This window comes from Astyanax mexicanus, unplaced genomic scaffold (assembly GCF_023375975.1).
Source record: "Astyanax mexicanus isolate ESR-SI-001 unplaced genomic scaffold, AstMex3_surface scaffold_33, whole genome shotgun sequence".
Lineage (NCBI taxonomy): Eukaryota > Metazoa > Chordata > Actinopteri > Characiformes > Acestrorhamphidae > Astyanax > Astyanax mexicanus.
Genome location: NW_026040043.1, coordinates 1,703,273 through 1,758,311, shown reverse-complemented (window position 1 = coordinate 1,758,311; position 55,039 = coordinate 1,703,273). Strand labels below are relative to the sequence as shown.

Below are 55,039 nucleotides of genomic sequence, written 5' to 3'. Positions count from 1 at the left end.
GTCTGCAGGAGCTAAGCAAAGAAATCCCCCCTCCCCCCCTCCGAAAAACGGGTGAATTTTGAATTATCTTTCTGCCTACGTAGGCAGAAACTCACAGACCAGCCCACCTTGGCTCGAGAAACTCCCAGAGGCGGAGCTGAAGCGACGCAACATCACCGCTCATCAGTTAGGAGGTGGGAGGCAGTGAGCGGCAGAGCGGTGGAGGGGCGTCGCAGTGCTCCTAGCCAATCAGAGGAGAGATATTTGCATGCTGTTTGCATGTATGAATATTCATGAGCAAAGATGGAATCCGGTCATTTTGGACACACCCCTAAAACAGTCCATTAAAAAAGAGCTATACAGAGACACCTGAGCACTTTTTTTTTACAAAAACGGCTCACATGTCATTCATTCATACTAGAGACCACAACTAGACATTTTAAAATGAAAGAAAAAACGACGGAAGGTGAGCTTTAAGCTCTTTTTTAATGGACTGTTTTAGGGGTGTGTCCAAAATGACCGGATTCCAGCTTTGCTCATGAATATTCATACATGCAAACAGCATGCAAATATCTCTCTTTTTTTATCCATGCTAAATTGCAAAAATGAATGCACTGAAATTTCTGCAAACTTGCACTAGTTATAGCTAAGGACTGTTTCTCTAAAATGACTGTGGGCCTGTCGAGACATTATGTGGGACGTTTCTCTAATTTTGCTATTTATAGGTCATTTTTAAGTGGTTCCTGGTTCTGGAACCTACTCTTGTTGGTGGAAATGCGGTGAATAAATTAAAATTAGGTTTGCGAACCAGAATGGTGCTGGTTTCATGTCGGTGGAAAAGCACTAATAGTTATGCACAAAATAAATAAATAAAAAAGGACTAACACCTTTCATCTCTGAAAGGTAGCAACCCTGAGTACACACTTACTCAAAACCTTCTCTCCCACAGATCTCTAACGCCACAACAAAATATTGTTTGTTCACCAAGACCTTAAATTTAAATAAAGTGTAAATCAACCCAAAGTAGTCAATCCCAGAACCATTTTAAAACAAGAAATACCTATAGAAATCCTTTCTACAAACAGCAATTTTGTTATTTTTCTTTACTAACGTGTATCACTGTTCTTTGTGCATTTGTGATTCTTACAAGTCTTGCGATATGCAAAACTCTTCCCACAGTCTGAGCATTGATACGGTTTTTCTCCAGTGTGAACGCGCTGGTGTTGTTGGAGGGCATTTTGCTGAGTGAAACTTTTCCCACAGTCTGAACAGTGAAAAGGTTTTTCTCCAGTGTGAACGCGCTGGTGTTGTTGGAGAGAATTCTGCTGAGTAAAAGTCTTCCCACACTCTGAGCACTGATACGGTTTCTCTCCAGTGTGAACACGCTGGTGCACTAGGAGATTACTGTTACGAGGAAAACACTTGTGACACTCTGGGCAGTAGTAGGGTTTGAACTCAGTGTGAACGCGCTGGTGCATTCGAAGTTGGTCCTTTTGCTTAAAGCTCTTTCCACACTGTGAGCAGTGATATGGTTTCTCTGATGTATGAACACGCTGGTGTACTTTGAGGTAGCTTTTGTTGGTAAAACCCTTCCCACAGTCCGCACAGTGATGTGGTGTCGGTTTCATGTGACTGAGCCGGTGAACACGGAGAGAACTCGATTGACTAAAACTCAGGCCGCACTCTGAGCAGTGATGCGTTTTTTCTCCAGTGTGAATGACCCGGTGTTGATCGAGTGAATTCTGTCTGGTAAAACTCTTCCCACAGTCTGAACAGGTTAACAGTTTCTCTCCTGTGTGAGTGCGCAGATGTAGTCGGAGAGAATCTTTGCGATTAAAACTCTTCCCGCACTCTGAGCAGAGATATGGTTTCTCTCCAGCGTGAATGCGCTGGTGTACTTGTAAAAGAACGAGTTTCGAAAATGTGCTTCCACAATCTGAACAGTCATATGCCTTCTTTTTAGCGTGACTTAGCTGGTGTCGTTTGAGACTACAATTTCTCATAAAAGTCTTCCCACACTGCGAACAGGAAAACGATTTCTCTCCAGCAGAAGCGCGTTGGTTTTTATTTAAAATGCCTAGGTCTCCAGAACTCTGCCCATGCTCTGTGGTGGTGTGAGATGTCCTCTTGTCTGCAGATGATGACGTTGGTTGAGTACTGGAAATTCTTTCTGGTGTCATTTTCTTACTTTTAATCCTTTAGCAGCTTAAAACTCTCTGGAATATTCTGTATATGTGTTTTTTAAAGGGAAATTTGAGCCTGAAGACACTGTGGACATTACAAGCAGGAGGAGAGGCGCAACAGGACGTCCTTCATTTCTGGAAAAGAGGGGAAAAAAAAAAGAAAATATCAGGTATCACTCAAGCAAAAAGCTTTATATATACAATTGGTGATTTCTTCTAAGAGCTTAAGCTTACTGATCACGGGTTGGGTGGGTGGTAGGGGTGGGCGATATGGCTCTAAAATTATATCACGATATTTCATGGTATTTTTTTTTGTTTTGCTAAAAACATCAAAAAAGTAGTACCCTGATGTGATAATTAGGGGTGGATGATATGGCACCATATTTCAGGGTGTAGTATCGTTCACGATATTCAAATGTTTTGGCAATATTATCACATACTATACAATATGACACACCCCTACAGGTGGTTCAATATAGCGTGCAATATTCAATAAGCATGCATTTACAGTGAATCTTACAGTGAGTTCTGGAATATTCCCTGTCCTCCATATTTTACTCATTCTATATCTAGAACAGCTTCTTACACAAATGAGTCAAGTTGTTGGAAATTAACATACATGCGCAGATCATACAGATGTTACAGATGCCAAAAAATCTTCATTCTGAGCAAGACTGTAGATTCTTCTCAGCGAATGCTGTTTAATACTTTTTTTTTTTTAAGAAAATGGCACTTTCGTGACATTATGCCAATCACTGACTTACCTGGCTGCTCTCCAAAAACACGTTATCATGAGAATACACCAGAACTAAACACACACAAGAAGAACTAGCGACGCTAGTCCAAATCCCATCTATGCCTAAAAAAATACTTTTTTTTAAAATACACATTTTAGCTGTGTCTCTGGGTGATATAAGCTGGTTCTTCTGAAGATCTTTGGAAGAAAAAAATAAGTTCCTTAATCATTTTTTTTCTGTATATTTGATTTTTTGTGTTTATTATTATTTTTATATATTTTTTATTATTACATTTATATAAATTGTGTTTATTATTATGACTGGGGAGCTCAATCTCAACACTGTTACCTGCTACCTAAATTAATTCTTAGATCTAATTGGTTTATTTTTAAAATAAAATTTTGGTTAAATCAATAGTGTCTTCATGCTATTAGCATAGCCGCAGTTTAGCTATTTTTCATGTTTTTGCTAATTCTATTTTAAAAACTCAGTTCTGTTTTGTTTGGGGTTTTTTTGCCATAAAATATCAATTATTTGAACATGCAGGCGACCATTTCTTAAAATGGTAAAACCAAAGGAATTAGTGGACTTGCTTTTAAACATTTCCTGGTACAGTTTACAGTTAAAGAGTGGAGACAAGTGGGTAACAAAGGCTATTTTTCCAGTGTTCTTGAGTAGATTTTGCTAATGTTTTTAATGACACATATTAGTTTTGAAATTAGGTAAATGTACAAGACATTCATGCTTAATCAGACAATATACTTAATAATAAAATGTATTTAGTTATTTTGTGTGCGAAATATGCCTTATATTGCAGCACTGGTTCATCCACAGCCCTAATCAGGCATTTCCTCCACAGCCTGAAGCACAATAATCTGTTTACCAGAGGAGAAGAGCTGAGAATCTTCTGCTCTGGATCAGACTGTAAAAGATGAGAATCAGAGTAATAAATGAGATCGAGCTCCACCTTCAGCAGTTCAGCTCCTGTTAAAGTTCCTCCGCTTCTGAACTCGGAGATCTTCTGCATCTTCTCAAACCCAGACCCAGATCTTCTGCTGCTCCGCTTTTCTGCAGCAGATACAGCTACAGCGCCCCCACTGCTCTGGAGAGGAGTCACAAAGCACCACGTGATCACCAGAGCCGGTGGGTTTAAACCCCGCCCCCTCTGCAGTGATTGGCCAGTTGAGAAAATTTCACTTTCTTATTTTTCTAATACTCTAAGAAAATCAAATTATTACAAGAAATGCATTCAAATGGAGAAATTAAAATTACACCATTTTGTTTTATATTTTATATATGTATATATTGTTTGCCCACTCTCAGAAATAAATCAGTTATATATTTTTTCTGTATTTGGATACAGTTCCACTGAGTTGTTAGTTTCCTCTCAGCTTTAACCTTAACCGCAATAGATAACAACCATCTATTTACTCCCTTTAGACTAGATCACACATTTGGTTTTTGGAACAGACTGGGAATTACTATATTTAGGCTACGTTCACATTACCAGGCTTAAGTGACTCAAATCAGATTTTTTATGATTGTGTAAATGTAACAAATCAGTTTCTTTTTTTTCTAATCAGATTTGAGTCACTTTCATATATGGTCCTAAATCGGACACGTATCCGATCCATGTACATGCAGCATCAATGTGAACAGTCAAATGAGAATTCATGCGTCTTTTTGCCTTTGCGCATTAGCATTAGCGCTACATGCTTCTCTCTCGTACCCACACATATCTTGGTGCAGCTGTGCAGCCTTAGCTGTAAAAACAATGTGAACCGTCAAGATAACCAAATTGGATTTGAGCAACGTGCCTTGTAATGTGAACGTAGCCCTAGAGAACTATATGCTAATGACACCTTTCACAGATATTAAAGATTGTGTTCCAAATTCAACCTCTTGCGCACCAATATGTTTAAATACTTTCAAATCCGCCAATGTGCCCAAACACTCTTTTCCCCGTTTCCAAGACGACCTTGGGAACGCTTGTTACGATTTCTGTTCACTCAGAAGGTTGATATTACAGTTTTACAATATTCTTATGTCCTTTACTGACTTCACTTCATGCGATTGCGTCTTGCAATTAAGACTGAAGTGGATCTCTGGAGCGTAGTATTAAAAAAGACACATTTGTACATGTTCTCAACTGAATTTAATCCAGTTTAGAATGGTTCATAGGACATACTTATGTAAAGCCAGATTGGCAAGTAATTACCCTGAGGGTAAATCTCTAATGCCCTCGATGTGGTAAAGAGCCTGCGACCCTATTGCACATGTTTTGGACCTGCCTGATGCTTAAAAAAAATTGGAAAGCAGATTTTAGTTCTTAAAACAGAGCTTTTAGTAGCAATGTCAGCTTTATAAATGTCAGGTTACACTTGCAATCAGGGACGAGTCATTAAATAATGATCATTACACTAATTATAACAAGACTGACTTTTGAATTCATTAAAAGACACCATCTGTTAAACAACAAACACATTTTAATATCAGACAAAGGTAACCTAAATAAATATAAAAAGCAGATTTTAAATGATAATTCCATTTATTAACGGACAAAAAAAATCTATTCAAACCAACCACATGTTCGCTGTGTTCCTATATGGCTCGTAGCAAACTGATAACACTTCTTTCATGTCTTTCGTTCAACAATGGTGTTCTTCTTGCCACTCTTCCATAAAGGCCAGATTTGTGGAGCACACAACGTATAGTTGCCATGTGGACAGATTCTCCTGATCCACCTGAGCTGTGGATCTCTGCAGCTTCTCCACAGTGACCATGGGCCTCTTGGTTGCTTCTCTGATCAGTGTTCTCCTTGCTGGATCTTTCAGTTTGGTGGACCATGGCCATGTCTTGGTAGGTTTGCAGTTCCTAAATACTTTTTCCATGTTTGGATGATGGATTTTTAAATGCTGCTTAAGATGTTTAAAGCTTGGGATACATTTTTATAACCTAACCCTGCTTTAAACCTCTTCTTTACAACTTTATCTCTGAGCTGTCTGGTGAGTTCCTTGTTTTTTTGTTGCTGTTTGTTCACTAGTGTTCTCTAACAAACCACTGAAGCCTTTACACAAATTACACACAGCTGGCCCCCTAACTACTTTAGTGACTTCTGAAGGCAACTGACTGCACTGGATTTTTAAACCGTGTATCATTTATGTTCCACTTCACAATTATGCAATTTTTTGTATTGATCCATCACTTAAAATCTCTATAAAATACATTTAAATTTGTGGTTGTAAGGTGGCAAAAAGTTCAAGGTGTATGAAACCTTTTGCAAGACAATCTATTTGGAGATATCTCAGTTGGGTAAATCCCTTCCATCAGTCTGAGCAGTGATAGTTTTCTCATTTTTGTGAATGAGCTGGTGAACTTGGAGACCACTCTCTGTGGTAAAACTCTGCCCACAGTCTGAGCAGGGATGCTGCTCTTCCAATCCAGTGTGAACGCTCTGGTGATTTTGCAGAAGATGCATTTGAGCAAAGCTAATCCCACACTCCGAGCAGTGATATGGTTTTTCTCCAGTGTGAATGCGCTGGTGCTGTGTGAGACAATTACGTCTAGCAAAACTCTTCCCACAGTCGGAGCAGGAATAAGGTTTCTCTCCAGTGTGAATGTGCTGGTGAATTTGCAGAGAACGCATTTGAGCAAAGCTCTTCCCACATTCTAAGCACTGGTAAGGTTTCTCTCCAGTGTGAACGCTCTGGTGATTTTGCAGAGAACGCATTTGAGCAAAGCTCTTTCCACACTCTGAGCAGTGATACGGTTTCTCCCCAGTGTGGACACGCTGGTGCCGTCTGAGACAAATATGTATAGCAAAACTTTTCCCACAATCAGGGCAGGAATATGGTTTTTCTTCAGTGTGAATCCGCTGGTGCTGTGTAAGACAACTACGTGTAGCAAAACTCTTTCCACAGACTGAGCACTGATACGGTTTCTCTCCAGTGTGAACGCTCTGGTGATTTTGTAGAGAACGCAGTTGAGCAAAGCTCTTCTCACACTCCGAGCAGTGATACAGTTTCCCTCCAGTGTGAATGCGCTTGTGCCGGCTGAGACAATAAGGTGTAGCAAAACTCTTCCCACATTCTGAGCACTGGTAAGGTTTCTCTCCAGTGTGAATGCTCTGATGATTTTGCAAAGAACGCAGTTGAGCAAAGCTCTTCTCACACTTTGAGCAGTGGTACGGTTTCTCTCCAGTGTGAATGCGTTGGTGTGCTTGGAGATTACTCACTAGGGTAAAACTCTTCCCACAATATGAGCAGAGATGCGGTTTCAATCCTGTGTGAATGCTCTGGTGATGTTGCAAAGAATTCCGTTGAGCAAAGCTCTCTCCACAGTCTAGGCACTGATATGGTTTCTCTTCAGTGTGAATGCGATTGTGTATTTGGAGAGAACCCTTCTGTTTAAAACGCTTACCACATTCGGAGCAGGAATATGGTTTAATCCCAGTGTGAATGCGCTGGTGCAATTGGAGCGTGTTTCTATCTCTAAAACTCTTCCCACACTCTGAGCAGTGATACGGTCTCTCTCCAGTGTGAATGCGATTGTGTATTCTGAGAGAAACCTTATGAGTAAAACTCTTTCCACAGTCCAAGCAGGAATACGGTTTCTCTCCAGTGTGAATGCGATTGTGTATTCGGAGAGAAACTTTCTGAGTAAAACTCTTCCCACATTCTGGGCAGGAATACGGTTTCTCTCCAGTGTGAATGCGAATGTGTTTTTGCAGAGAACCCTTATGAGTAAAACTCTTCACACAGACTGGGCAGGTATACAGTTTCTCTTCTGTCGGAGAGTGCTGGTTCAGTTCGACAGTTTCTGAGTCTCCACAACACTTCCCAGACGCTAAAGTGTAAGGAGTTTTCTCCATGTTAGTATTTTTTGTTAGTTTGATGGCTTCATGCAGAAGGTACCAAAAGATGTTGTTGATTGAGTACTGGGGTTTTTTTGGATGCCATTTCCTGACTTTTAATACTTTTAGCAGCTTAAAATTCGCTGGATTCCCTCTGTGTGAATTTGATCTCAGGAAGTTTGAGGACACTATGAGCAGAAGGAATCTTGCAACATGACATTATTTATTTCTGGAAAAGAAAAACAAGAGAAGCAGTTCTTAAACATTTTAGAGCACGTACCATAAATGACCAAACTAAAACTTTCATCTATCACCTACACACCATTTCACAAGAACACATATAGAACACACACATGCTTATTTATACACAGAGTAAGCTAGACGTGTATTCCACACAAACATACAGTCATATCTTTAGCCAGTTTTTCTTCACAAGTTGCAGCACACAGGCTTTTACTCAAGGACCAATTTAACTAATATTAATTATTATAAAACTGTAGTAGATTACATACAGGTTCTAACGGGTAATGCACAAAACACTAACTAATGTAATGTTAGGAAAATTACTGTATAGTGTACCCCTTTGGTGTGCTTCTTGTACCACAAGTAGTTTGAGAACCATAATGCAACAAGATCATACAGTTGTTGAGAAATGTAACTTTAAAATGTAATTTTGTTACAGGGTAATTACTGGCTCAGTGTTAAGATCTCATGGACTAGTTGACTACCAAGTGAAGTAGTGGACTATTAAATGAAGTATTGGACTTGCGAGTGGATGATTGGAACAGTAGACTCCAGACTGAACCGGTGGACTAGCGAGTGGACTAGTGGACTACTGAGTGAAGTAGTGGACTACAGAGTGGACTTGTGGACTACTGAATAAAGTAGTGGACTACCGAGTGGAGTAGCGGACTAGTGGACCAGTGGACTACTGAGTGGACCAGTGGACTACCGAGTGGACTAGTGGACCAGTGGACTAGTGGAGTACCTAGTGGATCAGTGGATTACTATGTTGACTTGTGGCAAATGGACTAATGGACTACTGAGTGGACCAGTGTTCTAACGAATGGGCTACCAAGTGGGCGAGTGGACTACCGAGTGGACTAGTGGACTACCAGACCAGGGGACTATTGAGTGGACTACTGTGTGGACGAGTGGATTATTGGACTACTAAGTGGACTAGTCAACTACTGAATGGACTAGTGGCCTACCAAGTGGACTAATGGACCAGTGGATTACCATGTTGATCCGTGGCCAATGGACTTCCGAGTAGACTAATGGACTACTGAGTGGACCAGTGTTCTACCGAATGGGCTACCAAGTGGGCGAGTGGACCAGTGTACTACAGAGTTGGCGAGTGGATGAGTGGACTACCGGAACAGTGGACTATTGAGTGGACTACCGAGTGGATTATTGGACTACTGAATGGACGAGTGTTTGTGTCACAGACACAAAAGAAAATAATCATTAGAGGTATTTATAAAATAATAATAATTAACAAAAACTTGTATGCCAAATAATCTTTTGAATGTTCTGTATTGTGATTAATTATGTATATTCAAGACATTACACCAGCCCCAGTACATCTGTATTTAAATCAATGTTCCAACCCGTACATATTTTATAAAACCGTGCCTGATCTGCCCTGTGAAGCATAACATATAATATTTTGTACATAGTTTGCACAGAATTAAATTGTGTGGTAAAGATCACAGTTTACATTAAAACAGGGAGGTTGTTTTCTTTGTTCTGTTAAATATTTAAGTGTGAAATTACTCTTTGCTAATAGTGCAGCTTTACTCTCCAAACTGCGGCATTAAATACAGTAGTACTGTTACTGCTCTGGATTATAGCGTGTAAACAATGTAGAAGCAGTGTAATAAATGAATTAGAATTATTACCTTTAGCTCCTCTTAATGTTCCCTTAGCTTCTGAACACACTGCTGCTCTTCTTCTTTTACTGTGGTTACTGGTGTTTTTTTTTTGTTTTCTTTTTTGGCAGCTTGCATTCTTAGTGCATTATCACCATCTACTGGACTGAAGTGTGATCACACTGAGATATAAAAAAAATAAGTTTGTGTTTCTTTTATAAATTCTAACGCTTTGTTCACATTAAAGTGACTAAAATCTGATTTTTTTGCTAAGTGTGGCTCAGATCTGATTTTTTCATGGCAGAGTGAACGTGCCGAATTCAATGGCTGAAAAAAAGATGCAGAGCTTTCAGACCTCAAATAATGCAAAGAAAATAACAAGTTCATATTCATAAAGTGTTAAAAGTTCAGAAATCAATATTTGGTGGAATAACCCTGTTTTTTAAATCACAGTTTTTTTCATGCATCTTGGCATCATGTTCTCCTCCACCAGTCTTACACACTGATTTTGGATAACTTTATGCTGCTTCACTCCTGGTGCAAAAATTCAGGCAGTTCATTTTGGTTTGATGGCTTGTGATCATCCATCTTCCTCTTGATTTTATTCCAGAGATTTTCAATTTGGTAAAATCAAAGAAACTCATATTTTTTTAAGTTGTCTCTTATTGTTGATGTACAGACTCAAAACAGAATTTTAATTATATTTAGGGGGACTTTTATTTTGACAGAAAATGGTTTTGGACTCCAACACGCCTATTATTGGTTGGCGGGGCGAAATCACGCCCCCAGACTACAGTGTGAATCTCTGTGCTCGCCAGGTGTTGGCGCTAAACAGCACGTGCGTGTCTGTCTGTAAGGTAAGAGAAGAAGATGTGTGATGGAGAAATGTATCCAGTATGTATGGGAAAAAGATGTTTAGCAGGGGTCTGCTGGTAGGAGGAATGTATCCAGTGTGTATTTTTGTATCAACCCTTTTTAATTGAAACAGCCGGCTCTGCACCTGGGTTTGGTTTTGATTGGCTGCAGGATTGAACAGTATATTGAATTTCTGGGGTGAGTATGATCTTTTATAGTGGTTATTTACCTATTATGCATTTTTTCTTTACATAACACAACTTAGTTTAATGGACGAGTCATGTTGCACTCGTATAAGTGTCAATCCTGCAGAAGAAAATCTGAGGTGTTCTGTCAAACTGTGCTACCCTGTCCTGATAGCAAAGAACATTTAATTTTTGTTGCATTACATGTTTTAAAGTTTATTATAGCATATATTATATTATAGTATATTGTTATATAATAATATACCATAAAAAACATGGTGACGAATGAAAATCTGTTCTTTACTATATTTTATGAAGCATAACCATCTAACTTTATTTCAAAATGTAGAAGTGCTGGAGATAAAATCAGCTCTACAGGTTTAAAATGTGTATTTTTTGCTTCTACAGGTCTTTTTTTACCATTTAACAATGTACATGCTTTAATTATCTCTTTAAGTTAAATTGGTGACATCACAAAACATTGAATTAATACAATCATTTCAAGTATGCACTACTGCAACAAAATTAAAAATTAAATGTACTACATACAATTACTGCATACAATATGATATGGCACACCCTTAACTGAGATATTAAAAAAATACAAGAATTTTATCAGATTTGTAACAGAAGTCAATGATCCACAATGTCATGATACTAATAATAATGCATTTTAAATATCTCCATATGTCCAGGATTAAAGTAAAATAAATGATACTGGACAGATATAATCTGTCTCTAGTAGATATATACTATGCAATGAGAAGAGGGTGCATTTTTATTTTGCTAAAAACAGTTAAATGATTTATTCATCTGACCTTATTTACAGAATGTAGAAATGTTGGAGATAAAATCAAATTCTTTAAAAGGTGTATTTTTTGCTTCTACAGGTCTATTTCAACCATTTTAACAATGTAAATTCTTTAATTACGTATTTAGGTTAAATAGAACTAATTCTAACACAATTGATAGAACACAATTTATGTGTTATTAAGTCATGTTTTCTCTTTAATACAATAAAAAAAAACATGAATGAGCTGTATAATGTATTAAACAGATTTAATGTTAGATTTTTCTAACAGTATTCAGAACTGGGTCTAGGCTTTTATGGGTTAACACTGTCTAATTGCCATTAATCGTTAAATGCCGAATTCTGACTTTGAAAAAAATGTTCATTTAAAGGGTTTAATGGTCAGGGCTCAGAAGCTACACTTACAATCATTTTTAGGTGAAAGCTGCTCCAATCAACTTAGAAATAATAATATTAATACTAATAATTATACAAATAGAAAACACACAAGATATACATGTTTAATGTAGAGTTTAATACAAACCATACATATAAAAAACATAACGTTAAATCAGTGATGAATCAGTGTAAAGCTGATGTGCACAAAAAACATTGTTTGTTAGAGAATATAGTGCATTAGAGCTAAATCAATGTATTTTTGCTGTCTGTATAGCAGATTTACAAAATATTAGAACATGCAACATGAACAGGTTGTTGAAACTAAAACATGGGATGGATTTTTTTTTTACACATTTTTTTTTTAATTTCTGTTGCACCTTTGCACTCCCACATCCTCTTTTTTGTGTTGTTGTTGTTAAAAGGTTTGTTTTTTATTTATTTATTTATTTATTTATTTATCCAGATTTACCTGCAGAGACCAAATACTGGAAAATGGAGTCCAGAACGAGCTCAACTCCCCAACCAACATCCAGTCGTGCATCTCGCAGACATATGCAGGAAAACAGATGCCGGGAAGCTCATCTCTGCCCGGAGTGTGGGAGGAGCTTCAGTTACCAGAGTTACCTCCAGCGACACCAGCTCATCCACACTGGAGAGAAGCCCTACCAGTGCTCGGAGTGCGGGAAGAGCTTTAGAGATGGAGGTACCCTCAAAACGCACCAGCGCATTCACACAGGAGAGAAACCGTATCACTGCTCCGAGTGCGGGAAGAGCTTCAACCACCGCAGTAATCTGTATCTGCACCAGCGCATTCACACCGAGAAGAAGCTGTACGACTGCCCTGAGTGCGGCAAGAGCTTTAAACGCCAGAACACCCTCAGACGACACCAGCTCATCCACACCGGAGAGAAACCGTACAACTGCTCAGACTGTGGGAAGAGCTTTAACCAGCAGAGTACGCTCCAGCAACACCAGCGCATTCACACTGGAGAAAAACCCTATTTCTGCTCAGACTGTGGGAAGAGTTTTAGACACTACACTTCTCATCTCCAGCACCAGCGCATTCACACCGGAGAGAAACCGTTTTGCTGCTTAGAGTGTGGAAAGTGTTTTTACCAACAGAGCAACCTCCAGCAGCACCAGCGTGTTCACACTGGAGAGAAACCGTATCACTGCTCAGACTGTGGGAAGACTTTCAATCAACAAAGCACTCTCCGACAACACCAGGCCATTCACACTGGAGACACCTTAAATCCCTGTTCAGAATGTGGGTTGAGTTTTACTACAGAGGATCATCTTCAGGAGCATCAGTGCGTTCACAGAGATGATGAGCTGTAGTATTGCTGACCTGACTGTCAGCTGAGCTTTGGGCGAATGAATGTACTCTTTCAAGATGCTGTAAATTGGAGATGAAAACGGATGAGGTGAGTTCTTAGCTATTTTTAAAGTTAACATGAATGATGCAGACAGATTTTTTTTATAGACAGTGAGGAAAATAAGTATTTAAACATTGGACTTTGCAAATTCTCCCACTTAGAAATCATAGAGGGGTCTGAAAGTTTCATCTTAGGTGCACGTCCACTGTAAGAGACATAATCTAAAAAAAAAAAATATATATATATATATATATAATTTATTTATCAATGTTAATATTTGGTACAGTAGCCTTTGTTTGCAGTTACAGGTCAAAGGTATCCTGTAGTTTTTCATCAGGTTTGCACTGCACACTGCAGCAGGTATTTTGGCCCATTCCTCCACACAGATCCTCTTCATGTTTGAGCTCCGCCATATATTTTCTATAGGGTTTAGGTCTGGAGACTGGGCTAGGCTGCTCCAGAACCTTGATATGCTTCTTACAGAGCCAATCCTAGGTTATCCTGGCTGTGTGGTTTGGGTCATTGTCATGTTAGAAGACCCAGCCATGACCCATCTTCAATGCTATAACTAAAGGAAGGAGGTTGTTCCCCAAAATCTTTGCAATACATGATCCCGCTCATCCTCTCCTTAACACAGTGCAATCTTTCTGTCCAATGTGCAGAAAATCACCCCCAAAGCATGATGCTTCCACCCCCATGCTTTACAGTTGGGATGGTGTTTTTGGGACCATTCTTTGTCCTCCATGGCGAGAGGAATTAAGACCAAAAGTTCTATTTTGGTCTCATCTGGCCACAGATCTTTCTCCCAGGACTCCTCTGGATCATCTAAATGGTCATGATTTCTAAGTGGGAGAACTTGCAAAGTAGCAGGGTGTTCAAATACTTTTTTTCCTCACTGTAGGTCAAGTGGATTCAAAAGGGAACCTAGGATTTTTTTTTTTTAATAAGGAGCCAAGTATTTTTTCACCAGTCAGTCCACGTTCGAACACTTGAATGTATTATAAAATTGATTATTTATTTATAAATTACTAATACATACCTTTGTGCCCAGAATGTTGCACAGGCTACTCAAATAAAAGACAGAAGTGCATTTTAAGTATATTTTTAAAAGTATACTTAAAAAGGGAAAGTACATACTTTTAATATTAAAATTAATGCGTACCTAAATACATATTAAATGTACTATTTTGGAACAACTTATGGCAACTTAAGTACTTGTTAAGTTGTAATTAAGCTATATTTAAATACAACATTAAATCATTAGATTGTGCTTTTGAGTGTTTTTATTTTTCGTAAATCTTCTGCAAATGTAAGTAGATTTAAATATTTCTTGTTTAAACATAATTTTTAATACACTTGAAGTATTAAATTGTAAATGTACTACTTTACGTATTGATGCACATAATGCCAAGACATGGTGTTTATTATAGTAATGTTTTTTAATTATTAGATTTTAGAAGTTGGTGGATTTTTGTATCTGTGTTTAATTTGTTTTATTGAGCTTTCTTTGTCTCTATATTCATGAAAATTGCTTTTTCTTTATGAATTCCAGAGAAACTGCCTACTACATCTCCGCCTGCACTGGAGCGGTATGGGAGCATATAATAACATCCACCCACTACTGGATCTTGGAGAGCAAGTTATACAGCATGAATAAATGAACTTTAAAAAAGAACATCTTCAACTTTATAGTATATTTACTAGTATATTTAAATTATATGTATTCTTTTATTGCTAACCCAACTCTGTAAGGACTGCCACTAGACTCTGATCATGTGATCATTAAAAAATACATTTGCTGAAATCAGTATATGAGCTGTTTGTTGTTTTGTGGTAACATATTTATTGCAAACCTTGTTTAATTACAATATTCAATAAAATACACAACAATAAATTTGGTCATTGGTCTGTATATTGGTTCATGTAATGCTTGCAATTTAAGGCTGGCCAGAAATATAGCCGTACAAAGGCATAGGACATTTGCTATAATAAATCTAAGCCCATCCTGTAGTAACTTAGAACAACATTTGCAGAATTACAGTTTATCACAAAAAATATATTTTTTTTTCTGTACCTCTCTTTATTATTAGTTGAATCCAACCAAAGATGACTTTACAACCTAAACATATAACTCCACATTCTTCACTCTGCATGTCTGCATTTTTGAGAAGGAGGTATTTAACAACCTGTATAAAAAAGCAGCTGTGGCAAACCTAAGACTTTTCTGATTTTAGGATTCCCAATATTAATAGGGCAATGTATTATTATTCACCATTCACGCTTGAATGTAATTTATAAAAGCTTACACAGTAAAACATATGGAGTTCATTTTGCACCAAAAGTTTTACACAAAAAAAGAAAAATGCAATCAAAATGTATCGTTTAAAAAAAAATCCAGTTCTAGGCCAGTTGAACTTCCAGCCAAAACCTACAAGGTGCTGGTAGGTTATCTCATTAACTAGCTCTTTACTAGCAGGGTATGCTATATTTCTAAATGGCTAGCTAGTCTAGAGCTGGATTTTTAAAAAATTAATAGGAAAAATGTATGTTGCAAAAACAGAAAAATATCTAACAAATATAGATTTTTTTAAGATGCTAGGTTTCTTCATTATTCTTTGCAGTCCTTTGAAAACTATTTGTGTTTGGATGACTTTTTACTTTTCACAACAACTGTCAGTTCCAAAACATCAAAACATCTCTCGTATATATAAGCTTTAATCATGCTTAACATTACAATTTATGTGCATCAGTATGGGTAGAACAAATTATTCTGATGATTCCTCTATCTACTGTAACTGTAGGTTAAAGGAGAACTTTGGTGTAAAATTTAATTTTGTTGTAGTAAAACATGATAAAAAGTTCTTACCTTTGATGAATAGCACACCTCCATTCTCCAACAGCGTTCAGAGATCCAGAAATTTTAACAGTTTAGACTGGGTGATACGGGGCATAATTTACCCGGATAAATCACTTTTTACACCGTTATCTAGCTCAAAGTAGCTCCACACCCACCATATTTGTACTAATAATGTCATAGACACATATATACATAGACTCCGCATAGCCTACCTCCTGGCGCCGGCTGCTACACTATGTGGAGTCAATATAAATATAGATATTGTAAATGTAAATATAGATGTTATTATCAGTACAAATATGGCGGTGCTCGGAGCTGAAGCTGTAGTGTAGGATGTAAACAGTGTGTTTTAATAAGCTTCCTCTGCACTTTTAAAGTTATTAATGCCTCATTTTAAAAGGTCCGAGCTCTCCGGATTCTAGCAAGGAGGTGTGGAGCTACTTTGAGCTGAATAACGGTGTAAAAAGTGATTTATCAGGGTAAATTATGCCCTGTATCACCCAGTCTGAAGGGTGTTTGGACAAACTTAAAATTTCTGGATCTGTGAACGCTGTGGGAGAACGGAGTTGTGCTATTCATCAAAGATAAGAACTTTTCATGTTTTACTACAACAAAAGTCCATTTTACACCAGAGTTCTTCCTCCTTTAACCCTTACTTATAAAATCAACAGATCATCAGGATCAGGAGAACAAACTCTTGTGTTTCCTCCTCTGATGTTTGTTGAGTGAAGTTTTGTTTTTGAAGTATCTTCCACAGTGTGAACATTCATCGGGTTTCTCCTCATTGTGAATGAGCTGGTGTTCCTTGAAATGGGTCTGCCGTTTGAAAGTCTTCCCACAGTCTGAGCAGTGATGACCCACTTTCTTTTTGGTGTCTTGTTGGTGAGTGCGCTGGTGTCTGCGGAGATGATCCTGTTTGCCGAAACTCTTCCCACAGTCAAAGCAGTAATACGGCTTCTGTCCGGTGTGAGAGCGCTTGTGAAATTGTAAGTGATTCAACTGAGCGAAACCCTTCCCGCAGTCGGAGCATTCGTACGGCTTCTCTCCCGTGTGTTGGCGCTGGTGTATTTTAAAACTACTTCCATTTACAAAACTCTTCCCGCAGTCGGAGCAGTGAAAAGGTTTCTCTCCCGTGTGAACACGTTGATGCCGTTGGAGGGAACACAGTTGATTAAAGCTCTTCCCGCAGTCCGAGCACTTGTGCGGCATCTCTCCGGTGTGGATTAGCTCGTGTCGCTGGAGAGAAGTCTGTGCGGTAAACTCCTTCCCACACTCTGAACAAGCGAACCGATTCCCTCCGGTGTGGCTGAGCTGGTGTTTCTTGAGCGAACCCCGAGAAGCGAAGTCCTTCCCACAGTCTGAACAGTGATGCGGTTTCTCTCCAGTGTAAACGCGCCGGTGTTGCGTTTTACTTTGAGATGTGTCCGTCTGGTGCGCACCAGATGAGGTTTTCTCGGTATCTGAATTACTTCTGGAGGCCATGTTTATGGAGTTAATGTCTTACTCTACTCTCAGTAGCCTGAATTCACCTCTTCACTGAACACAACTCCAGCAACGTTGGTGAAGGAAGAGGATTTGGATCATTTGGAAAAGTAGACATATAGAGGAGCTGTAGAGGACTGGTAGCAAGGTGGTATGCAGTTCTGGAAGAGGAGGAGGAGAAAGAAAATAAGTTAAATAAGTTAAACATTTAAGCACACTTCAGTATACACTCCTGATGGCAAAGGACTAGTGCTGGGCGATTATGGCCTAAAAAAAACAATCACAAAATATCACAAAAATCTGATATTCGATTATAATCGATTTTCTTCCCCCTCTACTAAAAATCAAACTACAGCTGACAAAGAAAATGTTCAAAACTAGGTTTACTTGCAGAAAAAAAAGAGAGAAAATTAGGAAATAACACCCTAAACAAATCACAGAAGAAACTTTGAAGAAGAGATTATTACCGCAATTCGGATTATTTCGCAATTAATACCACACAGATCCTCATCTTAGAGAGATGATGCTGCAGTTTTTAGAAACAGTAGGATATATTTCTGGCTAAATATACAGTACAGGCCAAACGTTTGGACACACATTCTCATTCAATGCATTTTCTTTATTTTCATGACTATTTATACTGTAGATTCTCACTGAAGCATCAAAACTATGAATGAACACATGTGGAGTTTTATGTACTTAACAAAAAATGAGCTGAACCTCCACAGTCACCGGACCTGAACCCAATCCAGATGGTTTAGGGTGAGCTGGAGCACAGAGTGAAGAAGGCAAAGGAGCAACAAGTGCTAATAAAATTCAGGTGGCCACTTCTTGAAGCTCATTGAGAGAATGATGCCAAGAGTGTGCAAAGCAGTAATCAGGGCCAGCTTCAACCTATAAGCCCTGTGCAGAGTTTCCCTTTTTAATTGGTAGAAAAACATTTTGCAAGGACCACAACACATACATTTAGACAACTTATGCCTAACATACATTCAGGAATTAACCAGAAGCATGAATCATTACTTATATACTTAATCAGAGACGTTCCAGAGATTCAGCTTTCACTGTCCTGTAGTGCTTTTCTTTTTTTAAAAGTAATGCTGTCGGTCCACAATGAGAGCTTGATATCCTAAGGAATCGTAAAGTTCAAGAGTTTATGACTGTCTGTCTTGCTCCTGATAAGATTTGTGTTGGTCCAGAACGCAGTAGGAACCCTTGGGAGAGGCTGGAGGAATGTTAAAACAAATCTCAGAAGCCATTTTACAATTTATAGATGTTTACTTTCAAGGCTTTTAGGCTGATTCCAGAGCTTTTTAGTCACTGTGGGGGACGATCTGGTGTCAGATGGTGTGTGTGGGTGTGTGTGTGTGTGTATGTGGTTCTTCAATAAGCTTGATGAAACTTTAGCTCATCCACTACATTCCCCACGTACTCCTGCCTAATCTCTTATATCCTTCTGCCCCTACAGTGTTCAAAGCAGTTTCTAATGACCCACAATTTTTTTTATTATTTGTTGTGTTTTTTTTTTATAATAAATCTTTTTTGTGCATGAAACATACTGGACTCACGGACGGTCATTGCAGAAAAGTGTAAATGAAAATAATAGTATATACAATATTTATCATTTGAGAAAAAAAAAATAATAATAACTTTACCATGATACAGTGGTTTTTGCCATATAAATATACTAGCTACATCTACTGGGAACATGCTCTAATATGGTGCTTCTTTTGTATTTTTACAGTTAAATATACACTAGGGTAGCACAACTCGACAGAACACCGGCAAAAAAAGGTCTTAAGACCTATCCTATCTCATTGTTGATAGATTATTTATTGCAACGTTTGCAAATTGAAGACTAGAATTTCTATGGAAACATTAAGCCATTAAATAAAAAAGGTAAAACTATTTATTAAAAGCAAAAAAAAAACTATTAGTTAACTTTATACTCACATGGTCAGCTCTGAACTCATGGATCTGCTTCTCTGTTGCTCTAAAGATGATCAACTTTAAATCTCAGCATTTATATCTAAAATTATGTAAGCCCATTCCCGCCACCTAAAAAAAGTAAATAAAAAATTCAGCTCATTATTGTATTATTAAGTAAAGTGCTATCCCATTATTTTAAGATACAACGTCATAATTTAAAGATACTATCTTATTATTTTGTGATAGTAAGACATTATTTTGAAAGAAAAAACTTTTTTTATATTCCCAAACGCAAACACAGTTGCAAACTCATGACTAAGTACCTTAAAAAATGACTTGTTATCTTAAAATAATGACTTGCTCTCTTAAAACAATGACTTAGTATCTCAAAATAAGGACTTAGCATCTCAAAACAAGGGCTTGCTATCTCAAATTGCTGGGATTTTTGTTGTTAGTTTTAGATGGTGGGAATGGGCTTCCATAAAAACTTCTCCGCAGCTCTTAGAAATTCAGCAGAGATCATTATAAAGAAGCTAAACAGGACAGAACAGATTTTTATCATTACCTTTAAAACCTCCGCTCCTGCCCGGTTCCTCCTCGAGCTGTAGAACAGGCTGAAGGATCTGCTGCTGCAGCTTTAAAGCCTTTTTAATTTATAGCTTCGTTGTTTTCAACTGCAGACCCGCAGCCATGCCTGCTGGCCGGAAGCGTGCCGATCTTCAAAATAAAAGTCAAATGTATATACATAAAAAAAAGTTCTGTACCAGATTTTAAACTTTTTTTAATAATAAATATTGTGTTTATTATTATTGTTAATTTTTATTCACACTTTTGTGTAATAAACGCGAGTCCAGTGGTTGTTATATATAGTGGTTGGTATATATACATACATAGATGTGGTTAAAAAAATAAACTCAGCACAAATAGTTTTAAAAATAATGTAGGTCGGCGCATGCGCAGTGCCTTTAGGTAGCACGTATCGATGGGGTAGCAGAACTCGACAAAACACCTACTTTTTTGGGTAGATACTCAAAAAACTGCCATCTTATATATCTTTTATAAACTCTGATCTTAAAATATATTTGCAAACAATTAAGTAAATGGGCCCCTCATTGAATAAAAAAATTGGTAGATCCCTAAAAGTTTTAAAGCATTACAATATAATTTAAATAATACTAAACATAAAATAAATCAATAAATATAAAAGATAATTTGAGAAATTCTTGTGGCTGATCATTATTTTTTTTTTGGCAATTCCTCTGGCTATTTTTGTTGTTGTTTTTTCTTCTTTTCTTTATTTACATGTCCTTGACATTGTTTATTTTCTGCTGTCACTGCTTGTTTCCTGTTTCGATTTATCACTGTACCCATTTGTATAACTAATAAAAAAATGTAAAAACTCAACAAAACTTCGGCTCGCCCTAAAGGTCCTTACTCTAACTCTATCCATTAAGACATAGATCATTTTTCACCCCAAACCAAGTCAATTCACTTAATATTTATAAATGGTTTCACATTTGCACGTTTTATTTGGGTTAAATCATTGGTTTCACAAAGGAATAAACCTAAATGCACCAAAATACACACCAATAAACCATGTGAGCACAAATTCTTCTCTGATTGGTCAAACTGCTGAATTTTATTCATATCTGGGTAGTGAAAACACAAAATAACTACAATCACATAAGTATTTACACTCACACAAATAGAAAACAGTTGCTTAAGCAGTCGAACAAAGTAACCTTCTTTTCCTCTTTCCTGCTCCTCCTAACTAAGAACAGGTGCAGACTATGGAGTAACATGAGCACAATAACGAAACACAGTTACACAAATGTGACACTATTTGCTGCATTTTTATATAAACAGATAAAGCATTGGTACCATAGTTTTATATTATAGTAAAAAAGTAAAAAAAAAAAAAAAAAAAGGAACACACACTAGATCCTCCCGAACCCAAAAAAATAAATAAATAAAAAATGCTGGCTCACCTGAGTTCTTATTTCTAAATTATCACAGTGTTCGCGAAATAAAATAAGGTGTATTATCCTGGGGCTGTGTTGTGCTACCTGCCACCATGACACTCCCACACCCCCCTCTAACTCTACACAGGTATAAGAAACATGAGAAAAGTAAGATTAGTTTTTCACACACAAAAACAAGTCTACCTTACACATACAGTACATCACACGTACACAAAGATTTCAAAGCAACAGGTATAAAAAAAATGGATTAATTCTCTCACATCTAAAAAAAAAACATTTACCTTAAAAAAATGAAGCAGCTCTTCTTAAATAGAACAGTTGTTGTTAGTTGTTGTTTTCCTCTAACTCTTGAGAAATCAAGAATCTGTAGGCCTCTAATAACCAATCTGTGTACATTTAAAAGGTTCCCATACATAAATTAAACCAAAGTACATTTATAGACAAAATTACTCATAAACTGTACATGTGGCTACAAATACAAAATCTGTGTGCAGTAGGTTTTCCTCAATGATAAATAAAACTAGCAGTGTACTACTACTAGTTATTGTCAGTGAGTTTTTTTGTTTTACTTTAGTATATTTCGGTTTATAAAAGTTACACACTTTTATGCAAAGTGACAATAAAAACAGTAATGAAAAACATTAAGTGCACACATGATTTCACACAAAAAAAGAAGAAAAGAGAAAAAAGATAATAGACTCGGTTCTGATACATCAGCTCACAGATGCAGCCCTGGGCTGATCCACATCACCCTAGGAGTGATGAGGGGAGAGGGTGCCATCTACTGTACCCACCCAGAGAGAGAGCAAGACCAACTTTGCTCTCTCAGGGCTCCGGTGACCGATGGCAAGCTTCACAAACAGGTTTTGAACCAGCGATCTCCTGATCATAGACCCTTTTTAAATCTTATACAGTCAAATCTTACACATAAATAATACAGAAGAATGTCAAAATGTTAATCAACATATTGAAGCCTTCCATCATTAATAGATCATTCCTCATATTTACAAGTGCTTATCATCTTATCTTTAAACATTCTTTTAAATTTACACAATGTTCTACACATTCTAAAATGTGTCCCATAAATGACCCAAGTGTTAAGGCGAGCGTAAGTAACAATGGAGGACACACAAGTACACGGTACACATGTGATTATAATAAAAAACGTACGGACCTCCATTCAGGTTCAGTGAATTGTACAGTGAACACACACCCACAGTTGGCTATCCTATATCACACGCACTGAGGAGCCAACATCTGAAACATAAAACCCTGCGTAGATGCTCTGAGTGAATGTGGTGTTGAATGTGTGTAAGTGTGTGAGTGTGTGTGTATCAGGGGAGACTCTGTAGAAGGACAGAGTGCCGGCTGGACAGTCCACATACACTCCTACTCTCCTACAGCCGGAGGGAGGACAGGTGAGATCAGTTCTGTTATTATTGTGATAAACAGAGTATCTGTTATTAGAGCAGCTCAGCCTCCAGGAGTTTTCATTCTCTCCAAACCGACAGTCCGGTCCTCCTCCTTTCCTGCTGATGGTTTTATAACTCAGAGCTACAGCAGCTCCTCTCCCGCTCCACTCAGCCTCCCAGTAACAGCGCCCAGTAACACTCTCTCTACTCAGAACCTGCCAGCACACATCAAACCTCTCTGCATGATCAGGATACGGCTGCTCCTCTCCCCACACTGCCTTCCTGTTCCCCTCACTCAGAGACAGACGAATGTATGCTGTGTTTGGGTCCAGTGTGAGATCACAGCCATCTGAACACAAAAAGATTGACAGAGATATAGTCTGCATTTAAAAAATATATATATATATGTATATTTATACACATGTTTATTGCCTGAGAACCAAAATTGTGGAAAAATATAAACAATCTCAAGGTTGCAATCCATCTCCAGAGAGTTTGATGTTCCTTTTGTCCACAGTGCACAACATAATCCAGACATTTACAACCCACAGCACTGTAGGTAATAGTTCCAAAGAAACTCAAACTGTTCTGCAGGCTAGGGGTGCATCAGTATCAGTGTGAACTATTCGTCAACGTTTGAATAAAATAAAATGCTATGGCAGGAGACACAAGAGCCCCCCCCTGCTAACACAGAGACATAAACAAAAATAGACTGCAGTTTGCCAAAATGTATGCAAGTAAGTCAAAATCTTCCTGGCAAAACATCTTGTGGACACATAAGATCAAGACAGAGGTTTTTGGTAAAGTATATCATTCTACTGTTTATAAAAAAATCAAATGAGGCCTATAAAGCAAAAAAAGCAAGTACATACAGTCAAATATGGCTTCAACAATGTTTTGGGGGCTGTTTTGCTGCCTCTGGCACTGGCTGCCTTGACTGGGTGATAATGTACAACTTAGTGTCAGAAAGCTGGGTTTGGGTCATGGGTCTGCAATAATTTTCTTTTATAAATTTCAGGGGTGCCAACATTTCTGCCATCACTGTAAGCCCAAAAATATTTGGACAGTGAAACAATCCTCATAATTTTAGGAATTGCAGCCAACTTACATTTATTTAGTCCTGGTTTGATTCTGATTTTCCCTTCATGTTCCACTCTAAAAAAAACACACAAACACATACAGAGAGTGAGAGAGATGTCTTATTGTTAAAAGCTGCATTTAACACATACTATATATATGGTTGGTTGAAATATTAAATATTAAAATTCTAAAAAAGGGTAGGTTATATTCTATCAGTTCAAATCATATAGTGTGACAAAATAGTCATATGGTGTGAGAAAACCCTGTCACACCGTATGACACTGTGTCACACCATATGACGTTTCATGCACTTAGCATGACTTTAAGCAATGTGGCTTTATGCTAGCATCATAAAACCAGGCTAACTACAATATGACAGTATAGTTTTAGAGGTAATATTAACAAAAAAAAAATTATTTGGGCATTTTGGTGTAAAATGTGTCACACCATGTGACAGTGCAAAATGGAATTGAAGCAGGAGTGCTAGATATACTTGATTTTCTTGAAATCATAAAGAGCGATAACACACCCTGTAACTTTCAGTCTCCTTCTGAGGTGTTATTCTTCCTCCCCAAAGGTCTCCAAACAATTGCCCATTTAAAAACCATATGACATAAATGTTTGGGACAAAATGTGGCTTCAAAATATTATGCACAACTTTTTACCCAAGCAGACTCACAAGTAGACATCTGGGTTATTAATATATGATTGATTAAACAGAAAATAAATTAGTTTGCTTGTTATTATTCAAAATCTAACTTTGTGAAATGTGATTGGGACGCCATATGAGCTTTTTCTGGTTTGACTGAAAATTAAAAAAAAAAAAAATGATAATCCCATGAATGCTCTGTAAAATTATGTAAAACAGCACTTTTTGAACAATATCATCACAGTATTTGACATATTCTTCTATTATTTATATATATTTGACACACTGGATCAAAAAACACGTCAAGTCAACCACCCATATATTTAAGGCATGACAATGATGACTTATGGCATGTTCTGGAATGAGTGGATGAGACACACCTGAGTTAATCTAAGTTATGGGGTGTGTTACAGGCATAGGCGTAGGAACCGGGGGGACCCAATATTAGAAACAGGTGGATTTGTCCCCCCCAAAAATGATATCAGTTCGCTCAGGTCAGCTGTACTATTAATGAGGAGACAGACCGGACCAATCACGGAGCCGGTTCAGGTATTAAGTCACGCTTCTCAGTAGAAACAGCCAATCAGCTTGCTGGTTTTGCGGCGCGCGGAGCAGAGGCAGTTTGCTGTTGGGGAAGCCCCGCCCCCTCGCTGTGAGATTTAGCAGCGGGATCGGGACGCAGCAGCTTCAGCTGATTTTAAAACAGATCTGGATATACGGAGATTTTACTAAAATAAAGGTAATGATAGGCTAACCACTTCAACTGTGATGATATGTTTCTGATAGCTGGTTAAAAATACACGTCTCTGAATCAGCACACAGTTTAAACCCACTGTGATTAATAAACTGCAGCTGTGTTAGTGAGTTAGCTTAACTTTGGAATGAGCTAGATTGGGAGTCAGGGTTAAAGAAAAAAATAAAATATATATGTAATGTTTCCCTGTACCTGATCAGCTAATCACTTTAATTTTCAAACTGTTTATTCATTTAGGATTACAGGACTTACTGTGAGCTATAATGAACGAAAATTGATTTAACTAACTAGTTATCTAGAAGCTGGATGTAGATGATCGCCAGAATTTTGTACAGTACTTTATGTTGGTAGTTTAAAGCAGTTACTTAACCCCGATCACTGCCCTAAACTAGTGTTTTCCACCTGATCAGCTAATAAACAGTCATTTACTGAGTTTACCTGTTAAAATCCTTTAGCTCCCTATGGAGCCTAAATTAATCATGTATATCCACCAGAGGAAGCTCTAGAATATGCAGAACATTGTTAATATGCAGTAGAATATATAAGAACTGGGTTGAGAAACACTGCTGTAACGTGACTTCTGTTCATTTGTATTTCACAGTAAAACCACATATCCTGACGTTTATAAAAATCTCTATGAAACGTAAAGTTACATTCTTTTACATAAAAGGACACCATCTTAAGAAGAGCTCCCAGTAGAAAAAAATAAAAGTGCAGGAGAAAATGTAAATATACAACAGAATTGACATGCCAATACATAATAATAATAATAATAATAATAATAATAATAATAATAATAATAATAATAATAATAATAATAATAATAATAATAACAATAATAATAATCTGTTATATTATTTTAAATATTAGGTGATAACTGAAAATTTTTGTCATATGTACATAATTCAGACATTGCTTGCATAATTTTTCTAACAACAGTAGCTGTAATGTGGAGTAACATGTTTAGGTTGTAAAATCACCTTATAATAATAATTTACTTTTAATTAAAAGTAATTTCCACAAATGTTGTTCTAGGAAACTATTGGGTGGGCTTGGGTTCATATTGGCAAATGTGTCCCCCCCAATATCAAGCCCGCTCCTACGCCCTTGGTTACAGGTGTGCTTTGAATTGCTTTTATAGTTCATTGCTGATGAGCTTTGTGCAGAAACGCTCATAAAATGACCGATTTTGAACTTGTATGACCCAAGTCTCCTGACTGTTTATTGAGAGATGACTGTGTTCCATAGCTGGAGGCCAGGACGGTGCTCAGAAGCACACACAGAAAATTATGGTGCATTTTAACCCAAACATTTTTTATTTACACTTTTTAAAATCTGAATCCTCAGTGTAAGCTTCTGTGATGGCTCTCTGTTTATATAGCAAGGACATCAGTGTTCTCTCTCTCTCTGATGCAGATGAGAGCTGAGTGTTTTTTGAGCTGTTCAAAGCACCTTCTTAACAGTCGGAAAGGGTCTACTATGACAAATTGGCAAGCTGACTCCGCCTTCCTCTAGCCACAGCTGTATAGCATTTAACATGAGTTTTTAATGTGTTTTTATAATCACCTGCAATTTTGGTGATAATTAAGGTATAATATGGTAGTTCTTACCACTGTAATCTATAAAAAGTTTAAATATGTAATCCATACCCCACTGGTACTGAGAATTTAGCTAAAATTGGCAGCAGGAGAAAAACAACTAAGAGTTATGATATTATAGTGTGATAAAGCATTAGATTTTTTGCAAATGTTTCAATAACATTCCTATTTTAATTAGAATTTAATTTACATTTTCTTTTAATTTACATTTAAAAGGAAAAATACTAAATAAAGATTTTTAATAAATTGATAAATTGAACCATTTTCCACTACTATCAAAAGTGCTCCATAATTGTCATGATATGCATCTTGTAATACAAAGTGAAATGTAGTGAAATAATCTCTAATCCCCACTATGTAATGATGCATTTAAAGTAAAATGTAATTTCTCTGCAGATGCTTAATTTTTAGAAAATCAAAATATTCAGTGTTTCATTTACACATACACAACTCCAAAGACAGTTATCCATACCTGAGTGTGTGTTGGGAATCCTCTAGTCTAGCAGACAGCAGCTTTACTCCTGACTCTCCTGGGTGATTGTAGGTCAGATCCAGTTCCTTTAGATGAGAGGGGTTTAAACTGAGTGCTGCAGCCAGAGAAGAACAGCCTTTATCTGTGACCATGCAACCAGATAACCTGTAGAGAAAGAATTTGTATTTAAGTTTTTGTTTGACATCTCCAAACCAAAGCGACAGTTTTTCATCTGTATGTCATCTATGTCACTCTTTTCTTTGTAATATCTTATTATTATATTATCATTACTAATCCTCTATTGAATTCAATGTGAAACACAGCTAAGCATTTGTATGCCATTATATAATAGCACTTAAAAGTACAGAAAACAAATCAAAATGGAAGTATTAGCAGTAGGATGAGCTGTATGTAGCATGTTTTAACAAGGTTCTATTATTGTTTAATAATTATTAAAAAATAAACACTGAAACACCTGAGTGTCTGCAGTTTACAGTGTGAATTTATCAGTCCAGCAGAGAGCAACCCCACTCCTGAATCCTGCAGGTCATTGTTACTGAGGTCCACCTCTATCAGGGAGTTTTCCAGGGTTAAAACTGATCCCAGAATTTCACATATCCTTACACCAAGATTACACAAAGCTAGTCTGCAAAGAAAAAACAATTAAGATATATATTAAAATGCAATCAAAAAAAGATTTTCAGGGGCAAATAACATTTAAAACAGTAAATGTATACATAGTATGATATGCAGTAATTTTAACACCACAAAGAATTACATTTTTTATCATGCAGTTTGCGTGCAAGAATTAATTCACAGAAACACTGACTTGAGAATCTGCAGTTTACAGTGTGAACTCTTTAGTCCAGCTGAGAGCAGCTCCACTCTTGAATCCTGCAGGTCATTGTTACTAAGGTCCAGCTGTATCAGGGAGGTGTTTGCCAGGTTTAAAACTGATCTCAGAATTTCACATGTTTTTATCCCAAGATTACATGAAGCTAGTCTGCAAAGAGAAAAAGAAAGAGAATGATTAAAAATGATAGTTTTTGTTTGTCTTAATTGTACAAATGTTTGCTTATAATATCACTTGCTTGCCCGATGGTTACAGTAAAAATACTGACACATATAAAAATGTAATAAAATACAATGCAACAAAATATTAGTTTTACAGTTTATTGTTACATCACATCCTTTTCATCCATTCAGTAATGAATAAGTACAAACACTGACCTGAGGACCTGCAGTTTACAGTTTGAACTCTTTAGTCCAGCTGAGAGCAGCTCCCCTCCTGAATCCTGCAGGTCGTTGTTACTAAGGTCCAAATGTGTCAGGGTGGAGTTTTCCAGGTTTAAAACTGATCCCAGAATTTCACATGTCTTTATCCCAAGATTACATGAAGCAAATCTACAAAGGAAAAGTTAATATCACAAATATTACAATAACTAGTATATACTAATATATATGTTAACTATATTAACTAGTATATATATATATATATATATATATATATATATATATATATATATATATCAATTGAATGACTAAATCTTCAATTTGTTTAGATTTTTAGATTTTGAAATTAAATTAAATTTTTATCTTCCCAGCAATAAATTAAGAGAAATACTAGCCTGAGTGTCTCCAGTTTACAGTGTAAACTCTTAAGTCCAGCAGAGAGCAGCTCCACTCCTGAATCTTGCAGGTAATTGTTACTGAGGTTCAGCTCTATAAGGGAGTTTTCTGATTTCAGAACAGAGCTGAGAGTTTCACAGTGGTTCATGGTGAGATTACACTCTTCTAGTCTGAAGAAAAAAAACAGAAAAAGAAAACAGCAGAGTTAAGTTAAAACAGTTCATTAGTCAAGCCTTACCAAATATTTGGGGCTGTGTGTATTAAGCGTTCTGCTAAGCCTATAAATAAGGTACGTAGGCATGGCAAATAAATAGCCATATGGCAAGCTGTTTCAATAAAAAACATATATAATATTTATGAGTTCTCCACTAGCGAAATATGTGCTGACTTGTGAGCAGGGTTGCTAAGCTAAGTAAATACTGTATTAATAAATACTGATATGCTATTTGTACGGCTTATGTGTATTTTTTCTACAGTTAGAAAGGATGCTAATGTGTTAAATGACTTCGAAAGATGCATATGACAATAAATCATTTACTACATAAACATTATTTAAAATATAAGAAAGGTTGTGGTCCCCAGGTGTTGTGTCACTGGTGTTACTGCATGAAATCTAAACAACATAGATGACATTACTTTACTTGTTTGTATATTTCTATATAAATGTATATTTTGTATATTCTATACATGTATATTTTCTGTATAAATTTATAAAATAAGTATATCATACAAAAATCAGGCATAATATTACCTGCCTTATTGTTTCTACACCCACTGTTATAAATAATGCACGGCATTCTATGCAGTTAGATTATTACAGACTATAATTCCTTTGTTTTCCTTTAGTATCAAAATGACTTTATTATTCTCTTTTCACTCTGTTCTTCAATGGTCAGGACCCCACAGTATAGACCACCACAGAGCAGCTATTATTTGGTGGTGGTTGTTTTTCAGCATTTCAGTGGCACTGATTGGCATGGTGGTGGTGTGATAGTGTGTGTTGTGCTGCTACGAGTGTATCAGATACAGCAGTGCTGATGGAGTTTTTAAACACCTCATACCACAGTGCCCACATGTACTGCAGAGGTTTTGTCCCTTTCTCCATCGTCAGTAAACAACGCCAGAAAAGCCTAAATGCTTCCATACCTGTGATTGAAACAAGTCAATAGGCAAAATTCTTTGTCTTTTCAAAATTTAGATCATTAAAACTTTAAATACCTAACAATTTCCCCTTAATAATGAAGTAATATTTATATTTAAAATGCATACCATACCTTGTAATACACACAAATCACAGATTATCTGTGACCTGTTAAACCTCTACAAATGAAGAACTAGTAGATGACCAACACTAATTGTGTAGCAACAAATGAGCTTCCATTTTGACTTTACATCTGAGTGAGTGCAGTTTTTTGTTTGATCCACACAAACCAGCACAATACACAAACACCTTATACACCACCACTATGCCTATTAGTGTTACTGCAGTGCTGAGAATGACCCACCACCAAAAAAAAATCTATAAAATAAAATACAATAAATAAATAATAATAACAGCTGCTCTGTGTGGTCCTAATAAATTAAAGAACACTGTGAAAGGAGGATGATAACGTATGCAGAGAAACAGAAGGACTATGTGCTGTAACCGTAGAACCTTTACATTGTTATTTAGCTTATGATTTCATATAAAGTTTTTGAGTGACATCATTGGTGTGACCTAAAGTACTTTATTTTTACAGAACAATAAATGTTGATACTCACAGAGCCTTTCTGCAGTTCTTCACAGCTGGAAGCAGTTTTACATAAGCCTTACATGAATTGCTGTATTTCTTCAGATCTAATTCATCCTTCACCTCCTCTGACATCTGCAGCATGCAGCACAGAGCTGAACACTCTGTAGCGGACATTTTATATTCTGAGGGTTTCTCTGATTTTGAGAGCTCCCGAATCTTTCTGAAAAAAGGCTGGTCATTCATTTCAGTCAGACAGAGGCAAAGGTTATTAGCCCTGTCATTAGGAAGGTCTTCTCCCATTTTCTCTTTGATGTGCTGCACTGTTTTGTTGATGCTCTCTGAGCTGCTCTCTGTGTGGATCAGGAAACCCTGTAGGATCTTCTGACTGGACTCCAGTGAGATGCCCAGCAGGAAACGATAGAACAGATCAAGGTGTCCATTCTGACTCATTGAGACGTTATTCATCACTTCCGTTAAGAGCACATCCAGTGAAACATTTTCAGGCCATCCACTGTCCAATGGAATAAAAACCTTCAGTACCTCCATGTTCTTGATCAAGTAGCAGTGAAATACATAGAGAGCAGCCAGAAACTCCTGAAAGCTCAGATGAACAAAGCTGTAGACCTTCCTCTGATAAAGCACACATTCCTCCCTCAAGATCCCAGAGTACACTGAGGCTTCTGTGAGATCAATACCGCTCTCTCTCAGGTCCTCTTCAAAGAACATCACGTTTCCCTTCATCAGCTGATTAAAAGCCAATTCAGCCAGTTTCAGAAGCACAGTTCTGTTGGACTCCAGCAATTCCACTGTATCCCTATCACAGCTTCCCTCATACTTCTCATTCTTAATGTTGGCCTGAGTGATCAGGAAGTGGCAGTACATTTCAGTCAGAGTTTTAGGGATTTCTTTGCTACTCTGTCTCAGGATTGGCTGAAGCACAGTGGCTGAGATCCAGCAGAAGATTGGAATGTTGCACATGATGTGGAGCTTGCTCACTGTCTTAATGTGGGAGATGATTTTCTGGGCTTTGTCTTGGTCACTGATCTTCTTCCTGAAGTACTCCTCCTTTTGTGGGTCATCAAAACCCTGAATTTCTGTCACACGGCTGATGTACCGAGGAGGAATCTGATTGGCTGCTGCTGGACGGGAGGTTATCCAGATGTGAGCAGAAGACAGCAGCTCTCCTTTGAGAAGGTTTGTCATCAACACATCAACTGATGATGTCATGGTTACGTCAGATACTTTCTCACACCCCTCAAAGTTCAGAGGAATTCTGCTTTCATCCAGTCCATCAAAGATGAACACAACTCTGCACATATCATAGATCTTAGGGTCCAGATCTTTGAGATCAGGGTGAAAGGCACACAGAAGTGTATGAAGACTGTACTGATCATCTTTAATCAGGTTCAGCTCTCGGAATGGGAACACAAACATGAAATCTACATCTTGATTGGTCTTTCCTTCAGCCCAGTCCAGAATAAACTTCTGCACAGAGACAGTTTTCCCAATTCCAGCAATTCCTTTAGTCAGCACAGTTCTGATATCTTTATCGTCTACACTTTTGCTTTGTCTGAGGCCACTGTCCATCGCAGCTCTAATGTTCTCATCTTCAGTTTCTCCCTCTGCATCTTCTACACGTTTAAAGATATTTGAGCAGTTGATTGGAGTGTTCTGTAAGTATCTGCTGGATTTTTTCTCCATCTGTAGAACCTCATGTTCTTTATTCACTACTTCACTCTCTCCCTCTATGATGTAGAGCTGAGTGTAAATCCTGTTCAGGAGGGTTCTATTCTCTGGTGTTTTGATTCCCTCATATAAGCTCTCGTATCTGTTCTTCATGCTGGTTCTGTGTTTCTGTAAGACTCTCTGCAGAACATCATCCACTGGTTGGTAGGAATCCTGATTTATAGACTCCTCTATGTGTGGATGTAGAGCAGGACGTGTTCTAGATCTCTTTCTACAACAGGGACAGATAAAGTCTTCTGACAGAGCAGTTTTGTCCCAGTAGCTGCTGATACACTGTCTGCAGAAACTGTGTCCACAGGTGATCGAGACTGGATCTGTCAGAAGCTGCTCACACACTCCACACCTGGACTGATCCTGGACCAGACCACTCCTCCCCCTGCTGGGAGAGATAAAGTCATCAAGGGTGAAAGTGTGCATATGGTTTTCAAAATATGACTAGTGTTTTTGATATAATTTTTTAAATAATAAACTGTAGATTTAAAAATTATATTAACAGTTTATTCTCATTCCCTGCTTTTTTCCAGAACTCATAAATCTTCCTGTCAGTTTAACTGCTGTAAAATTCATAGGTAAAGCCCTATCCAGACAGGATTCTTTTCTCAGGGGGACATCTGTGCAAAATATTTCACCCTTCTACTCAGTGATAAAACTCCTGCATCCAAACTGATGAAACTCAAACATGTGGATCCACATGGGACTAACTTTACTGTAGAAACACAGGGTTTAGCGAAAAACAGTAGGCAATTCAGCCTGTCATTTTTTCAGAGAACGTCTGAGAAAAAGGTACATGGTCAGTCTGGACGGGAATTAAATTACAGAGGACCCTCCACAACCCCACATCATTATCATTGTGTTACCAGTTAACACAGTGCTCTATCTCTTTTATCTGCTGTAAAAAGAAGTCAGTTTGTGTCTCACCTAGGACTGACACCAGTTCCATCAGTACTGAAGTAAGGAGGATTAAACATTGAGTTGTTGCTCTTCATAGACACATAGCTGGGTTCTGAAGATTCTGCTTTGGTATTGAGGCAAGGAGGATTAAATATTGAGCTGCTGCTCTTCATACACACACAGCTGGCTTCTGGAGATTCTTGAGGATTACACAACCTGGTAAAGAGATGTGTAGAATGTTAAATAAAGATTGCTTAAAAAAACTTCTGACAGAACTGACAGGACAGATTTTGATTGGTTCTGTAATAAAAGACAGAATAACTACATTAGGATATTTTTGAGTTTGGTTATCTATAGTGTGTGGTTACTACTTCTCAATTAAAAAGAAATAGATCAGAGAAACTCATGTACAAACTGATATAGGATATTGTGAAAAAAATATCATTTATTTTTCTACGAGAAACAAAGTAAATGAATCTGGATAAAGGTTAGTCTGATAAATATATATATATATATTTAATCTGAACACCTAAATCATCTGGCATAAACATCTGACACACACACACACAAAATAAAAAAAGCTTTTTCCTATTGCTGTAATAAGAATTTATTTAGAATTATGTTGGTTATTCTGTGTTTGTATGTCACTTTGGACAAGTGCATTAGGGCTGGACGATGCTGTAAAAATTAAATCTTGATATTCTTCAAATGTATAAACAATTCTTGATTGTGTTAAAACACTAACAAACAGCAGCATTTAAAACGAGCAAATATTAAAAATATTGTTTCTTTGTCATTTATTTTCAAGGGAGTCTGAATAATATTTCTATGAATATAATATAAAAAAAAGTGTAATTTCCTTTAAACTTATGAGCAGATTTTATTTTGACCATGGTGCAAAATTACCTCCTTATATTCCAGTTTAGAAAAAGTATAAAATATGTAAAACATTGGCATATATAATAGTTCTTTAAAGGTTTCGAACAGAAGCACAAGCCTCTCTACTGATCAGATCTACAACCTCCATGATACTAGTTAGAAAACTGCTTTACAACAGTAATACGTTTTAATTTTGAATTAATTCAAATGATCTCCCATCACTAACTTGAATTAATTAATGATGGGAGGAAAGAGCTGAAAAGTTATTTATTTTAATAACAATTTTACACAAGTCACACAATAAAACAGTGATCAAACAGTGCAGGGTGATCACAATATATTAAAGGAACAAGACTCATTGGAGCTCATGTTAAGTAACTTATGTTCAGTTACTCACTGCGGGACAGGAGGTTCTTCTCCAGATCTGGAAAGATGAGACTCCATCGTGAAGGAGCTTCAGATGGACACCAGAGATGCTGTTCCCTGTGAAGAGACCAGATATTATAATCCGAAAAGTGTAATTTAATTAATATCACTATTACTAAACATGGAAATAATGTATCACCTCTGCATCATTTAGTAATACTGGAAATGAGGACATAGAATTACGAATTATTTTTAAAACACTGAATATAAAGAAGCAGAGTTACTTTCAGGTTTGTTTAAAAAAAAAAAAAAGGACCCGCTTAAATAACAACAAAATTTCAGGTGAGTTTCTGTCCCTCTGCTGGTCAAACAGCGCTACTGCACATGTGAACATGAACACGCCCTTACAGAAATACACCTGTAGCGACACAGTTCCGGAAACTCCCATATTACAAACTACACGATCATAATAATAAAACAGCATATATATATATATATATATATAATTTGTAGAATTACTCTGTATTTACACATCTGTTTACTCCAGGTTCTTCATGTGTAATCCGACCCTGAGCTGAGCTGAAAGAACAGTTCTGTATCTGAGGAACACTCACAACATCTTCTTACTTTAATCTGCAGGTTCATCTTCTACATTCTCCTTAGTTCTGAATTTACCGAGATAATCCGAACCTCTGTAGATCTTCTCTCCTCATCTAAAGGAGGAGCTACACCTTACTTTCAATTTCAGCTTACGTACACCTTCCCATATACTTCCCTTTGTCCGAGAGGAATGAACAGTGAATATCACTGGCTGTTTATAATTTACAGTCATTGGTGGAGACGACTGAAGGGCGGGGCCGCTGTCAGTCACTTGCTGGTGGCAGCCAATAAAATCACACAGAATTGTAAGATACATTGAAATATTCATGAACAAGTACTGCTTCCCAAACATGCTCAAATGTATTTTTTATATCATTATTATTTTTTTAATTCCACATACATTCTGGTCTCTTGTACACAAGCTTCATTTGTTGTAGCATAATTCGCATTCATAGAGAACACAATAAATACAAACACACACATATGAGCACCATTTTTGTTAATTTGTCTGATTTAAGATTTTAAGATTTAAGATTTTAGCCTGCACACAGATGTGGTTAGAAATTTTATACTTTTGCAGAAGCAAGGGTATTATGACTTTGTCATAAGGGTGTCTCAGTTCTGTGGTCAGCATCTCCCCCCCAACCACAAACATGATGTTGAGACATGCAACAAAAGCATTGCTTAAGACCTGCATGTACATAAAATCTGAATTTTCCAAAATGTGTTCAGAAAGATGTTCTATGGACAGAAGAAACAAAACTGGAACTAACTTATGCACAAAAGAACAGTACCATGCAGGGGGAAACAAGGCAAAGCACAGAAACACCAAACTGCCAGCTGTGAAGCATGGTGGAGGGAGTAATTATATAATTTGTACTGTAGCTGGTAGGGGTGGGTGACACAGCCCTAAAATAATATCACAATATTTCAGGGTATTTTTGGTATAACCATATTTATTTGTAATAATGTAACATAAAAATAACATAGCAACAATCTTTAAAAGTATTCAATGCAAAATATTGCATGGATATTAACTGCAAACAACAATACACAATAAGTAATATACTGTTTTTAAACTGCTTTTATCTAGATGTTTGTATTATCACAGTTCCCCATTTTTCTCTGAAGTTAATAAAAAGATTAAGTGTCCTTATAGAGCACTAAAGATTCATACATGACTGTACAGAGTCTGTTCAGCAAATCCAAATGTTGAGCCGGTCACTGCTGGAGAAAAAATGTCCTTCTGAACTGCTCATCTCAAACCTGCAGCTGATAAACAGCATTGTGTTAATTTTATTTTATCCAGTGAGGGTAAAAATGTGAATAAAATCTAATGATAACTAGGCTCCTTTGATACTTTGGCCAGTTCCTAATTTAGGGAAGTACCTAAGGACCCTCACTAAAATTGATAAAAAAAAAATTTTAAAACGCAAAAATAAGCGTTTAATTAGCCTAGTTTAAGATCAGTTAATTAGATAAAGCTGTTTAACCTCTAATTAGTCTGTAATACCCACCTAATTCGGTGTATTTTAGTTAATTGATGAGATGTTTTTTTTTATTTATTGTCACAGTTTTACTAGTCCAGTTAAAAATCCAGTTAAAGGCCAGTTAAAGATGGTATTGGCTATTAGTTTCATAAGAAATTGTTATTTTAGGTTTCTACACTGTTATTCAGACTATTAATTATTATAGTGTAATAATGATAAAAATAATACTAATAATAATACAAATAATAATGTCATTGTTGTTTAGAATTGAAATATATAAATTATTATTCTAATTTGTTTTGTTATAGAAAAAAAATCTGGTAAAATGGTAGAATGTCTAGATATCTAATTGTACACTTTAATCTTTTCTTATCTGTAATCATTTCTTATTTGCACTATAATTTTGAGTTAAGATAATTTTATAATAATTTTATAATAATTTTGAGCTAAATGTGCTAGCATTGGACATTAATATTATAGTAAAACATGAACCAACTGTTGCAGTGTTTGTGTATTTTGACGCTGTATCTCTGATATTAATATTGTAAAAGAGTCACTTTAGGGTAAAACTACAACAGAACATGCTGTGCCACATTTACTGCAGAATAGAATTCATGAATAAAATTAATGGTGCCATGTTTGCCTGGTGTTGGTTAGAGCTTTGGGCTTAGGATTGGAACCGTCTGCTTTCTAAACCGGGATATACAGAGACTTTTATTGTACTGTGTACAAGTATAATAACAACAACACATTAACTTACACATATTGCATTTATTAATATTGTGAAGAATAATTATTTTCACACAAACAGCATCAACGTCATTGAATTTTAAGTGTTGTGGGTTTGACGGATGGACTTACACTGGCCAGCAGATGTCGCCAGTGACAAACTTTAGTTCAGATTTAATCCTTAATTTGTTTCATTTTCATATACATATAATGCAGAAACAAACATGTACACACAAACATATAGAAAAATAAATTAAAATATAAAATATTTGTTTTTTAAACTATACAAGTAAATAGTTAGCTATCCTATAAATAGCTAGCTATATATGTAATATATATGTTGGCAACCCCTCTTCTATAATTTATTAGTTTTATGATTCACCATTTACTTACTTCCTTGTTATGATCCGTTATATTGTAAATATAGCACCTGTCCTGCAGGTGCACCACGATGGAAAAAAAACATGCCTGGTCGCTTTCTCTATGGGGCGCGTTCTCAAGCGCCTGTGTTTGGGAGGAAGTGACAGGAGGGTAAATGGGGAAGGAGTGGATGGGTGCCTGATTAGTGCTGTGCTTGATATGTATTATCAGGCATTCCTCTCACCACCAATACTTTCAGAAAGGTAAACTCAGTTTGTGGACGCAGGCTAAGCACGTAAAGTAGCCCAGCTCCGTTAGCTTGTTAGCCTTTCGTCTCCATTAACCTTCACTGCTTTTCAGAAAACCCTGAAATCAGAATTCTGTTAAAGAATTGCTTAGGTTGTACAATTTGTAATAAAGGGATTATTGTGCTGGATATTTTACTAAATACAGGAGATTGTATAATCTGTGTAGCTGCATATAAACGAAGATTACTGGTCTTTATAAAGTAAATCTACAGCTAACCAGTGAATTCGGAATAAACATATAACTTACCACCACATGCTTTCGCAGGTTTGATGTGGAAGTTTTGAAAGCTGACAGCTCTGTCCGGCAGGGCAGAGCATGCATTAATTCCTTGTTATTCCACATGCCAGCATCCGTGCGCCAGTGCATCCGCGCCATTTGTTTTTTATTCAGACAATTGTTTTTTTCCCAGCTATTTTTTTACTCTGTAACAGGGAGTTTTCCAATGTAGTGAAGTAAATTACTTGTGTCAAAATGTACTTGAGTAAAAGTACATTACCTATTTTAAAACTACTTTAAAAATTACAAATTACTCAGAAAATCTACTCAATTACAGTAACAGTAATATAAATGTAAATGCAATTTGTTACTTTCCACCTCTTCAAATTACAGATATGATACAGATACAGAATTACTGTGGTTATTGCCACAGTAATTTGCAATAGAGGAGAGCTTTACCAGTTTTAATTGATCCTGTGAATCCTTATTTTTTTCTTTAGTCATACTGAATCTGTACTTTTGTACTTTTATTATACAGTTTATTAGGACTAACCAATCTGTACATTTTAGCTAGTATAACAATAGTATAGGTGCACCCTGTTTACATTTATTATAAGGTTTACATTAACCATTAGTCATGCATTGCCACTGTAATGACACTGATATACTAGTGATATACCATGAGAACAGTGACAAATAAAAAAAACAGTGTTTGACCTGAAGCTGACATCCATTTAAATATTCACTACTTTCCCAAAAGCACTGGCAGAAAAATTGTCATGTTCCTTAGATCTATTTTTAAATTTTAGAATATGATAATTATCAATGCACAGTGTTCTCAAGTCTCACGCTTTGAGCATGTGAAACACGCACCTCAGCGAGTTCACACGCTCACACGCCACACATGGTATTTTTCACGCTTGCCAATCCATCGGCTGTATATTATAATGTACTCTCGTTGAGCCAATCAGAATATAGATCGCTCTGTTGTTAGGCAGACCAAGTCAAAGAGGGTGGAGTTTCAGCCAGAGTGTCAGGCACGAAGAACTGTCCGATTCGAAAGTTCTGAAACACACGTCGGTGAACAACTGAAGGAGAACGTAGTATTTAAATAATACTAAACATAAAATAAATAAATAAGTAGAAAAGATAATTTGAGAAATTATTGTGGCTGATCATTATTTTTGCAATATTTTCAAAAGATGGGATAACTGTGGAATGTTTCTTTTTGTTTTTGTTTTTTTAGATTGTTTTGGCAATTCCTCTGGCTTTTTTTGTTGTTTTTTTCTTCTTTTCTTTATTCACTTGTCCTTGACATTGTTTATTTGCTGCTGTTACTGCTTGTTTCCTGTTTCGATTTATCACTGTACCCATTTGTATAACTATTTTTTTTTAAATATATATATATATATATATATATATATATATATATATATATATATATATATATATATATAAAAAAAACTCAACAAAACACCTGCTCGTCCTAAAGGTTCTGACAGAAACTCTATCCAATAAGACATAGATCAATTTCCCCCCCAAACCAAGTGAATTCACTTAATATTTATAGATGGTTTCACACCTGCATGTTTTATTTGGGTTAAATCAGACTCAGGTTTGTTGTCGTTGTTTACTTAAAGCGTATTCTCCCTCTGTTTTGTTTGGTTTCACACAGGCATAAACATAAATGCACCAAAATACACACCAATAAACCATGTGAGCACATTGTCTCCTTTGATTGGTCAAACTGCTGAATTGTATTGATGTCTGGGTAGTGAAAACACAAAATAACTACAAATAGAAGAAATCAAAACATGAAAAGCATCACATAAGTATTTACACTCACACAAAAAGAAAACAGTTAAACAGTCGAACAAAATAACCTTCTTTTCCTCTTTCCTGATTCTCTTACCTAAGAACAGGTGCAGACTATGGATTAACATGAGCACAATAACAACAAACAGTTACACAAATGTGACACTATGTGCTGCATTTTCATATAAACAGATATAACGTTGGTACCATAGTTTTATATTATGAAGTAAAAAAGGGATCATACACTGGATACTCTCGAACACCCCCCAAAAAAAAGCTTGCTCACCTGAGTTCTTATTTCTAAATGATTACAATTATAGCTAAATACACCTTCAGTATATTTTACACAGGAGTGTAGGCAAAATAAAATAAGGTGTATTACCCTGGTGCTGTGTTGTGCTACCTGCCATCATGACACTCCCACACCCTCCTCTAACTCTACAAAGGTATAAGAAACTTGAGAAAAGTAAGATTAGTTTTTCACATACAAAAACACATCTACCTTACACATACGGTACACCACACTTACACAAACTGTACATTTCACATTTATGTTTAACGCTAGAGATCATAGGAACAGGTATAAAACATGGATTCATTTTCTCACATCTAAAAAAAAACATTTACCTTAAAGAATAAATGAAACAGCTCTTAATACAAACTTGCCAACTTTCAATTATTGCAGAAATAGAACAGTACTGGGAAAGTTGTTGTTTTCCTCTAACTTTTGAGAAACCAAGAATCTGTAGGCCTCTAATAACCAATCCGTGTACATTTAAAATGTTCCCATGCATAAATTAAACCAAAGTACATTTATATCCAAAATTGTATTATTGATAAACTGTAAACCTGGTTAAAAATACAAAATATGTGTACAATATGTTTCCAGCAATTTACTTCTACTAGTTAATGTCAGTGAGTTTTTTTTTTACTTTAGTATGTTTCGGTTTATTTTATGCAAAGTGCAATAATAACAGAAATGAAAAACATTAACTGCACACATGATTTCACACAAAAAAGAAGAAAAGAAACAAAAGAAAAAAAAAGATAATAATGATTATCAGTAATCAAAATTTTCTAGTATCAGAACTGGTAATGACCGAAAAGGTGCAGTCTGAAGCTTTTACTTTTTTTAACTACCCTTTGTTAATCTTACTTTCTTTCTATTTTTTCCCCCATTTTCTCCCCAATTCACACAGCCAATTACCCAACCCACTCATTAGGACTCCCACTATCACAAGTGATGCCCCAACACCAGGAAAGTGAAGACTAGCACACGCCTCCTCTGACACTAGTGAAGTCAGACTCCACCTCTTTTTGAACTGCTGCTGATGCTGCATTGCCGAGTAGCATCACAGCACTAACTAACGCTCAGAGAAAAGCACAGCAACTTGGTTCTGATACATCAGCTCACAGATGCAGCCTTGTGCTGATCCACATCACTCTAGGAGTGATGAGGGGAAAGAGTGCCATCTCTTTAGCCGATGGCAAGCTTCACAAACAGGTTTCGAACCAGCGATCTCCTGATCATAGACCCTTTTTAAATATTATAAAGTCAAACCATACACATAAATAATACAGAAGAATGTCAAAATGTTAATCAACATATTGAAGCCTCCCATCATTAATAGATCGTTCCTCATATTTACAAGTGCTTATCATCTTATCTTTAAACATTCTTTTAAATTTACACAATGTTCTACACATTCTAAAATGTGTCCCATAAATGACCCAAGTGTCAAGGCGAGCGTGAGTAACAATGGAGGACACACAAGTACACATGTAATTATCATAAAAAACATATGGACCTCCATTCAGGTTCAGTGAATTGTACAGTGAACACACACCCAAAGATGGCTATCCTATATCACACGCACTGAGGAGCCAACATCTGAAACATAAAACCCTGCGTAGACGCTCTCAGTGAACGTGGTGTTGAATGTGTGTAAGTGTGTGAGTGTGTGTGTATCAGGGGAGACTCTGTAGAAGGACAGAGTGCCGGCTGGACAGTCCACATACACTCCTACTCTCCTACAGCCGGAGGGAGGACAGGTGAGATCAGTTCTGTTATTATTGTGATAAACAGAGTATCTGTTATTAGAGCAGCTCAGCCTCCAGGAGTTTTCATTCTGTCCAAACCGACAGTCCGGTCCTCCTCCTTTCCTGCTGATGGTTTTATAACTCAGAGCTACAGCAGCTCCTCTCCCGCTCCACTCAGCCTCCCAGTAACAGCGTCCAGTAACACTCTCTCTACTCAGAGCCTGCCAGCACACATCAAACCTCTCTGGATGATCAGGATACGGCTGCTCCTCTCCCCACACTGCCTTCCTGTTCCCCTCACTCAGAGACAGACGAATGTATGCTGTGTTTGGGTCCAGTGTGAGATCACAGCCATCTGAACACAAAAAGATTGACAGAGATATAGTCTGCATTTAAAAAAATATATATGTATATTTATACACATGTTTATTGCCTGAGAACCAAAATTGTGGAAAAATATAAACAATCTCAAGGTTGCAATCCATCTCCAGAGAGTTTGATGTTCCTTTTGTCCACAGTGCACAACATAATCCAGACATTTACAACCCACAGCACTGTAGGTAATAGTTCCAAAGAAACTCAAACTGTTCTGCAGGCTAGGGGTGCATCAGTATCAGTGTGAACTATTCGTCGACGTTTGAATAAAATAAAATGCTATGGCAGGAGACCCAGGAGCCCCCCCCTGCTAACACAGAGACATAAACAAAGATAGACTGCAGTTTGCCAAAATGTATGCAAGTAAGTCAAAATCTTCCTGGCAAAACATCTTGTGGACACATAAGATCAAGATAGAGTTTTTTGGTAAATTATATCATTCTACTGTTTATAAAAAAAATCAAATGAGGCCTATAAAGCAAAAAAAGCAAGTACATACAGTCAAATATGGCTTCAACAATGTTTTGGGGCTGTTTTGCTGCCTCTGGCACTGGCTGCCTTGACTGGGTGATAATGTACGGCTTAGTGTCAGAAAGCTGGGTTTGGGTCATGGGTCTGCAATAATTTTCTTTTATAAATTTCAGGGGTGCCAACATTTCTGCCACCACTGTATAGTTAAGCCCAAAAATATTTGGACAGTGAAACAATCCTCATAATTTTAGGAATTGCAGCCAACTTACATTTATTTAGTCCTGGTTTGATTCTGATTTTCCCTTCATGTTCCACTCTAAAAAAAAACACACAAACACATACAGAGAGTTAGAGAGATGTCTTATTGTTAAAAGCTGTATTTAACACATACTATATATATGGTTGGTTGAAATATTAAATATTAAAATTCTAAAAAAGGGTAGGTTATATTCTATCAGTTCATATCATATAGTGTGACAAAATAGTCATATGGTGTGAGAAAACCCTGTCACACCGTATGACACTGTGTCACACCGTATGACGTTTCATGTACTTAGCATGACTAAGCAATGTGGCTTTATGCTAGCATCATAAAACCATGCTAACTACAATATGACAATATAGTTTTAGAGGTAATATTAACAAAAAAAATAATTTTATTTGGGCATTTTGGTGTAAAATGTGTCACACCATGTGACAGTGCAAAATGGAATTGAAGCAGGAGTGCTAGATATACTTGATTTTCTTGAAATCATAAAGAGCGATAACACACCCTGTAACTTTCAGTCTCCTTCTGAGGTGTTGTTCTTCCTCCCCAAAGGTCTCCAAACAATTGCCCATTTAAAAACCATATGACATTTTGGGACAAAATGTGGCTTCAAAATATTATGCACGAATTTTTACCCAAGCAGACTCACAAGTAGACATCTGGGTTATTAATATATGATTGATTAAACAGAAAATAAATTAGTTTGCTTGTTATTATTCAAAATCTAACTTTGTGAAATGTGATTGGGACGCCATATGAGCTTTTTCTGGTTTGACTGAAAATTGTAAAAAAATTAAATGTTAATCCCATGAATGCTCTGTAAAATTATATAAAACAGCACTTTTTGAACAATATCATCACAGTATTTGACATATTCTTCTATTATTTATATATATTTGACACACTGGACCAAAAAAAAAAAACACGTCAAGTCAGCCACCCATATATTTATGGCATGACAATGATGACTTATGGCATGTTCTGGAACGAGTGGATGAGACACACCTGAGTTAATCTAAGTTATGGGGTGTGTTACAGGCTTTGAATTGCTTTTATAGTTCATTGTTGATGAGCTTTGTGCAGAAACGCTCATAAAATGACCTATTTTGAACTTGTATGACCCAAGTCTCCTGACTGTTTATTGAGAGATGACTGTGTTCCATAGCTGGAGGCCAGGACGGTGCTCAGAAGCACACACAGAAAATGATGGTGCATTTTAACCCAAAAATGTTTTATTTACACTTTTTAAAATCTGAATCCTCAGTGTAAGCTTCTGTGATGGCTCTCTGTTTATATAGCAAGGACATCAGTGTTCTCTCTCTCTCTGATGCAGATGAGAGCTGAGTGTTTTTTGAGCTGTTCAAAGCACCTTCTTAACAGTCGGAAAGGGTCTCCTATGACAAATTGGCAAGCTGACTCCGCCTTCCTCTAGCCACAGCTGTATAGCATTTAACATGAGTTTTCAATGTGTTTTTATAATCACCTGCAATTTTGGTGATAATTAAGATATAATATGGTAGTTCTTACCACTGTAATCTATAAAAAGTTTAAATATGTAATCCATATCCCACTGGTACTGAGAATTTAGCTAAAATTGGCAGCAGGAGAAAAACAACTAAGAGTTATGATATTATAGTTTGATAAAGCATTTGATTTTTTGCAAATGTTTCAATAACATTCCTATTTTAATTAAAATTAGATTTAATTTACATTTTCTTTTCATTTACATTTAAAAGGAAAAATACTAAATAAAGATTTTTAATAAATTGATAAATTGAACCATTTTCCACTACTATCAAAAGTGCTCCATAATTGTCATGATATGCATCTTGTAATACAAAGTGAAATGTAGTGAAATAATCTCTAATCCCCACTATGTGATGCATTTAAAGTAAAATGTAATTTCTCTGCAGATGCTTAATTTTTAGAAAATCTAAATATTCAGTGTTTCATTTACACATACACAACTCCAAAGACAGTTATCCATACCTGAGTGTGTGTTGTGAATCCTCTAGTCTAGCAGACAGCAGCTTTACTCCTGACTCTCCTGGGTGATTGTAGGTCAGATCCAGTTCCTTTAGATGAGAGGGGTTTAAACTGAGTGCTGCAGCCAGATAAGAACAGCCTTTATCTGTGACCATGCAACCAGATAACCTGTAGAGAAAGAATTTGTATTTAAGTTTTTGTTTGCCATCTCTAAACCAAAGCGACAGTTTTTCATCTGTATGTCATCTATGTCACTCTTTTCTTTGTAATATCTTATTATTATATTATCATTACTAATCCTCTATTGAATTCAATGTGAAACACAGCTAAGCATTTGTATGCCATTATATAATAGCACTTAAAAGTACAGAAAACAAATCAAAATGGAAGTTAGCAGTAGGATGAGCTGTATGTAGCATGTTTTAACAAGGTTCTATTATTGTTTAATAATTATTAAAAAAAATAAACTCTGAAACACCTGAGTGTCTGCAGTTTACAGTGTGAATTTATCAGTCCAGCAGAGAGCAACCCCACTCCTGAATCCTGCAGGTCATTGTTACTGAGGTCCACCTCTATCAGGGAGTTTTCCAGGGTTAAAACTGATCCCAGAATTTCACATATCCTTACACCAAGATTACACAAAGCTAGTCTGCAAAGAAAAAACAATTAAGATAGATATTAAAATGCAATCAAAAAAAGATTTTCAGGGGCAAATAACATTTAAAACAGTAAATGTATACATAGTATGATATGCAGTAATTTTAACACCACAAAGAATTACATTTTTTATCATGCAGTTTGCGTGCAAGAATTAATTCACAGAAACACTGACTTGAGAATCTGCAGTTTACAGTGTGAACTCTTTAGTCCAGCTGAGAGCAGCTCCACTCTTGAATCCTGCAGGTCATTGTTACTAAGGTCCAGCTGTATCAGGGAGGTGTTTGCCAGGTTTAAAACTGATCCCAGAATTTCACATGTTTTTATCCCAAGATTACATGAAGCTAGTCTGCAAAGAGAAAAAGAAAGAGAAGGATTAAAAATGATAGTTTTTGTTTGTCTTAATTGTACAAATGTTTGCTTATAATATCACTTGCTTGCCCGATGGTTACAGTAAAAATACTGACACATATAAAAATGTAATAAAATACAATGCAACAAAATATTAGTTTTACAGTTTATTGTTACATCACATCCTTTTCATCCATTCAGTAATGAATAAGTACAAACACTGACCTGAGGACCTGCAGTTTACAGTTTGAACTCTTTAGTCCAGCTGAGAGCAGCTCCCCTCCTGAATCCTGCAGGTCATTGTTACTAAGGTCCAAATGTGTCAGGGTGGAGTTTTCCAGGTTTAAAACTGATCCCAGAATTTCACATGTCTTTATCCCAAGATTACATGAAGCAAGTCTACAAAGGAAAAGTTAATATCACAAATATTACAATAACTAGTATATACTAGTATATATGTTAACTATATTAACTAGTATATATATATATATATATATATATATATATATATCAATTGAATGACTAAATCTTCAATTTGTTTAGATTTTTAAATTAAATTAAATGTTTATCTTCCCAGCAATAAATTAAGAGAAATACTAGCCTGAGTGTCTCCAGTTTACAGTGTGAACTCTTAAGTCCAGCAGAGAGAAGCTCCACTCCTGAATCTTGCAGGTAATTGTTACTGAGGTTCAGCTCTATAAGGGAGTTTTCTGATTTCAGAACAGAGCTGAGAGTTTCACAGTGGTTCATGGTGAGATTACACTCTTCTAATCTGAAGAAAAAAGAAAACAGCAGAGTTAAGTTAAAACAGTTCATTAGTCAAGCCTTACCAAATATTTGGGGCTGTGTGTATTAAGTGTTCTGCTAAGCCCATAAATAAGGTAGGTAGGCATGGCAAATAAATAGCCATATGGCAAGCTGTTTTAATAAAAACATATATAATATTTATGAGTTCTCCACTGGCGAAATATGTGCTGACTTGTGAGCAGGGTTGCTAAGTAAATACTGTATTAATAAATACTGATATGCTATTTGTACGGTTTATGTGTATTTTTTCTACAGTTAGAAAGGATGCTAATGTGTTAAATGACTTTGAAAGATGCATATGACAATAAATCATTTACTACATAAACATTATTTAAAATATAAGAAAGGTTGTGGTCCCCAGGTGTTGTGTCACTGGTGTTACTGCATGAAATCTAAACAACATAGATGACATTACTTTACTTGTTTGTATATTTCTATATAAATGTATATTTTGTATATTCTATACATGTATATTTTCTGTATAAATCTATAAAATAAGTATATCATACAAAAATCAGGCATAATATTACCTGCATTATTGTTTCTACACCCACTGTTATAAATAATGCAGGGCATTCTATGCAGTTAGATTATTGCAGACTATAATTCCTTTGTTTTCCTTTAGTATCAAAATGACTTTATTATCCTCTTTTCACTCTGTTCTTCAATGGTCAGGACCCCACAGTATAGACCACCACAGAGCAGCTATTATTTGGTGGTTGTTGTTTTTCAGCATTTCAGTGGCACTGATTGGCATGGTGGTGGTGTGATAGTGTGTGTTGTGCTGCTACGAGTGTATCAGATACAGCAGTGCTGATGGAGTTTTTAAACACCTCATACCACAGTGCCCACATGTACTACAGAGGTTTTGTCCCTTTCTCCATCGTCAGTAAACAACGCCAGAGAAGCCTAAATGCTTCCATACCTGTGATTGAAACAAGTCAATAGGCAAAATTCTTTGTCTTTTCAAAATTTAGATCATTAAAACTTTAAATACCTAACAATTTCCCCTTAATAATGAAGTAATATTTATATTTAAAATGCATACCATACCTTGTAATACACACAAATCACGGATTATCTGTGACCTGTTAAACCTCTACAAATGAAGAACTAGTAGATGACCAACACTAATTGTGTAGCAACAAATGAGCTTCCATTTTGACTTTACATCTGAGTGAGTGGAGTTTTTTGTTTGATCCACACAAACCAGCACAATACACAAACACCTTATACACCACCACTATGCCTATCAGTGTTACTGCAGTGCTGAGAATGACCCACCACCAAAAAAAATCTATAAAATAAAATAAAATAAATAAATAATAATAACAGCTGCTCTGTGGGGTCCTAACAATTGAAGAACACGGTGAAAGGAGGATGATAACGTATGCAGAGAAACAGAAGGACTATGTTCTGTAACCGTAGAACTTTTACATTCTTATTTAGCTTATGATTTCATATAAAGCTTTTGAGTGACATCATTGGTGTGACCTAAAGTACTTTTTCCTACAGAACAATAAATGTTGATACTCACAGAGCCTTTCTGCAGTTCTTCACAGCTGGAAGCAGTTTTACATAAGCCTTACATGAATTGCTGTATTTCTTCAGATCTAATTCATCCTTCACCTCCTCTGACATCTGCAGCATGCAGCACAGAGCTGAACACTCTGCACCAGACATGTTATATTCTGAGGGTTTCTCTGATCTTGAGAACTTCCGAATCTTTCTGAAAAAAGGCTGGTCATTCATTTCAGTCAGACAGAGGCAAAGGTTATTAGCCCTGTCATTAGGAAGATCTTTATCTTCCATTTTCTCTTTGATGTGCTGCACTGTTTTCTTGATGCTCTCTGAGCTGCTCTCTGTGTGGATCAGGAGCCCTTGTAGGATCTTCTGACTGGACTCCAGTGAAATGCCCAGCAGGAAACGGAGGAACAGGTCAAGGTGTCCATTCTGACTCTTTGAGACTTTATTCACCACTTCCATCAGGAGCACATCCAGTGAAACATTTTCAGGCCATCTACTGTCCCATGGAATAAAAACCATCAGTAACTCCATGTTCTTGATTAAGTAGCAGTGAAACACATAGAGAGCAGCCAGAAACTCCTGAAAGCTTAGATGAACAAAGCTGTAGACCTTCCTCTGATAAAGCACACATTCCTCCCTGAAGATCCCAGAATACAGTGTGGCCTCTGTGAGATTAATACCGCTCTCTCTCAGGTCCTCTTCATAGAACATCACGTTCCCCTTCATCAGCTGATTAAAAGCCAATTTAGCCAGTTTCAGAAGCACAGTTCTGTTGGATTCCAGCAATTCTACCGTATCCCTATCACAGCTTCCCTCATACTTCTCATTCTTCATGATGGTCTGAGTGATCAAGAAGTGGCAGTACATTTCAGTCAGAGTTTTAGGGATTTCTGTATCACTCTGTCTCAGGATTCGCTGAAGCACAGTGGCTGAGATCCAGCAGAAGACGGGAATGTTGCACATGATGTGGAGCTTGCTCACTGTTCTAATGTGGGAGATGATTTTCTGGGCTTGGTCTTGGTCACTGATCCTCTTCCTAAAGTACTCCTCCTTTTGTGGATCATTAAACCCCTGAATTTCGGTCACACGACTGATGTATCGATAAGGAATCTGATTGGCTGCTGCTGGACGAGAGGTAATCCAGATATGAGCAGACTGCAGCAGCTCTCCTTTAAGAAGGTTTGTTATCAAGACACCAACTGATGACGCCATGGATACATCAGACACTTTCTCACACTCTTCAAAGTTTAGTGGAATTCTGCTTTCATCCAGTCCATCAAAGATGAACACAACTTTGCACGTATCATAGATCTTAGGGTCCAGATCTTTGAGATCAGGATGGAAGGCACACAGAAGTTTATGAAGACTGTACTGATCATCCTTAATTAGGTTCATTTCTCTGAATGGGAACACAAACATGAAATCTACGTCCTGATTGGTCTTTCCTTCAGCCCATTCCAAAATAAACTTCTGCACAGAGACAGTTTTCCCAATTCCAGCAATTCCTTTAGTCAGCACAGTTCGGATCTCTTTATCTTCTACACTACTTTTGCTGTGTCTGAGACCCCTATCCACCCCAGCTCTAATGATCTCGTCTTCAGTTTCTCCTTCAGAACATTTTACAGATTTAAAGATATCTAAGCAGTTGATTGGAGTGTCCTGTAAGTATCTGCTGGATTTTTTCTCCAAGTGTAAAACCTCATGTTCTTCATTCACTCCTTCACTCTCTCCCTCTATAATGTAGAGCTGGGTATAAATCCTGTTCAGGAGGGTTTTATTCTTTGGTGTTTTGATTCCCTCATATAAGCTCTCGTATCTGTGCTTCATGCTGATTTTGTGATTCTGTAAAACTCTCTGCAGAACAATGTTTAGTGACTTCTCCATGTGTGGATGTAGAGCAAGACATGTTTTAGATTTATTTCTGCAACAGGGATCTTGAAGCAGGTCACTCCTCCCCCTGTTAGGATAGACATAATATGAAGGTGAATACAACAAGAAAATACATAATCAGACTTAAATACACTCACAAATTTTGTGGTTTTCACAAGTCCAGTCTTTAGAATGTTCACAGAATGACCTGTCTCTCTAAAGCAGTGTAGGGGATAAATAGGGAATTAAAGTGTTTTTAGTTGTAAAGCATGCTGGTGGTAGGATTTATTAGTCATATGGATAATGGTGGCCTTCCTCACCAGTCTCCTTCTTGCACAATACTCAGATTGTGCTAACAGCTGCATTCCATTTTTTAATGATGGATTTAACTGAACTTCAGATTATGTTCAGGGATGTTTTTTTATCCATCATCTCACTCATAGATAAGCTTTGCTCAGGGCTATGTGTAGTGTTTTTTTAATTCTTCATGTTGTATCTGCAGGAGTGATACTGAATAAATCAGTGACTGGATCTTCCAGACAGGTGTCTTATACAACAGTCATTTGAGACACACTATGAGAATATTACAGCCAGACATGTGTTGAATTTGATGAGGTATGTTAAAAAGGGGTACATATGTATGCATTCAGTTTTTGCATGATATATTTTTATTCAATTTATTTAATAGAAATGCATTGAGTACATTCCTTTATTAAAATAAACATACTTTTAAGTTAAATATCACAGCTTCCTTTTAAACAAGGAATATTAAGATTGGAAGATATGCACATACTTGTTTTTAATTTTCCTTTTTTTCTGTGAATTCTTAACTGAAATTATAATATAAAATGTTTTAATATGTTTTTTTTTTATAATACATATTCAAACTTCTAAAAATGAGTTACTAATGTAAAATACAGGCAATTCATATTTAATGTTATGAACTGCCAGAAACTGATCTGGACAGCCTGAATAGCAATAGGAAGGATAGCTAAGGGTAAATAAATTATCAACTTAAAATGCAACTTAAAATGAAACGCATCATAAATTTGCCAGCATTACTAACCAATAAACCCAGCTGGGCTCTGGACAATCTTCAGCACTGAATTCAGGAGGGTGAGACATTGAGATGCCACTCTTCACAGACACACAGCTGGGTTCTGGAGATTCTCTTCCAGTACTGAATTCAGGAGGGTGAGACATTGAGATGCCACTCTTCACAGACACACAGCTGGGTTCTGGAGATTCTGTTCCAGTACTGAATTCAGGAGGGTGAGACATTGAGATGCCACTCTTCACAGACACACAGCTGGGTTCTGGAGATTCTCTTCCAGTACTGAATTCAGGAGGGTGAGACATTGAGATGCCACTCTTCACAGACACACAGCTGGGTTCTGGAGATTCTCTTCCAGTACTGAATTCAGGAGGGTGAGACATTGAGTTTTTTCTTTTTGTAGACACACAGCTGGGCTCTGGGCATTCTTCTCCAGTTCATTTCTCCATGTGGTGGTGCTAAACAAATAAACATATGAAACCTGTGGTGACGAATATTTATTTGTCATATTCTGTCAATCTTACATCAATAAATCCTCATATTTGCTTATTTAGAAGTATTTTATACAGTTCAATAAAACAGATGCCATGAAGTATTGTAGAACACTGTCTCAGAATCAAAGTAACGTCATATTGTTATTGTGGGTAATGTATTGTGAAAATATCGCATCATGAGATGACCTGTTAATATTATACTTAAAGTTCAGTTTACAGCATGTTTACACAAATACTAAAGCTCACAGTAAATACCCTATCAGCTTATCATACAATACATGTAATGATATGTTTTTTTTGATGTCATTATTACCCAAGCTCAATAACATGCAACATGGCAATGAGCTAGTATGTCATCTTATAAACACTGTGGTTTTAGTTTTGATTATTATAATTTTCATATAATATAATAAAAATATATAATACAATATAATATGATATAATATAATATAATTATTATGATACTGTTTTATCATTATTAAAGTAATATTGGCATAAAAAGATTTTATGGTGACAAACATTTAATTTATTGCAATTTTTTTGAAGTAAATAAATATGTACAATATATTGAATACAAATGGGCTTTAATGAGTACAAACAAACTGTTCTCTGACCCTGTCCACCAGACTTTATGTTATTAATTCTGTTGAAAATAAATGCATATTATTGACAAGAACATTGACATACAAGGATTTATATATTAGTACAATATATTATAATATTACTAATATAATTTACATATTAATAAAAATAAACAGTACTGTGCAAATTTTGAAGCTCCTTATCTGAGCAATAAGCGATTCTCTAAAACTCTGTAAGTAGACCATCCATTCCATTCAGCATTCCATTCAGCATTTCAGTTCAACTCGGCTCTGATTACACAATGTACCTTTTAGTATCACCTGTACAGGTGTGTTCCAGATCTCCATTTTGAGGCCTTTTCCTCAAGTGTAATCCGACACTGAGCTCAGCTGAAAGAACAGCTCTAAGGAACATTTAGAAGATGTCTTTACTTTAAGCTGCATGTTAATATTCTATGTTCTTGTTAGTTATGAACTTACCCAGTGAATCCAAACCGCTGTAGATCTTCTCTCCTGCTTGAACGGAGGAGCCACACCTTACTTTCAGTTTCTTCGTCACCTTTCTCAAGAGCCAACAGACTGTGGATGGGTGGAAACACTGTCAGTCATCTGCTGGGGGCAACCAATTATATCACACATACTTGCATATTTATGAGCCTAAACTACCTCCCATTTAGCTATAAATACTCCTGTTCCCAGAGCAGCTCCTCTCTAAATATTACTGCACTCGCTGTAAAATCTGTTTCACTAGAAAAAGAAAGACCAGCATTCACAACTGTTCTGCTCTGAGCTGTTCTGAACAGGGTTAAAGTTATATAATAATACTGTATTATTTATATAATATGTCTAGTATAATAAGATAATTGTAATGTTTTCCCAACTCTTTCATAACCAAATAATAAAAAAATATATATAAAAAAAGATTTTAATTAATATGAAAATCTTTTCGTTAATTTTTAAAAAATCTCAGGTGTGTGTATATATATATATATATATATATATATATATATATATATATATATATATATATATATATATATATATATATTACCTGGAATCTCGGTACAGATCTGTATAAACTGTAGAGGGCTAGGGTTCTGTTAACAGGTAAACATAAGGGCAATGTTTATGCCTATATTTATTTATTAATACAGTTTTGATACAAGAAATACTAAGTTGAAAGTAATTACATTTTATTCATTTATGTATGTGTTTTATTTAGTTGCGTTTGTTTGATTTATTACCATTTGTGTTTAATTTATTTTTACTTGTGTTTACAATTGGAAATGTTTCTAGACAAGAAAATAAAAGTAATAAAACTGTAAAATCTAACAGTACTATCTGAAAAAAGGTAATCAAATGGTTGTTTATTATTAAGTAAAACGTCTTATTTTCTCTGGAGTATTTATAACTGCTTTTTAACCAGGCAAAAATATGTTTATTTTCAAAGCTGGCTGAGATTCGGTTACCGAACTCAGCTCAGTGTCTTTTTGAATGTAGGACCAGGTCTGGGCCTTATTCAGTTTCGGACTCCTCAAAGCTGGCTGAGATTCGGTTACCTAACTCGGCTCAGTGTCTTTTTGAATGTAGGACCAGGTCTGGGCCTTATTCGGTTTCTGACTCCTCAAAGCTGGCTGAGATTGGTTACCTAACTCGGCTCAGTGTCTTTTTGAACGTAGGACCAGGTCTGGGCCTTATTCGGTTTCTGACTCCTCAAAGCTGGCTGAGATTCGGTTACCGAACTCGGCTCAGTGTCTTTTTGAACGTAGGACCAGGACTGGGCCTACTCTGGTTTCTGACTGTTCTTGAAGCTGGCTGAGATCCTGCCACCAAACTTGGTCCGGTGCCCAACATTGGGCTGAATAGTCCAGAGCAGGGATGGGCAACTGGCGGCCCGGGGGCCGCACACGGCCCTCGTCATCACTCAAAAATAATTTCATAATTTCATAATAAAAAAAAAAACAAAAAAAAAAACAAAAAAAAAAAACGTAATTCTACTTTTGACCGCTAGAGGGCGCTGCCAAACAACCACGAATTAACATTGACATCCAGTCCATTGTGAGCCAGCAGGCCAAACCACAGCTCTCTCATTAGCTTCAATAAATGTTGGGCCTCTGTGGTCTAGTTTTCTGCTATTATTGAATGAGCTATTTGCAATCAGTTTTTAAATCTTTTTTGTTCTTTGTTATAAATGAGTTCAAATGCCTTTTGCACTTTTATAAGCAAATGTTTTGTCCTTGTTGCTTATGAAGGACTTGTTATAATGAACTTATTTTACACAGAGGAACTACTGTATTTGCAATCAGTTTTTTAAGCAAACTTTTTGTTCTTTGATATGAAGGACTTCCTTTTTG

At 36.5% G+C, this 55,039-nt stretch overlaps 5 protein-coding genes across 6 annotated transcripts; 1 reads left to right on the top strand and 4 right to left on the bottom strand.

The window, feature by feature from the left end:
• Positions 1-951: 951 nt before the first annotated feature.
• LOC125789935 (zinc finger protein 850-like) lies at positions 952-9,721 on the bottom strand. The gene is made up of 5 exons (XM_049473021.1): positions 9,653-9,721; positions 6,207-7,980; positions 3,783-4,001; positions 2,927-2,930; positions 952-2,179 (listed from the first exon to the last, which is right to left on the bottom strand). Exons 2-5 carry the CDS (start codon positions 7,767-7,769, stop codon positions 1,086-1,088), a joined length of 2,880 nt encoding a protein of 959 aa, XP_049328978.1. The 5' UTR covers positions 7,770-7,980; positions 9,653-9,721; the 3' UTR covers positions 952-1,085.
• Positions 9,722-10,439: 718 nt separating this feature from the next.
• LOC125789963 (gastrula zinc finger protein XlCGF7.1-like) lies at positions 10,440-15,034 on the top strand. Its single transcript, XM_049473072.1, has 3 exons — positions 10,440-10,675; positions 12,315-13,275; positions 14,780-15,034. Exon 2 carries the CDS (start codon positions 12,344-12,346, stop codon positions 13,187-13,189), a length of 846 nt encoding a protein of 281 aa, XP_049329029.1. The 5' UTR covers positions 10,440-10,675; positions 12,315-12,343; the 3' UTR covers positions 13,190-13,275; positions 14,780-15,034.
• Positions 15,035-15,046: 12 nt separating this feature from the next.
• On the bottom strand, positions 15,047-20,206 carry LOC103041599 (zinc finger protein 239). Of its 2 annotated transcripts, XM_007234815.4 has the most exons (3): positions 20,061-20,206; positions 19,520-19,624; positions 15,047-17,727 (listed from the first exon to the last, which is right to left on the bottom strand). In XM_007234815.4, the coding sequence occupies exon 3, from the start codon at positions 17,564-17,566 to the stop codon at positions 16,766-16,768; it is 801 nt and encodes a 266-aa protein (XP_007234877.3). In that variant the 5' UTR covers positions 17,567-17,727; positions 19,520-19,624; positions 20,061-20,206; the 3' UTR covers positions 15,047-16,765. The 2 variants fall into 2 exon arrangements, with proteins under 2 accessions (XP_007234877.3, XP_007234876.3); XM_007234814.4 differs by lacking the exon at positions 19,520-19,624.
• A 1,635-nt stretch (positions 20,207-21,841) lies between these two features.
• LOC125789974 (NACHT, LRR and PYD domains-containing protein 12-like) lies at positions 21,842-32,922 on the bottom strand. Its single transcript, XM_049473091.1, has 9 exons — positions 32,442-32,922; positions 30,833-32,396; positions 29,071-29,241; positions 28,673-28,846; positions 28,272-28,445; positions 27,443-27,607; positions 26,577-26,585; positions 23,998-24,044; positions 21,842-23,238 (listed from the first exon to the last, which is right to left on the bottom strand). Exons 1-9 carry the CDS (start codon positions 32,641-32,643, stop codon positions 22,706-22,708), a joined length of 3,039 nt encoding a protein of 1,012 aa, XP_049329048.1. The 5' UTR covers positions 32,644-32,922; the 3' UTR covers positions 21,842-22,705.
• Positions 32,923-41,329: 8,407 nt separating this feature from the next.
• LOC103042307 (NACHT, LRR and PYD domains-containing protein 3-like) lies at positions 41,330-52,043 on the bottom strand. The gene is made up of 9 exons (XM_049473092.1): positions 51,623-52,043; positions 48,698-50,644; positions 46,955-47,125; positions 46,579-46,752; positions 46,178-46,351; positions 45,824-45,994; positions 45,349-45,513; positions 43,361-43,407; positions 41,330-42,600 (listed from the first exon to the last, which is right to left on the bottom strand). The coding sequence occupies exons 1-9, from the start codon at positions 51,991-51,993 to the stop codon at positions 42,068-42,070; spliced, it is 3,753 nt and encodes a 1,250-aa protein (XP_049329049.1). The 5' UTR covers positions 51,994-52,043; the 3' UTR covers positions 41,330-42,067.
• Positions 52,044-55,039: the final 2,996 nt, after the last annotated feature.

Excerpts from the sequence above, each read along its gene's own strand:
- LOC125789935 (XM_049473021.1), bottom strand. The coding sequence starts at position 7,769 with ATGGAGAAAACTCCTTACACTTTAGCGTCTGGGAAGTGTTGTGGAGAC. Across the intron at positions 4,002-6,206 it reads ATGGAAGGGATTTACCCAAC|AGCAGTGGGGGCGCTGTAGC; the intron begins TGAGATATCTCC and ends ACTCCTCTCCAG.
- LOC125789963 (XM_049473072.1), top strand. The coding sequence starts at position 12,344 with ATGGAGTCCAGAACGAGCTCAACTCCCCAACCAACATCCAGTCGTGCA.
- LOC103041599 (XM_007234815.4), bottom strand. The coding sequence starts at position 17,566 with ATGGCCTCCAGAAGTAATTCAGATACCGAGAAAACCTCATCTGGTGCG.
- LOC125789974 (XM_049473091.1), bottom strand. The coding sequence starts at position 32,643 with ATGAAGAACAGATACGAGAGCTTATATGAGGGAATCAAAACACCAGAG. Across the intron at positions 32,397-32,441 it reads CTGCTCAAATATCTTTAAAC|CTGCGATGGACAGTGGCCTC; the intron begins GTGTAGAAGATG and ends AGAACATTAGAG. Across the intron at positions 27,608-28,271 it reads TGTAAACTGCAGATTCTCAA|GTTATCTGGTTGCATGGTCA; the intron begins GTCAGTGTTTCT and ends CTTTCTCTACAG.
- LOC103042307 (XM_049473092.1), bottom strand. The coding sequence starts at position 51,993 with ATGTCTCACCCTCCTGAATTCAGTACTGGAAGAGAATCTCCAGAACCC. Across the intron at positions 50,645-51,622 it reads GAGCCCAGCTGGGTTTATTG|GGGGAGGAGTGACCTGCTTC; the intron begins GTTAGTAATGCT and ends CTATCCTAACAG. Across the intron at positions 42,601-43,360 it reads CAAACCAGGACTAAATAAAT|ATGGCTGTGATCTCACACTG; the intron begins GTAAGTTGGCTG and ends TTTTGTGTTCAG.